The 71672-nt window shown below is 35.3% G+C and overlaps 1 long non-coding RNA gene across 5 annotated transcripts; it reads right to left on the reverse strand.

Moving 5' to 3' along the window:
• Positions 1–28415: 28415 nt before the first annotated feature.
• LOC138920540 (uncharacterized) lies at positions 28416–60608 on the reverse strand. 5 transcript variants are annotated; one of them, XR_011431907.1, is made up of 6 exons: positions 60243–60605; positions 59076–59200; positions 39528–39744; positions 35101–35240; positions 33632–33739; positions 28416–33526 (listed from the first exon to the last, which is right to left on the reverse strand). It is a non-coding gene; the product is annotated as an uncharacterized lncRNA (long non-coding RNA). The 5 variants fall into 5 exon arrangements; XR_011431908.1 differs by having other exon boundaries at positions 39528–39668; positions 60243–60597; XR_011431910.1 differs by lacking the exon at positions 35101–35240 and having other exon boundaries at positions 60243–60608.
• Between the last annotated feature and the right edge of the window lie 11064 nt (positions 60609–71672).

Genomic DNA, 71672 nt, shown 5'->3' on the forward strand with positions numbered 1-71672 from the left:
TTCCTTCATTGATTTTACATTTACTCATAGTACCACTACATGCCAAACCTGTGCTATGAATAGAAGGTAAAATATCTGTCATTAATGACCTTAGAAGGTAGTGATAATATAGTATTTACATCATAGAGTTATGTAAAGATTGAATGAATGAACAGACAAGCTCTGTGGAATAAAATCTGTATTATAGTGATACACACACACACCCCCATCTAACTAATACGTTGATGAAGACTAAGGGTGGTAAAAAAATTTGTGTATGTGGGAGGGTCTCACATAGACAAGAGTCTCTATATGTTTGTCTTCCAAGTACATGGCTGAAATCCACGCCAAAGAAAACATTTTGAATGATACAGAAGGTCAGTTTTGAATGCTTTTCTCCATGGATTCTGTCACAAAGTCACACATCTAGAAAGAAATGATCCTTGGCATTTCCCTACGAAATTTCAGGGAGGATGTTATACAATAGGTAGAAGTTGATGCCAGACTGCATGCATTTTATATTTAGTTTGCTAGTCACATATTATAACCTACACAGGTAATGAAGATTCTTAATTAAGAGACCTTTAAATATTGTTATAATTTCTACAGTATTAATAAGGATGATAAATGATTCACTGTGCATTAAAGTAGCTATGATGCGTTTGGAGACACATTAGCAACTGAGGACTACTTACTACATATTACAGCATCATTAACAAAGAATTCTAAACATTTGACAAAATAAAGATGTCTGGTCATCTCTTCAGAGACTTGAAATGATTATCATAGAAGTGTTGCAGAGAAATCTAAGTAACTTCTATGAATGAGTAATGAAATTAAAGCCATTCTATGCAGACAGATATTAATATAGATATGATTTTACTCCAAAAACACTTCACATAATTACATCATTTATAATGTTAAATTTAGACAATTTTGGGGGGTTGGGGAAAATTCACCCTAAGCCAACATCTGTTGCCAATTTTTTTTTTCTTCCTTTGTTCCCCCTGAAGCCCCAGTACATAGTTGTGCGTGGTTGTAACTTCTTCTGGTTCTTCTATGTGAGCTGTCACCACAACATGGCTACTGATAGATGAGTGGTGTGGTTCCGCTCCTGGGAATTGGATCTAGGCCGCCAAAGTGGAGCATGCCAAACTTTAACGACTAGACCATCAGGGCTGGCTCACATTTAGACAATTTTTGACCTGTACCTACTAGTTCTAAATTGGTATTTCAAAACAATTCTTAAAACTAGCATTTCCCTACATCACAATGGGTAGTATCATATGAGAATTGCAAGAAAAAGAGAGAAAGGATTGTAACATATTAAAAAATAGCCATTGCTTTGATTAAAAAAAAAAAGAAAAAGAAAACTAGGTTACATTTTCCTCTGTGATCTGGCTTGTTTTGTTGTGTTTGGTAGCTCATCCTACTTCCTGTCATGTACTTGGTTTTAGCCTTTGGACTTCATTCCCTTTAAGTTCATCATTTAGTTACAGGGCATGGAATCCTTTGGGCCTTGTCTCCAGCATCTGCAGTTCCCTCCTCACTTGAGCTCACCAGCAGACTCAGCACTCCACTCTCTAATTTTGACCTTGAGGCAGAGGGGTTAGCAACAGAAGCCTAACCCCCTTGGGTTCAGCATCTCTTCAATTATGCTACCACCCCAGTCTTGCCTGCAGCCACCTCCTTTCTGATCTTTCCGATTCTGGGTCTTTCCAGTCAAGCCAGTTTCTCTATTATTTTCTCTGCACCTGATTCCCCTGTTTTAAGTGGTATCCAGCAAGACAAAGCTTCTCAAACTTCATTTATTTTGGTGCCTCTCTCATGATTTTTGCCATTCAAGTTCCACTTCCATTGTTATTTATGTGATATACTATTTGTAAATTAAATGAATTCACATTACTTTTTACTAATTTTTTAAGAGCTCAGGTTAGTTTGAAAAGCAAACTTAATATCTGTCTGCTATGTGGAAAAGGAACATCCTTCACTTTAAAAAAGAGTACCTACAGAATGAAATTCAATGAAGATGAAAATCATGCTATCAAAGTCTTTCCAGATGTGGTTGCAGGTCTGCAGACTGTTCTCTGTTTGGTGATAACAGAGATTAGCAAGAAGTGGAGTGATGCTACTGAACATAGCGTCAAACTGAAGTTCTCTTCATTCAGCCATTAGAATGACTAAAAAATAACCAAGATCTGAGTAAGGTGACAAATTAAGACAGTAATACAGAATTTCCCCACCTTCAAATTCCTGACACAATTTTTAAGATCAGCAATAAATATTGAATATAATAACCATGAGCAACTAAATAAGGTAAGGAGCATGACAGTGCAGTCAACTGCCCAAACTAATGACGGGGTGGGGAGGGGACATAAGATTCTGGAACAGAGTGGAATGGTGCAGAAGAGTTAGCTCCTTACCCTAAATCTGCTCCCCTGAAGCCATAGTGATGAGATGCTGCTGCTACTTCCTGGCATGTGTAAAAATGAAAAATTAGGTATTAAAAGAGTTGTTTCATTTTAAAAGATAAAAGATTCCTAGTTTATGACTATGTATGATACAATTTTATACGGAGTGTTCTGGTTAACTTTCAGCGTTTCTTTTGTTGCAGTGATACTTCATGAAACACAAAATATAAAAATTATTAAGGTCAGTCCTGGTCATCAGGAAGGTTATGTACCGACCATTTCTGTGATTAATTGATTTGTCTTTATACTACAAAAGGCTTGTCTACGTGGTCTCTGAAGTTCATTTTAATTTATATACCCTAAACTATGTTCAGTTTCAGTTACAAAATCCTTTACTGAAAGGAGTTGCCAAAGCTTTACATGATTCAAAAGGAAGTCCTTCCAAGCTGAAATTTTACAAAGCACATCTTATAAGGGATGATATATTAAATAAAAGGTTACTTTAATAATAATTTTTTGCCAACACAGCTTCAATGCCATATAAATGTTTCCTATTCAATTACCTGCTCACATTTTTCATCTTCACTGATTTTGCAATGATCAGAATATTTCCCTTAAACCCCACTACATTAATCCATCAAAGTGCTTTTTTCATTAGGTGATGAAGTTTCCCACCCAGAATATTGCCAGGGAGGACGATGACATTTCCTATTGTTCCACCTCTAGACTGTTACTTGTGAGGATATTTTTATTCCTCTAACATCCCATTATTCAAGAAACATAAGGGATTCACTATACAGAAGGGAAACTGGAAACCAACCAGAGTCAGAGTCCTCGCATCCTTCAAAGGATCCTTCTCTGCCTATCCTCAGCCCTTTGCAAATTTACCTAACTAATCACCTTTCCATTGATTAATTAACTCAATGCATTTTGTCACTAGAATGTTCATTTAATGGAGAGCCAAGCTCAAAGAAAAGGAGTTCACGTTGCAGCAGGCATCAGAACATCAAGCAAGGAAGATATCAAAAGCTCCTCTAAGAAGATTGATGGATGAAAAGGGTAAACAAAATCCCTTGAAAGACTAAACCCGATAGGACAGCCCATTATACCAGAATGTGAGCAGAGAATGCTCATTTCTTTGATTCAACTTTCATGTTGTTGGTCTATTCTTTTGTTTATTAGATTACCTTAATATTTTGATGACATAGAGTTAACAATTTTGCCAGAAGCATCCACAATTTTACATCAAAAGAAGGAATTATAAACAATTGCAGCGAAGTGTAACTCTGGATTGATACTGAGAGCAATGACCTCTGTATTGAATTGAAGGAAAAGAAGAGATCTCTCTGTCTCCAAAAATCCTTTTTTTTTTCGCTTCCTAGAACTCCTATATTTGCATCATTGCCTCTGTAACATCATGTTGAAGGTTAACACATCTTGACCTTTTGACAAAGTGTGAGAGTACCTGACGTGGGGCTAGGTGAGGTTTGGCCAATCTATTATTTTGAGACAGCAAGAAGAATGGGAAGTGTAGGATCATAGGACCCTGAAGTACTGCATCATCTATTTCACAATTTAGCTTAGACTACTTCTGCTGATCAAACAATTCCTGAAGTAACAGGTATTTACTTAGTTCTGTATTATGAGGTAGACTACTGAAGGAAGGATCTTTCTCCACAAAAATTCATGTCAGCTGAGAGAATGCATAAGATGGTGATTCTCTGTGCAGTGGAACTTTTGAAAAGGAAAAGTTCAACATGAGCTAAAGCAGGTAGAGACATTTTTTTTTGGAAAAGTAACAATTAACCAGGCCTTGAAATGCAAGTAGAGTTTTCCAGGCAGGCAGTCTGTTTTGGATATTTTGGATGGGGCTGGAGAGGAGGGCAGAATGAGAAAACAAAAAGGGCAGGGAAACCAATAATGTTTACAATAGGGCAGTGCCATCTGACCTTCTCCGTTCTGGTTTTAACTCCTGAAGTATGGAAGGAATGAAAGAAACGTTATGCTTTAGACATTTAATAAAAATGGCTAGAGACATTGCCCATTTTATCCATTAGATGCGTGTTCATTTAGCTAATAGAACAGAGGTAGACATTCATGACTTGATGCATGAAAGAACAAGAATGTTCCAAAACTTTGTACTTGAAACATATGAACGAATATTCTATTGGCATATGGTAGGTTTGTTGCTTCGAACCTCAAACTCTGCTAAGACCTGATATGTCTTCTGACAAATTCTATAGACCTTTTATTTTATTTTTTTTCTAAGTATCATCTTTTTCTCTTCCGGGGCTGCTTTTAACATCAGAAGCTGTTGTGTTGAGTTCCACTCAAGATATTGAAAAGGAGCTGGATTACAAATGCAGATATTTGATATGAGGGATTAAACACAAACGCAACTTAAACATAAGTCTAGATATATGTGCACCAAGAGGAGGGCAACCAAGTCTCATAAGGCACATGAAAAATGCTGAGTTGGTTATAAAATATACATAAGTGTGAGTGTGCATTTGTGTTTAATATTGGAGATTATTAACAGGATACAGCTAGGGAGCAGTTCCTCCTCCCCATATTTCACATTGTTTAGTCCTTTGGGAAGATTTCCTGATCCCCAATATAAAGTGTTACCTTTAACCACCCATCATGACACCCTCCATGAAAACCCACACTCTCTCTAGCATGTCTCCCTGAGATATTTCTTCATGGCAATATTGCTGTGAAATGATTTCATTTATTGTCTTTCTTTCATAGTAGAATAAAACTCCATGAAGGCAGTGACTTTGATTACCTTGGATATTGTATCTAGGATAGTGTCTAACACATTGTAGGTGCTCAATTAATATTTGTTGAATTAATGATGATATGTATTTTCTAGATCCCTTCTTTCATAAAGAATATGCTGAAACAATTGAATTAGCAGAAACAATTTCTTTATGGTTCTTTACCATGAAAACAATATAGAAAAGTAAACATGGAGGACAAAGACATAATCTCTGTTTCGTAAAAAAGAAGCTTCATGACGATAATAATACATGCAAAGGAATTGAACAGTATCATCAAAGGGAAGCTGAAAACTGGGCCTGACCCATAGAAGGGGTTCATTAAATGCGTACGAGGTTTTACCATCTCTAATTTCAAGAGTTGTGGAGTGCCTTACAATTGCCAATTGGTAATATCACTTATCCAACTGTTCTAGCCTTTTAAAAAGTCCTTAAAATGTTAGAAGATGATATCTCACAATTTAATACAATGCCTGCTCTAACACAGAGATCTTACACCATGTTATCTGGACCACATGATTCTATGAAGGGACTTTACCAATCTCAGTCACCACTGTTTCACAAGTGCTTAAAAGATTACCTGACACATTGAAAGGCTCAATCGTGATCAAATTAATGAAAACATTAGTAATTCAGACTGTACACTTTGATAAATTTGGTCTTGGGAACAAACTTCCTGGTAGCCTAGAGAAAAAGAGCCCAATAAATTAATTATATAAGATTTTCTAAACCCAAAGCCCATGAGATTTAATTATTTGCTTTTAAAACAACATTGTTATAAAGATAGATCTTAAGAGCATCATGGAATTAAAGAGGTAGTAAGTTTCGTTAGTTAGGTTTGACTCCACTTTTAATCATTGACCTTGAGACAAATTGCTTCCAGGTAAAAAAAATTTGGTTAAACAACTTTTTGGTGACTTAAGTTTTTAGATTATTGTTCTTTTTATTTTCTTTACTTTTAATCATCAGTTTTAAGATCTAGACAAAAATCTCAAAATTTACAACTGAAATTTTAAAAGAAGGCCTAATATCAGAAGGTTTATTGTTTGGTTTGTAAGATTTAAGAGTCATGGCCAGTCTGAATTAGGTTTTCCACAAAAGCATCAGTGAAAAAAATGAAATGAAATGATTTTTTTAAAGAAAAAGCGACTTTCCTCCTTCCAATAAAACTTCTAAAAGTCAATACATATGACTTTGTTTTCAAAAACAGACATTAAAAATGGCAGATATAAGGCTTTTCAGGCAAAGACTGAAAACAGGAGGTAAAGGAATTTGGCTGAAATAGGAACACTTCTCCAGTAGGACTGGCAATGAAACTGTCATAGGTCAGGTACAGAGAAACGGTCTGTGCATCTCAGATTTGTGTGCAGGGGGAATTATTGGGAGGGTCTCTGGAAACTTTGAGGGATGAAGAGAGCAAGACTGGGCAGGGGCAAGTTGAAGTGCAAAGCTGTTGAAAAAGAGGCCACAGCCAATCCCGTAGGGAGTTCCGACCTGGCACGACACTTCCACAGTTACCCCATTTTGAGGCCAAGGAGCAAGGCCCTTGTACTGCCCCAAGAAGCAGTAGTGAGATTAGGGTGAGGTGTGGGAGGGCGTTGGGGTGGGTCTGGCTGAGGATAAGACCTGAAGAGGGACTCAGCTGAGAACCACCCCCCGCCCCAAGCTAAGAGAATAAACAACTCAGTTTTGGCAGAGAATCTGGGCCACACATCACAGCATCCACGACAGAGAATTTTATGTTATTAGAAAATGATAATATTTGCAAAATCCTTCTTTTGATTGTATACAGGAAGTTCTAACACACACAAAAGAACGCTAAGAAAGGGACATGTTGCCCCTTTAAAAAAAATAAGGAAAGAAAATAAAAAACCAGCACAACAGAGTGAAAAGGAATTGCCACAATGTAAGCTCCTTGAGATAAAGGACTCTGAGTAGTTTACCACTTTCGAGCATTTGAAAATAGCCTGACACACACAAGTGTTGAAAACACATTGGTTGGCATAATAAACGCGTTAGTTATTCCTAGACTCTTTTCAAGTCAACAAAAACAATTTTCTGTTAAAACAATAGACAGATATTCGCCTTTGGTTACTTGGTCAGAGCTTTCATAGCCTCCTTTTTGTAGTAAACTACATTTCTCCTCTTAAAAACAACCCCTGCCAATAGAGGGCCCCAGCAGGCTTCTCAGAAGGGAAAGGAAAGAATCTTCTAGAAATCATTGTCGGTTTTCTATAGGCTCAAGTTAACCTCGCCAGTGCTCTGAGTCAGAATTTGGTTTCAAACTGGGGCTCAGTAACTTAACAGCTCTGCGACGAAAGCAAGGTTCTCAACTTCTTTCACTCTCAGTTTCTCGACTGCAAAATTGGAATGTTCATGCAAACCTTACAGGTTTGTTGTGAGTCTTTAACTAAAGCTATCTGCACAGCTAAAAGAATACTTGGGAAATTTTGTTAATAATTATATTGAAGTGGGAAATTCCTTTTTACACAAAGCACGGGACCTCGAAATCATAATGGAAAAGTTTGTATATGATATATTCTTTTTAACTTTGCAGAGAGCTCTAATATAAAGAGCAGGAAAATCTTTGCAACATTTAAAAGAAGACTACCATTTTAAATATATCAAAGCTTTTCATGAAATACTGAGGACAGGGCCAAGAAACCAATTAAAACATGGTAAAAGGACATACAGATGTAGTTCCAAATCACCAAAATACAAATGATATATAAACACATGGAAACACTGTTCAATATAATGCATAAGTAAAACATAAAAATTGGAATAACAATGTGATACAACTTTCCACTTTTCAAAATGCAAAACCTAGGGGCCGGCCCAGTGGCATAGCAGTTAAGTTCTCTGCTCCATTTTGGTGGCCCAGGGTTCACTGGTTTGGATGCTGGGCATAGACCAGTGCACCACTTACCAAACCATGCTGTGGCAGTCATCCCACATATAAAATTGAGGAAGATGGGCACAGATGTTAGCTCAGGCCAATCTTCCTCAGCAAAAAGAAGAGGATTGGCAGCGGATGTTAGCTCAGGGCTAATCTTCCTCAAAAAAAAAAAAAGAAAGAAAAATCTAAAAAGAAGCAAAAGAAGTAACAGAATATGTTGTGTCAGTGAAGGTCCAGAGGTTGGCGTGAGTATAAATTAGTGTGATCTCCTTGGAGAGTAATTTGGAAACGGGCATTAAATTAAAAAGAAACATATCTTTTGACACAGCAATTTAATCTCTGGGAATGTATATTACTGGTTATTTTATGTCTGAATAAATATTTGCTGCGGCACTCTTTGTAGTAGGAAAAGACCAAAAGCGACCTGTATTCACCTTAGTAAGGCATTGGTTCAATAACAAATTAATATACATTTAATAGATTATGTTTCGAAAACAGTAAGGTGGATACTATCTGTGCTGCTGTGGAGAGTCCAAGAGAAATTGTTAAATAAAAAATAAAAGCAAGATATGTGAAAACACAAGCCAAGATTTGATCTCTTTCATTTTGTCACTAATGTTATTGACATCAATCTAGCTAACTTGAGCTTTTGCAATGACATCTTTCTTCTCTCCTCTGTAATATGGATTTATACAGCTAGAGGGAGATTTCTGAAGTGCAATTACATCATGTAACTCCTGAGTTTAAAACTCATTAATGGGGGCCAGCCCCATGGCTGAGTGGTTAAGTTCTCAAGCTCCGCTTCGCTGGCCCAGGATTTCGCTGGTTCAAATCCTGGGCACGGACACAGCACTGCTCATCAGGCCATGCTGAGGCGGCATCCCACATGCCACGACTGAAAGGACCCACAACTAAAAATACACAACTATGTACTGGGGGGCTTTGGGAAGAAAAAGGAAAAATAAAATTTTTAAAAAAGCAACTCTTTAATGGTCCCCCACTACCTGGAGGATAAATTCCCATTTGCTGCGTGTGACTTCTCCGGTACTCTGTATTTGGTGTCCTTCCTAACTCTGCAGCCTTACCCATGAGCACTCCTACAAACACTGAACTACTTTTATTCCCCTGTGATGTGTTACTTTATGCCTCTATGCCTTTAGATACTCTTCCCTCTGGTCAAATTGGCCTCTCCCCATTTATTTCTTAGAAAGCACCCTTTCATCTTCTAACGTACAGCAGAGGTGTTGCGTCTTTTGAGAAGCCATTACTCAGACCGGATATTCTCCTATTCCCAAATGGGCTTCTATTACTTACAAAACAATGAGGTAACTCTCTGCATATCTCTTTCTCCCCTAGGCTACCGTTTAGGGGTTTAACTAATAAAATCCTACTGAACTGAAGGAAAATAGGGTGATCACTCTCTTTAGTGAAGATTAGGTGGGCAAACTTGGAACTGATAGCATAAGAGCTGTAATTTCACTTACAGAAAGAAACTAAAATTTATTATCTACTATATGCAAGTCATTGCGATTTTTCTAAATCCTTCCCAAATTTTTGTTAATAATCTCTTTATTAAACTCGTCTGAAATTACCCATTTTGATGGAACCATCTATTTTCTGCCAGGACCCTCACTGATATGTGGTCTCCTTCAAATTAATGATTGTGATTTCATATTCATTGCAATTACTGAATGGTGTTAAATTACTAAAGTATTTTTCCCAATTGTTCTTTGTTGTTCAAAATAAACTAATTGAAAGTGTAGCCTCGATTACTTTATTTTGAAAGAGACGCTTTGTAAGAAATGGTTGATAAAGCAATTCACACTTATCTGAGGACTGTTGTGTGAAATATTGTTACTCATACTCTGGCATATATAGTAAAGCTTGTGCAGAAACCACCTCATCTTTCCCCTCACTTTTTGCAATCTCTATTCTTATCCTCTTCTCCCACCACAAGAAATTCACATCTTTAGGTATCTATAAGCATAGAATTAATTATCCATCAGTTTATCCATTTAAAACCATTTCCCCAATCTAATTTACATCACTGACTACACAGACTGAGATCCTTTTATCAGAATTCTGAATTCCCTTTGTGTAAGTCCAATGTCAACAAGATTCTGAAAAGAAATAACTCATTTAAATTCAACATTTCTGTTAATGATTAAAAACTGCTAATATTTGATGAGAATGATTAATAGTCAAACTATAGTTATACTACTAACTTTAACCAAAGAGCTTTCATTGTTTCTGGAAGTTCTAGGTGACAATAAGTGTTTGATTTTGCGATTTATCTAGTTGATGATGTTGAAATATGAAAAAATAATGCTAAAATAACATTTTAAGTTAGCAAAAAAAAAAGAATTAAGAAAGAGATAGGAAAGGGGTTGGCCTGGTGGCACAGTGGTTAAGTTTGCACATTCTACTTTGGCAGCCTGGGGTTCGCCGGTTCAGATCCCGGGTGCAGACCTACACTCTGCTTGTCAAACTATGCTGTGACAGGCGTCCCACATATGAAGTGGATAAGGATGGGCATGTATATTAGCTCAGGGCTGGTCTTCCTCAGCAAAGAGAGGAGGATTGGCAGCAGATGTTAGCTCAGGGCTAATCTTCCTCATGCAAAAAAAAAGAGAAACAATTTATTCTAGATGATAGAGAGAATTATTAGATTTGTTTCTTTAATGGAAGGAAATTAATAGTAATTGAGCACGTGGTACTAGATGTTGTTTAGTATTTTCACACATAGTTTTTCATTTAATCTCCAGAGCAATCTTGTCAGAAGGTATTACTATTTTTTTTTTAATGTTGAAGAAACTATGCCTGTGAGAGTCTTGGAAGCTTGTTATAAGACACACAACCTGTGTAAGGCAGGTCAGTTCTCAAATCTCAGACTCTAAGCATATTCATTACGGTAACATTTCCAGCTGCTGTAACAACACCTAAATCCTGATTTTTTTTTCCCCTGAAGAATGGAATTTCTCTCTGTCTATCTGTCTAGCTATTTAAACCAGCTTGCTATCCTTATATTTGTACGCATGTATGGAAAACTGTCGGAAATGATGTTTACCTACTGTTAATCATGGGTAGTTTAGATAGTGGGATTAAACTTACTTTTAGAATACCGTTCTTTACTCTGGTCTGAATTGATTCTTAAAAAAAGGAGCATGTATTATTTGTACCATTGCTAGTCTAAAATAATTAAAGAACATATTGCCTCTATAAGTATTTGGAAGATCCTATGCTTTAACTAATGTCAAACCATGGATTTATCTGTCCTGCTTTTCCCCCCGAATTTTATTGGAATATAATCGACATACAACATAGTATTAATCTAAGATGTGCAACATAACATTTGATATATACATATATATAGTAAAATGATTACCACAATAAGTTTAGTTAACATCTATCATGTCACGTAATTATAATTATTTTTCTTGTGATGAGAACTTTTAAGATCCACTCTCTTAGCAACTTTCAAATACATAATACAATATTGTTAACTATAGTCACTATGCTGTACATGATATCCCCAGAACACATGTATCTTGTAACTAAAATTTTGTATCTTTTAACCACTTTCACCCATTCTCTCACTCCCCACTCCTCACTCTGGCAACCATCAATCTGTTCTCTGTATCTATGAGGTATTTTTTTAGATTCCACATATAAGTGAGATAATACAGTATTTGTCTCTGTCTGACATATTTCCCTGAGCATAATGCCCTAAATTTCCATTCATGTTGTCACAAATGCAGGATTTCCTTCCTTTTTATGGCTGAATAATATTCCATTATTCATATATATATATATATATACACACATATATAAATATATATATACACCACATTTTATTTATCCATTCATCTGTCAATGGACATTTAGGTTTGTTCCATGTCTTGTCTATTGTAAATAATATTGCAATGAACATGGAGGTTCAGATATCTTTTTGAGATAGTAATTTTGTTTCCTGTGGATATGTATCCAGAGGTGGAATTGCTGGATCATATAATAGCTCTATTTTTAATTTTTTGAGGAAACTCCATACTGTTTTCCGTAGTCACTGCACCAATTTACATTCCAGCTACAGTCCAGAAGGGTTTCCTTTTCACCACATCCTCACCAACATTTTTTATCTATTGTCTTTTTGATGATAGTCATTCTAACAGGTGTGACGTGATATCTCCCTGTGGTTTTGATTTGCCTTTCCCTGATGATTAATGATGTTGAGCATTTTTTCATACCTGTTTGGCCACTTCTGTGTCTTCTTTGGAAAAAATGTCTATTCAGATCTTCTGCTTATTTTCTAATCAGATTGTTTGGTTTTTTTTTTTTTTACCGAGTTATGTGAGTTCTGTATACATTTTGGATATTAATACCTGATCAGATATATGATTTGCAAATAGTTTCTACCATTCTGTAGAACATATTTATCTTGGCTGCCTTTTCATTTTGTTGACGGTTTCCTTTGCTGTGCAGAAGACTTTTTGGTTTGATGTAATCCCACTTGTTTCTTTTTTATTTTGTTGCCTTTACTTTTGGAATCAGATCCAAAAAATCATCGCCAAGACTAATGTCAGGGAGCTTACTGCCTATGTTTTCTTCCAGGAATTTTATGGTTTCAGGTCTTACATTCGAGTCTTTAATCCATTTTTGAATTGATTTTTGTGTAAGACATAAGATAGTGATCCAGTTTCATTCTTTTGCATGGGGCTGTCCAATCCTGATAGTTTGACTCTCTCTCTCTCTCTTTCTCTCTCTCTCTGCATATATATGGGTATACATATATATATTTTTTCTTGCTTAAACTGTAAGTACAGTTGGGGTGGGAGTGTTCCATGCAGTCATGCAAGATCCCCAAATGGAGGTTCTGCTGTATTTAGACTGCACCAACACTGCACCTGGCTACAAGGTCACCCAAGACATCAACATCAGTTGGCAAAAGGAGATGAGAGAGAGAGATTAGGAAGATATGAGTGGTTTTATGGCCTAGGCCTGGCAGTGATGCATGCCAAACCCACAGACGTTCTCTTATCTAGAATTCAGTCTTGTGGTCATCTAAATAAAAGGAAACCTGGAAAAATGAGTCTAGGTGTGTGCCCAATAAAAAAGGGTAATGGATGGACCAGCCAGACTTACAAATCGTAAGAACCCTTCATACTCTCATCAGTCACAAACTTTCCCCATAAATCATCAATTATATTAACACGTAATACCCATATAGCACAGTACTGGGCGAGGTCTATAGGACCGTACCCAATCTTGGGTCTTTGAGAGTCTCCATGGTTGCCTTATATTTTAGGGGAGAGCCTCACTTGTGATATAGGTCTGCTGCTTTGCTATCACATTAACTTCCTATGAGGGTACATTAATGACGAGCATCATCGCCAAGTTTATCTATTCATTTTACTTTTCAATTAAATTTGTGAGAAAGCTATAGGAAACTCTGACCTATTTCTATTCTCTACACTCAGCCTAAGAATTTAATTCTTATTAGTATTAAAAAAAGTTACTCATCGCCCTCATCTAATTCAACAACTTATTGAAATGATTATGTTGGATAAAAACATCTTAATTGCTGCCTTGTTTCTATACATCAGTGTCCATGATGAAAACGGGATCATTGTTTATAAGAAAATCACTTGACAAAAGTCCCTTTTAATGAAAACACCAATAACCCAGCTTCATTAAATAAAGTTTCAACCTCATTTGTAATACAAATGTACTTTTTTATGACTTGAGATAAATATCAGATATAAAAATAGTAATTGATTTATTGCAATTCTTGATCCTACTAGATTTAATGAGCTTCTTTTTTTAGATCTACTGGACATTTTCCATACAAAATGAGTAACAATGATTTAGGTTTTTTGACAACAACAAGTGAAATTTTCAAATATATCTATAAAAACAAATGACTAATTAAAAAATATTCTAGCATTCAGATTTATGATTTGGGTTTAGGATCTGAAAATGGTTCAGCTATAAGGGAGGTTTCAAGGAATTTGACAAAAAAAATTCCTGAGGTAAGCTGCTACAATATCTGGGATTTTGATTTTTTCCAATGTGTAGTAACTGACCAGGATAAATATGACTTGATCAAACATCTGCTTGGTTAACCCAAGAATTGAATCGATTTTCTGTTATAGCCATACTTTTCCAGTAGAAAATAATAATGTCAACCATAAAAAAAAAAAAAAACAAGCTATCCATCGTGTTTAATTTCCTAATCCTCAGAAAGCAAATTGATGATTCTTTTTACAATTTTCTGATCGTAAATGAATTTTTGGCAAGAGTTGCTTTCCATCGGCTTGCTGTGGTCTATGTAGGTAGAAATACTTATTGCAAAGTATATTTCAATGAAAGTGAAATATAAAAAGACAATGTTTGCTCAAATCTTCATCTTTAGGCTCTGAAAATCTGCTGTGAGGAATAAAAAATACAATAGGCAAGTTACAACAGCTACAGGAATATCAGTTATCACACAGTCGAATATATGTGCAAATTTTACTTGGTTTATTTCATCCTAGAGGGACAGAAAATGCTTCATCGTGAACAGAGATTATTCCATAATAAAACATTCATCACTTTTATAATGCAGGCCCTTTCAGATGAGGCCGAGCATGTTGTTACTGACAACTGAAAGGAGACTTTTGAAAGGACTAAAACTGAAGGGCATTTTTGCCTTTCTCATTTCCTAAGACTTCACAAAAGCACCGAAAAGTTCTAGGCATTATTTTTCCCTATTATGCGTGTAGAAATTAAGTCAGAAAGCTAATGATTTCATCCGTCATATGAATTTCACAGTCTTTAAGTAATATTAATAACATTATAGCATCCTCTCATAATGATTTTTGCATGATCAACAAGTAATAGAGGGCATGACTGATTCTGGGAAGGCCATGAGTGATAACTGGAGAGTTTTTATAACTATCTGAAATAGAGGTCAGCAAACTGTGATCCACGGGCCAAATCTAGGCATCTACCAGTTTTTGTCTGTCCCATGAGCTAAGAATGATTTTTACATTTTTATTATTTAAAAAAGTAAAAATATTTTATGACACATAAGAATTACGTGATTCAAGTTCCAATGACCATAAATAAACCTTTATCAAGTTAGAGCTACCCTCATTCATTTACATATCAGCCATGACAGCTGTTGCTCAAGAATAACAGAGTTGAGTAGTTGTGTCAGAGACTGCAAGGCCCGAAAAATCGAAAATATTTGCTATTTGATCCTTTCTGAAAAATGTTTGCTGACTTCTCATCTAAAGCAAAATGGAAGTTAGAGCATTTTCATTCAGAAAAAAAAGGGTTCAGGGCCAACCCTGGTGGCCTAGTGCTTAGGTTTGGCATGCTCCGTTTCAGCGGCCCAGGTTCAGTTCCTGGGCACACACCTACATCACTCATCTGTCAGTGACCAGGCTGTGATGGCAGCTCACATACAAAAAGAGGAAGATAGGCAGTGGATGTTAGCTCAGGGCAAATTTTCCTCAGCAAAAAAAAAAAAAAAAAAAAAAGGATTCAGTGTGGTATGTGGATAGATGTGCTCTAAGTCCAGTGTAATGTGCCCAGCACTGTATTCCTCAGATGATATGATTAAGAATGAGTTTATCAACCAGCCCTGATGGCCTAGTGGTGAAAGTTTGTCACCTTCCACTTCAGCAGTCTGGGTTTTGTTCCCAGGTGCAGAAGCACACCACTCATCTGTCAGTGGCCATGCTGTGGCAGCAGCTTGTATAGAAGAATTAGAAGGACTTAAACCAGAATATACAACTATGTACTGGGGCTTTTGGGAGAAAAAAAAAAAAGGAATGTGTTTGCATTTTACACGGCTGTTCCTTGCTGAGTCTCAACAACATTAACCCGACAATTACTTCCCCACATCTTTAACTTCTGCACGCCCAAGGAAAAGTAGGAGGGGAGAGGATGTAAAAGGAAATAAAGTCCTATAAGTTATATCTGAAATGATTTACAGAAAAATACAAACATCATATTATCTAATAACATTAAAAACTCAACACATTTCAGGTGGTTATGTTTTGTGTTTGGTTTACAAAAAATGCAGATTTGGCTCAGAGAATATTTATTTTATGATAGCAACAACTTGAAACCCTTTCTTAGGGGACTGTGTGGCATATTGCATAGGAAAAATGCATATGAATTTTATACCTTAGTATCTACAGTGGCATAGGAAGATGGTTAAGCAAATCAAATGAGAGAACACAAATATGTAGGCATCGGAACAAACTGCAAAGCTGATTGCTTCTGCGCTTCTCTGATGTGGCTTAAATATCTTCATGCGTCATTGAAACCTATAGACTTTCAGCTTCATTTAGACTTGCTGACAGTTGTGTGGGAGGAATGGTGTCAAAAATACAGCCATGCGCTTTGCACCCCTTAGTTAGATGTCACTCACAGCTTCCAACATCAGCCTTTTATTGATGAGATTTCACCTCAGAGGTGAAGATTGACAGCCCGGAATGCCTGGTTGTTTTCGATTGGTTATTTATTTGATGCAGAGTCAAATAAATGCCCAAGTCAATCAAGAGATTTCCAAATGCTTTTGCATTTTCAGGGCGTAAATAAAGCTTTGCCTTTGAAAGAACAACAAATTTAACTTCAGATTACAAGACCGCATCTATGTCATTAGAAGCACCATTTTTCAAATAATTCCTCTGTAGGAGATTTTTTTTAAAAAGTGACTCCTGGGCAACATTCTGATATATTTTTTCCTCAGGGATTTAGAACAAAATTATTGCCATTAGTTCATACTGTGAATTGATGCCTCAGGACATTTTTAGGGAAGAAAAACTTTAAAACAAGTGAGATATTATATTCATCTAAAAAAGCTACAGCCAAAATGTGTTATGATTCGTGACAAACTGTGATGTGGCTTTTAAATAAGCAACTCCCAATTTTCAGTTCTAACACTTCTTGATATCATATATTCTGTGAATTATAGGTAAATTTCTCTAAAGAACATTGTGTATCATATGAATACCCACGGGGAATGCAAACAAGTGACTCATTTATTTTTACATTTTAAACCTAAACTATCTTAAAAAATTACATATAAAAGTCTAAAAATAAATTTCTGAAAAATTAGGCCTACATTTTTGCTTGTTATCATCAAAAAGTGGATGTGAGAACAGCAGAGTCCTACAGAAGTTTTTAAATAATACATTCAAAATTGATGTGTCAGAAATGAAATACAACTTTATTCAATAACATGATTCTAATGAGTTTGTTATTCTATCTAGTCATGAAATTACACTCAGACTTTTTTTTTAAACACTTGGTAAATGATCCCAGCTGAATTATGAAAGCCCAGATCTAGCATTCTCTCTATTACTCAACCAGCAGAGTGATGTTGAGATGTTGATGATAACTAGAGAAGGAAGCTACTATTACTAATAAAGGCATGAACTAATCCATTATTAAGGGCTTACTATGTGCTTGGCTCTGTTCTACGTAAATATTATTAACATCCGTAATACTAGTACCCATTTTACAGATGAGGATATAAATATTTAGGAAGGCTAAGGAGTGTTGTCAAGATTACATACTAGTAAATGGCATGGAAATAAAGAATGATGTGATCTGGCTAATCTAACATCTTGCATAACAGTTATGAATATATACTCTTCATGGATTTTAATACTTAAATGCTTTGGATTTATTGTAAAGGCATTCAACACTAAAATTAGATGTATAATAATATATTGATTGATAGGAAAAGATCCATAAGAAAGAACAAGTCTCAGATTTATTATGCATACTAGTCATTAATATTTTGAATGTCCATGATATACCGGGGTTTGAATGTTGGAACTAGAGGGGAGGACAGAGTCCCATCTCCACCTCTTGTTAGCTTTGGAACATTAACTAATCTCTCTGAATCAGTTTCTCCTCTATCAAGCAAGCACAATGAAAACACCCACATCACATTCTTGTGAGAATTAAAGAAGAAATGGAATTAGAATGATCTTTGTAAGGTGTCAAGTGCATATAGTTATGAATTATTATTAAAGATGCAAAAAATAGCATACACATCATGCTGTACAATAGGAAATATCTTACCGATAAATGCATGGTTTTATTCATGCACATATCACTTTTTGCTTTATTTTTTGATATCCTCTAATATTTCTTATTATAGAATCAGGTCCTAGAAACTAAAAAGAAAAAAATTATTTTAGTCTCACTACTATAGGTGTTGAAGACCAGTTAATTAGCATTACTTGGCTGTGTTCTGTATTTGTTCTTTTAAAGTTTTATTACAAACTCCTTTTGTTATTGTTGTTGGCAATTTCAGAGGTCATTTCTGTGGGTGATGGTGTCCATTGGAATTTTAAATACAAGATGACTAATTTAAATGCATGTTCTCTGAAAAACTAACATATTTGTTGTTTGCATATTCTCTGAACAACTATTACACATGCATCAGCTGTTTACCCAGGGAGAAAGCAAAATAATACCATTTAGTCCATAAATGGAAGCCAGGTATTCTTTATCAGGTAGATTCCATAACTGTTAGAAGATTTGGGTGAAATCCTTGGTAGTGGCTGACACTACTCTTTGCATATTATTTCTAATCTTTATTTTCTCCACAGTTATGAAGACTTTGTTATAAGCTACAGGTTGGCAATACTTAACATGTTTACTGAAAGCAAAATAATTTTAAGTGGCCTTTCATTGCTAGTTCAACTAATAGCACAAACGAATATAAAAACAATGAATAGCATCATCTAGCCACAGCCAAAAACAGTTGTTTTTGCACAAAAATTCTAAAGTATTCAGGAAATAGATTGAGGAAAATGAAGAGTAAGAACAGAAGGAGAATATAATAATCTGTTTTCCCATACACTTGTCCATCTGGATGTGTCTGCTTTTCTCATATCGCCATTTAGTCCTCTAAGTGTGGACTCCTGTGTTCTCTTATAAACAATATATCTTGCTGATAAGTTTTTAAAACCAACCTTGGTGAAACAGAAGAAGTGAAAGAGAGCACAGATTCAAATAGGTTTTAAAAAAGTATGTCTTTGGAAAGAGTAAAGTCTCGCACACTCATCTTGGGGGAACGGACTGCTGGTAGCAGCTGCTTGGGATGAGGAATGGGAGTTTAGTTTGGGGAAGAACTCTTAAATTCTGCTGTTCCTTGTCTTTCATATTTTGGGGAAGATCATTTCCTGCCTCCAAGCCCCAATTACTCAGTATACCTTTTATCTTAATCAAGAGAAACTTCAAATGCAAGAAGATGATAGGCATCTGCATAATTATGATTATTAGATAGGAAAAAAACACATGCATATAATTTCATAGTCACCCAAACTGTCACTTAAACATGAGGGCATGAACTCATAGAAAGTAGGATGGTGGTTACCAGGGGCTGGAGGGTGGGAGAAATGGACAGATGTTGGTCAGAGAGTATAAACTCCCAGCTATAAGATGAATAAGTTCTGGGCTTCTAAGGTACCACATGGTGACTATAATTAACAATCCTGTATTATATACTTGAAAAGCATTATGAGTAGATCTTAACTGTTACTACCACACACAAAAAAAGGTAATTATGGAGGACGAAGGTGTTAATTAACCTTATGGTAATCATTTTGGATATATACACATAGCAAATCATCACAAGGTACACCTTGAACTTACATATATCATATAATAAATAAAACTGAAAAAAATATGGAATAAACATGGGGAGAAGTACCTGACTAGTACATCTTGGGTCATATGCCAATCAACCAAGTACAACCACTATGGACACCCAACCCCTTGGCCACAGGGGAGTCTGTTACCAGAGCGGCAACAAAGAAACACAGATGCTGGGCAGACTAGCACTAGGGTCACTTCAAAACTCAGGCAGGGGCCAGCCTGCTGGCATAGTGATTAAATTCACATGGGTTTAGATCCCGGGTGTGGACCTACAGACTGCTCATCAAACCACGCTGTGGTGGTGATTCATATACAAAATAGAGGAAGATTGGCACAGCTGTTAGCTTGATGACAATCTTCCTCAAGCAAGAAGAGGAAGATTTGCAACAGATGTTAGCTCAGGGCCAATCTTCCTCACCAAAAAAACAAAACAAAACAAAAAACACCTCAAGCAAACTTAGCACACCAATAGGAAGTTAATTAATGTGTATGTATCCTAAATGAATGTTAGACAAAAGCGAAGCCATTAACAACGTCAAGCCTAGGATAATCAATTTTTTATAGAAAGCACATAAATAAATAAATAAATATGAGGGAATAATAAAGGAAAATATTCTCAGAAATTTTGCAAACAAATCCACTTTGAAAACATTCCTAGCAGAAGATTTGAATAAGAGAAATAAATTTAGGACAAGACTGAAAGATATAGGGAAGTAAGGACAATAAAATAACCTAAGAAACTTTACTATTGTCTAAAAAGTTAAGGGTAAAATAAAAGAAAACATTTCACCATAAAACATCTAGAACCAGGTCTTTATGTAGGAAGGAGTAAGAAGGTAGGGAAAAAGACAATAAGAGATTAAGTTAAAGTGCCAGTCTTATTAGGGGAGGACATAGTCATTGATGAATGTAAGAAATCTAGATAGGTTAATAAATATGAGTATGGGTCTTCAGTAAACAATTAATATAAAAAATAGAAAATAAAATTTTTACATTAGAAGAAAAAACAATGTAAGCAAATGAAGGAAAGGAGAAGAGAACATACAAAAGATAAAGTACAAGAAACTGAACTCATGAAATCAGATGACAAAGAATTTTTAATATATCAGCAACTACAGTAAATATACATTTCACATTAACTAATAAACATCAGAGAATATCAATTGTAGCTAACATAAAATCTAAGAAATCTTATTTATAAAAACACAAACAAAAGGAAAAATAAAGGGATGGAAAAATTTATACCAGGCAATTAGGGAAAGGAAGGAAGGAAGGAAAGGAGGGAGAAAGGGAGGGAGGAGGAAAAAGAAAGGAGGGAAAGAAAGAGAAAGAATAAAAGGGAGAGAGGAAGAAGGAAATTTTACTATTTTGATATCAGGAAAAATAGAATTAAAGAAAAAATATCATGAAAGACAAATAGAGATGGCAGTATACTGCTAAATGGAAAATATCAGAAGAATATATAACCTTTCAAACCATAAAAAACCCAAAATACAACATCAAATAGATAGCAGCCAAAATTGAAGAGACATGCTCAAAAATTGAGGTTGGAAATTCTAGAACCTCCCTCTAAGGAAGTGTAGATTTAAGCAGGAAAAACAGAGTTAAACAAATATAAATAAATTATTAACTTGATAAAGATTATACATCTATGAAGATTACTTTAAAATAATGCAAATAAAATATATTCTGAATAAATGGAAATTTATTCCACGTTTTTGGGTGGAATGATTCATTATAAATCTTTCAGTTTCTCCCAGATTAATCTATACATTTAACAAAATTGCAGAAATAAATGAATCTATCAAATGAGAACAGGCAAAGGCTATTTTTTCAGAGCTTACTATACCAAGGGAGTTAGCCACCATCACTTGCGTCTTGGCAGAGACTCAAAGACAGGCAGAAGAGTAGGAAAGCTTTCCAGTGGAGAAAAGGAGAAGATTTAGGTGTGCTCTATTTGGAGGCTGGTGGTCTAAGGAAACCAGAAGCAGGGTAAAGAGAAGTGAGGTATCTTATGTGATTAGTTAGGGGTTCACATTTGGCTTTCTCTGGTTGGTCTTAAGTTGGAAACAGGGACAAAAATTAGGAAAGCTGTCAGTTATTAATCAAGTCGTGGCTATTTTGAGCCAATTGTTACAGGTGTTATGTTTGACTTCCTTGATTGTTTACTAGAAACAGTGGTCTGACTTCCCACAACTCTAACTTGAGATAGTAGGCTGGTTTCTTGGGCTGATTATTGTAGATAATAGGGTAGTTTCCTAACCTGGTTACTACAGATTATGCGTTAAAATTCTCTCTTTACAGATAATCTAGACATTGTTTGTGTGTATATTCAGTTCCTCACAATCAAAATCAATGATTCTGATAAATTTTGGGGAAGATTTTGACAAATTTATTTAAAAATTTGTATTGAAGAATTAAGGAGCATAGAGTGCTAATTTAAATTTGAAAATGAGCAAAAAGGAAAGAATTATGGTAAAACGGATGCTCAAAGTCATATTAATAAAAGCAATATTTAAGTCCTGACACAGGACTTAAATAAATACATGCAATAGAATAGTTATTTCAAAAACAGTTCCATGTATATTTATGGAATATATACTGATATATTTATATATAATTTCCCAATTTGGGAAATTAATACTCTGTGATTAAAATGGCACTGCAAACAATTGGTAAAGGACAAACTATTTAGCAGATGGTATTGGTGAAATAGTTTCACTAAGGAAAAAATAAAACTGAACACTATCTGTGAGCATAGAAATGTCAAAGATAAATCTACAAAATTAATAGATGACCATAAGGGGAAATATATTTTTAAATAAGACTACAAGGATACAAATTACCAATAAAAAAAAGATCACACCAAAATTAATCCTCTCACCTTAGTGAAATAAAAAAAGAGTAATTTTAATAAAGAAATGTAAGATTAAGAGAAGATACTTGCTAGGTCGGCCCTGTGGCCGAGTGGTTAAAGTTCTGCATGCTCCACTTCAGTGGCCCAGGTTCAAGGGTTCAGATCCTACGTGCAGACCTACTCTGCTTGTCTGCCATGCTGTGGAGGTGTCCCACACACAAAAGTAGAGGAAGATTGGTGCAGATGTTAGCTCAGGGCTAATCTTCCTCAAGCAATCAAAAAAGAGGATCGGCAAAGGATGTTAGATCAGGGCAAATCTTCCTGACTGGAAAAAAAAAAAAAAAAAGAGAGAGAAGATACTCGAAATTTCTAATTTTAAAAATATGGTAATGGATAAAACCTAAAATTTTCCAGGTTATCAAAAATAAAATGACAAGAATCCAACTAGAAAAATGAGCAACATGAAGAGGCAATTTATAGATACGAAAAGCTCAGAGACAAGGAAGCATGTTAATAGATGCTCAATTTTGTCAAGAAAAAAACCTTAAAACAATAGGACATCCCTCTCACCTAACAATCTGACAAACATTAGAAAGTGTATCTGCCAAGTATTTGTGGATGTGTAGATACTCTCATATACTACTGATATTGAGTGTAGACTGGTGCAGCCATTCTGGCAGTGCTTAGCCAAAATTAGTGTATGTGTAGACACCCTCTGATGCGCCAGTCTCGTTTCTGGGAATATAACCCAGGGAAATGTTTACACAAGAACATACTCATAGCAGGATGTTCGTTAAGGTGCTGTTTACATAGCCAAGAGATGGAGGCAGTTTAGGTAGCCGTCACTCAGGGAATGATAAAGTAAAAGATAGTAGATATTCATTGTGGACTACTGCATAGCAATAGGAGGAATATACTGAATGTGCACACAGCAACACAGAAAGTCATAGTGCTGAGTGAAATAAAATTAAACAGAATGAATTAAAAGAAAACATACACCACTATATAATGTGCATTTTATAAGACTGCATATAAATAAAATCAAGCACACTAAACACATAAGAATGGTTGCATATAAGAGAGAACAAGAGTAGGAATGAATTTAAAAGAAAAAAGTTAATTAGTGGAATGAGAGACCTAATGCAGCTAGTGATGAGAGTGTTTCATTGACTAAGGATCTGTAGTAATTCAGACTTACACATGAAGACCAAAAACAAATGCATATAAACTGAAAGGATTTATTCTGCCATGTCTTAGCAAATGGCAAATTACTCCAAGACTCTAATAAAAGGAGATGTGGTCAGAGAATGGGTGCTAGGAATGTCCTTATTAGGAGCTCTGAAGACAGGCTGCACAGGAAGGCACAATCCCAGAGCCTATACAAGAGACAGGTAGGGAGTTACTACTGTACGCAAAATCCTGCAGGAATGTGATGGGAAGGCACATTTTTCTGAAAGCAAAAACACCGAAAAAAGACAAAACAGTGAAAAAGAGCCACAGATCATCTTACCTGATTAATTTCAGCCATCATCCAAACTGATTATCTATGGATGAGTGAGCAAGGGGGTTCCCGGCTGTTTGCAGGTTCCCTCTGAGATCGTTTCAGGTTGTGAATCATCTTGATTAAGCTGGTGACTCATTCACAGCCGGATTATCAATAATAGCCCTTAGATCTTTGCAGAAAGAGACAGATTTTATGAAGAGTTGTTTTCTTTTTAACTTTCTTTTCTAGAAATTTAGGAAAAATAATGTATTCACTTCTAAGCAATTTAGAAATGAAATGTAGATTTTGTACAACTGTACCTGTTTCATTTCAGTGTTGTCTGTCAACAAATGCATGCATCCTTTAATCTTTAATTCTGTCATCCTTTATTAATTGTTTGGGCCTGACACTGGTTTGGATGCTAAGAAGATGACTATGAAAAGTTGTGGTCTCTTTCCTTGAGGAACTCACAAATATAAATATTTTTCATGCACAACAATTAGAGCTGAAATTATAAATAGAAAAAAAATAAAACAAGGAAATCTTAGTTCCAGGTGAGGTGAAGGGACTAGGCAGATAGAACACCATGTGCGAAAACAGAAGTTTAAAAGAGTTTGCCTTGTTTACGGAATGTTGAGAACTTTTTCTAGCAAGAGAGATGAGCAATTAGAATGGAGTCGGAAAAGGGATGTAGTTAGTACAGCTAAGACTGGGTTATAAATGGTTTTGCATGTCATCATCATGGATCTAAACTTCACTCGAAGAAAATGGAGGAAATATCTCAGGTTTTAAGCAGAGAGTGACATAGTCCACTTTGCATTTTGAACAGTAACACTGGCAATGAACCCTTTCTAAATTAGGTAAATAGAATTAGGGTTTAACATAAATATGGGCAGAGGGCCAAATAATAAGTGCATTTCATCTCTAGAGAAAAAGAATGTACCCCTATTATTCCCCTACTCACCTCAAATACTCATTAACACATTCCTTTTAAAATGTGTATTTTGAAATCTACTCATGTCTCAGGGACATATCTCAAATCCTAAATATTTACCAAACCTCCCTAGCTCAATATGAGGTTTATTTCTCTGTTCTTCTGTTATATCTACTGTAGAGCTTGTTTCTGCTTACCATTCATTTATATGATATTTTTGTATTGGTTTTGAAAAAGTCCAATCAAGAATTAGGTTCTTGTGTTTGTTGTACAAAACCCTTTTCTCCTGAGGATGGCAAGAAAAATGTGAGAGGCCTGTGGCTCTCTGGTAAATGGGTTTTATTCCTCTTCAACTAATTTCTGCACTTCTGCATTAGAAAATAAACAGAGGGGCCGGCCCCGTAGCGCAGTGGTTAAGTTCCCATGCTTCACTTTGGTAGCCCGGATCCACAGGTTCAGATCTCAGACTCTGACCTATACCACTTGTCAGTCATGCTGAGCTGGCAACCCACATATAAAGTAGAGGAAGATTGGCACGGATGTTAGCCCAGGGTGAATCTTCCTTAGCAAAAAGACAAACAAAAAGAAAAATGGAGAGAGAGACAAAGGGAGCTAGATGAGAGATGGAGGGGAGAAGGGAGAGGGAGAACACGGAGATTGATGGTTCAACATCTTAGAAGAGTATCTTGGACCTGTGAAATCTGACAAAGTGTATTGAAGTAGAAAAACTGAGATATATTATTTCCTATGTGGGTTAATCTTGTGGTATGCCTAAAAGTCCCGGGAAAGTTTTCTTTGTTACCTACACGTTCAGCAAGATTTTTTCTAGTTTCTCTTTCTCTTCAGCTGTAACTAGACTGTTATTTATATTTAGACCTTGATTTGTTGCCACCAATTTTTTTCAGAGTGGTTTTGGATAATAGACAGGATCATGAATAAGAATAAATGAATATATACTTTATAGGCACTGTTCTGGGAACCTCTCGTGCTGTTTACTTGGCTGTTCAATATGTCAGTATTATTAGATGATAAAGATATGATATAATAGATTATGGTACAAAATACTGATCATTTATTGCCATAATTATTTTTTTATTAAAATAATTTTATTTTAAAAATGTTGGGAAACTCATAAGATATAAAAATATTGTGAGTAATCTATTCCTTTCTCTCTGGCAACACATTTTCTATAAATCATTCCTATCTTAGCTTTATGTATATCTTACAAAGTAAAATTTTACCTATATCTAGACATTTTCTCATACTATAAGGCAAATCTCTTAAGAGCATACTTTCCATGGAGATGCAAATTATTCCATAATAATGGATGCTTTCATTTTAAAAACTTTGTATCATAGAGGTTATGAACCTGGGCTCCAGAGTAGATTACCTGAGCCTTAGTCATCGCTTCACCACTCTTGACATGTGAGCTTGAGCAAATTCCTGAATCTTTCACTGCCTTGGGTTCCACATATGAAAACTAGGCATAAAAACAATGTCTACTTCATGGGGTGTTCTTCTAATTAAATAGTTTTATATATGTAGAGCAATTTAAATAATGCCTGGAACATGATACATACTATATAAATAACAGATATCATTACTATCATTTATTTTTAAAACCCTATATTGTTAGATGTTTTGCTTGTTTCCAACTTTATGGACTTTTGTATAATTACATACTTAACAAATTTAAATATAAATCTTTCTAAGAATATCACGGCCAAATGATTTGTGATTTTTATATATACTGCAAAATTGCTTTCCAGAAAAGTAATAAAATTTACGCTACCATCTGTCAGCTTTGGAGAGACTACTTGATAAGCATTGAGAGGCTCCATAATTAAGTAGAATGCATTTTAGTGGTAGTAAAATTAAATATTTATTTATTTTATTGGTAATTTATATTTCTCTTTTGAAAATTACCTAATTATATTTTTCCTTTTTGAATTTTCTTCTTTTAGGCTTTTTAAAAATAGTTTTAATATTCTATAGGTGATAATATTTAACTTTTTCGTATTTATTGCAAAGAGCTATCCAGTTTTTTGGGTTTATATTTGAATGTCAAGAGTGGAAATTATCTGTCTCATTTATACTTTTTGCTTGTGTCTACTTTTTAATATTAATATTGTTTTCTTCATTTACGTGCTTTCCTGATATATTGTGGTCATATAATCATGAAATGATTTTAGTTTCTCTATATCATCTGTTTTAGACCACCTCTCGAAAATACCATACACTTGGACTTTGTTTTTGGTCCGATCTATCTTCTAATAGTGGAATTTAATCCATTCATATTTATTGCTTTAATTAATATATTTGCTCTTGAATATGTCATCTTTTTTGCCTTGATGCTATATCCTTTACTATTTCTTCCTATCCTCTTAATTTTTCTAAATATAACGAATCTCTGCTTTTTTTTTCTCTCTCTCTCTTTTGTCTCTGTAAGAAATTTCACCATTAGTAGAATGGTTATTTTGATTAGATCCATTTTTATCTAATTTCAAAGTCAGTACTGAAACTCTATTAGGTCTTCTGGTTCAAAATAGTATTTGGCTAAATCTTTTACTGGAACTTCTTTAGTTACCTACTAAAATATATATAAAAACTAAAAACAATCCTTGCCAGACAAATGGATTCTAGAATATTTGAGGAATTTTTATTAACTATAAGTATAATCTCGCTGCCACAGATGTAACCCAGGAATCAGATTTCTAGGGGAAAAGGAAGCTGGAAACATTATGTACCTCCATCCATGTCTGACTGACACAAAAGTTCAGACCCTGAACCATTAGGAAAATTAGATAGTTGCTCATTGAAAATGGTGTAAAATAACATTGACATAAGCAGAGGGAGGGTTGCTCCTCTAGAAAAGAAAGAATGGACAAAAAGGAAATGATCATTCACAATAAAAAACAACCTAGCTAACAGGACGAACAGATATTGCAGGAATTCAGACTAGCAGCAGTATAGCTGTCACACTTCTAGGCCCAAATAGATTGATTACCAGAAATTGAAGGAGAGAATTTTGGATAGAGCACTGACATGTACAATTTTAAGTTGTTGTTGAAAAATTTTTATTGTGGATGTAAAGTATAGTAGTATGCAATATTAATGATTATTGGGCCTAAAGCTATTCAACCTTGTGTACAAAACTAGCTTGAAAAAGCCGCATTCCCAATTTATCAAAAAGGAAACAGTAAATACTTTGATTATAATACATTTTAAGTTAATTGGCCTCTCAGCTAAGGGATAAATGTGTTCACTTGAAAAAAAAACATGTATTATATTCTGGCTCTAAAGAGATGGGGTCATAGAACAGATTAAAAGCGAACAAGTTAGCAAGAATCGGAGCTCTGAATTTGAGACTGTATAGAAATTGACATAGGAGCAAAAAATGTAGTCAGAGTGCTTTATTGAGCTGGCATTTCCAATCAATATAACATGTACAACATCAGTGTATGCCATTAAGGCCAACCATTCAGGATCATTGAATGCTGTGCAGTTGATCTTTTCGGGGAAACCTGGAGAAAGGAACCTCCTCTCCTGAAACCTGCAAATCTCTAGGACTTCACTCACTAAGTACATATCTCATGTAGTTAACCTCCAAGGTCTTTCATTAAAGACAGTCAACTTCATATCTTTCCATATTGATTTGCAAAATCTTGTAAGGAAAAATGGGTGATGGTGATTATGATGAAGATGATAATACACCGTTTAATGAAATGTATACAATATGTACCTGATTCTGTGATGTGATATACAGATACTGATGAATTAAACCATACAGCAGTGCTATGAATGTCTCTGTTTCACAGATGAAGAAAATGTTTGTGAAAGAAAGTAATTCATAATGACATAAGTTATAAAGAGATATAACTAGGAGTTAATACAACCAGTTGACTCCAAACATCAGGATCTCAACCTCTTAGATATAATGCCCTGTGGTACTGTGTATATCATATAGCCAGTTGATGCCGCCTGTTTACTCTCTCCAAGGTTTGGTTGTATTCCAAGAGAGAAGAATGCTATTGGCAAAAGTGTGTCTTCTCCAATTCCTCAGGAAGACATTTTAACAAAGCAACATTTCCAGTCTATTGCTATTATGAGGTAGGTCTTACACAAAAAAGATAGGATTTCTCCATTGTCTTTTCCTACCCAGAGTATAGTTGCATTACCTACTTCTCTTCTGTTTCACTGAATCAGTCTATTTTTTTTAAATCTCTTAAGAAAGACTGGAATGTTTCTAATGATAGACCATTAGGAAAAATCTGTTTTCTATCAATGAGATCTCATTTGTATTCAAGGGCTACAAAGTGGTTCATTTTCTAGAGTGTGAACTTGAGTTGCCAATGATTTTTTATTTACTCATCTTCTTTCTGATCTCCACACTATCAATTAAACTGCTCTGCATTTCTTGCCTCTTAATGAAACAACGATTAGAATATATGTTAAAAATAAAATTTTTTGGAGTAAATTATTCATATTTTAGTAGGAAAGTTTGGAAAATTGTTCTGTAATTCAAAAGAATATACCTATAAATGAGTATTTGGCGGACAGGCATAGTGGGTAATTTGGAGCAAGGGGCAATTTGGAGCAAGAAAGGTAAAGAATATACCTAGGAATATATATTTGGGGGACAGGCAAAAGGGGGCAATTTGGAGCAGGAAAATAATCCTGTCACATAAGCAACTACCTACTTTTAATTCATGGATTATTAAACTGATTGTCTTTCCTCCCCCATCAAAAAGTGGGGAGGGGAAAGCCATCAATAGTGGAGTCTTATAGACCTCTGAGAAAACTACTTAATATGTAATGAAATGTTTTTTGAGCATAATTTTAGAGCAGAGAGAGTTAATTAAATAATCTTGATGGCTAAAGTCCTAAATGCCTGATACATCTATCTCTATCTTCAGGTACCATATTATTTTCCTAGGGCTGCTATAAAAATAATGACCACAAACTGGGTGGCTTACAAGAACCGGAGTTTGTTCTCTCACAGCTCTAGAGGACAGAAGTCTGAAATCCTGGTATTGGCATGACCACACTCCCTCTGGAAGCTTTAGGGAGAATCAATCCTTGTTTCTTCCAGCTTCTGGTGGCTGCTAGCATTCCCTGGGTTCCTTGGCTTGTGGCCACATCACTCCCATCTCTTCCTCTGTCTTCACAACACTTTCTCCTCTGTTTCTGTCTTCTCCTCTTCTGTGTTATAAGGATGCTTGGATTTAGGGCCTACCTTGGTAATTCAGGAGGATCTCATTTCAAGATTCTTAATTATATCTGCAAAGACCTTTATTCCAAACAAAATCACATTCAATTTCCAGGGACATAAACATTATTTCAGGTCACTATTCCACCCACTAAAGGCACCATTTGCTTGAGAACTAAAATGTCCGTGGCCATTTTTCAAGGTACTCGCTGCCTCTGCACTGAATAGTGTCAAGGATGCACAGACTATGGGCACATTATTTTTCTTTGACTACTTCCTTTCTTGTTTTTAAGTAGAACCTCTCACTTTCGTGAACTCATTTGATATATTTTACACATTGACAGAAAACATAGTAAAAAAAGAAAGTGAATGGTACAAGATGAGTTTATAGAGGTAAACAGAGACCAGATAATACAGCGTCTTGGAGGCCATAGGAAAAAAGTGTTAATTTTATTCAAACTGCAATGGACACTTACAACTAGTGAAAACTGTTTTACATTTTACCCACATTTAATTATGAGTTTCTCCATACATGTCTCTACATATGTCAAAGTCCAGGGTCAAGGATTTTCTAGATGCAATACTGGAACTTTCAGTACTAGACAAGTTGAGAACATCTTCCATGGGGGCCAATACAACAGAGAGAAGATACATTTACATGTTTGTTTCCATGTACCACAATTCACTTTTTCCATTCATCTGGCCAAGGTGCTAACTAATGTTGGTTACAGGATGAATAAATGGTCCTTGTTGCAGAGACAGAGTGAGAGAACTGTGTCAGTATTTCCAGTTTTGCTAACATTCTCCTTTTTACTTCTGAACCTCACACAGTCTACATTCTATGTTGTAGACCCCAGAAGGTACTAAAGCACCTCTCGCTTTCCCCCCCAGATTCCCACTCTATATTTTATACACTTTTTTTGGTTGTTGTTAAACCATCATTCCCTTTCCTCCTTTGTTAGCCTACTCTCAAACCATACCATGACCAGGTCACCACACAATCCATTCTCCTTCACTCAAACAGCTTCTAGAATCCCATTCTATCCCCCAACTAGTCAATGACTAATTAAAACATACAGCAACGTCCCACATCTGTACCACACCTTTATTCCTCTGCCTAAATACCTAAATATTCACATCTTTGAACTTCCCTTTCACTCACCACTTCACAAAATATACTGATTTCAGTGTTCATATATAACGTTAAGAGTTTATTTTATGTTACCATTTAATGTTTACACAGTTGTCTGGATGGGGCTCTCCGTCTGTCCACACAAATGAACAGACATTCCACATTATGTCAATGCGTTGTTTCTAATGACTTGTGCACTCAGATGGAATGTGAAAATGAGGCTGCAGAAAGTTTGATCCATATGTTCAAAGATAAAGAACATTTGTGTTAATATTCATCTTCTTATCTGACTGTTAGGAGCATATGTTGGTCAATCCACTGTAAGGTGTCAAGAATTTTATAGGAAGTAGAAGGCACAGCCTCTGACATTTGGGAGTTTACAGAATAAAGGAGTGCACATCACCAGAAATAAGAAACCATACAGAGGAAATTGGAGAGATCTGGGCATTTGTTGTGGTCAGAATGCATGTATTATCCACTACCAGAGGCATCTGAAGAGTTCAGAGATGTCACAGTATATGTGTGGTGGTGGCAATTGTGAGGGTGGTGGTCAGAGGAAGGAGCTTGCTGGAACTTGGCTCCAAGACTAGTAACTGTATATCTGTGAGTCTGATATTTCATCTGTACACTGGGGATGCTGATGTTTTCTCTTTCTAGGACTGGATAAAGAAAACAACAATCTAGACATGTTCTTTATGAGCTAACCAAGAAAAACAGAAATGCATTTCTATTGTGTTTAGATTAATATTATGGCATAGTTATACTATTGCAGTGTTTTTCCTGCTTACCAGCTCATCGGTAGCCTTATTAAGACATCTGAAAATTCTTCTGTTACAAAAAATGAGATTTCTACTCTATTATCTGTATTCTCAGTTAGTATTACAAGTGTCCAAACCAAACCCTAAAACAGTGAAACCATAGTCTTTGTGGCCAGCAAGGCATCTGTCATATAATGGTGAGCACAGTGAGTTTGAGAGTCGGAAAGCATGAGTCCAAATTCTAGGTCTATCACTTAATCACTGTCATGTCAAGCAATCATTTGTCTATTTAAAGTCTCAGCTTCTTCAGCTCTAAAATTGGGATGATATATGAGAATGGTATTTCAAAGCATGAGGATAAAATGGCATGATAGTTTGGCATCAAAACATAGTTATTCATTTATTTAAAGCAAATCACCTTTCTCCTCCCTCATCAAATCTAATCTAAACTTTATACAAATAAGCTTAGGCTCAAATGCTTACATATATAGCAATCGATATTCTGTATGGTATTTTCAATGTGAAATCAGCCATGGAAATACTCTGGATATCATTTTGGAATTTCACCAACATCGTTGTCCATGCTTGGAGTGATATTCACCTTGATGACAGCCTATTTGGAAGACAGTAAATCCTGTATTTTTCTAACCTATGGAGAGATCTCACAATCTTAAATTTCCATAATAGAGGAATATCATTTCATGCATTTTAGAATAACACTAAGGAATTTCCTATAACAAAAGCAGGAGTTAGTACTGTTTACCTAGGAATGGTTCAGAGGAAGGACTTGCCCAAATGTTAAATGTCTTACGTTTCTTACAACATTGTAAAAGTAACCTTCTGAGAGGCCGTGGCCCCTATGCATCTCTTCTCTGAGAATCAGTATAGTATGAATGATGATGTTGTGTTATATCCCTTAGTTGTATTGAGGTAGAAAGTAGGTAAGCAATCATTAATTTAAAAAGCATCTTTTTTTTCATAAAAAATAACTTTATCACTTAGTATGTGGCTTCTTATGGCATGGCTTCTCTACCCCTTGATTTTTATTTTGCGTCAGTAATATTCTTTACACACAACTACAATCACACTCTCAAGGAGATTCTAACGTAAATCATCACTAGACCTGCAATGCCTGTGAAATCTGCTTCAAACACTCTACTCTTTAAATATTTTCTCTTTTTCCTCCAGCTCACTTACTGCCCACTCAGAGCCTAAACTCACTGAGACTTTCAATCCATTAACCCTAAGACTTGGTATCCATCATGCCTTGTCCTCAGGTCTTCATATTCTTACTCAGATCAGAGTCCATATTTTAAAGACGCTTGCTTGAAAATTTATTTAACCTTTTTTCTCTTTTTTCCCAAGAAGTTCTGGTTGACAAACCCATGTCGCAACCACGTACAGCATCAGAACATTGCTGAGTGAAAAAAAGAAAAACTCTGATGAGTGGATTCATTTCAAATTTATAACCACAAACCTCAAATGGATATTAAACACTGACAGACAATCCTATAATACTTGCCTGGTAGGTTCATTCTCTTATTCTCAAAGAGGACTCTTGGCAACTTCCTTCTTCTCGAATCTCTCTCATTCTTTCCCGACCCTCTGTCATAACTTTGAGCTGATGGCCCTGCAACATGTTTCATTAGGAAAAATCACATGAGAACTGCCACTATTTTGCCAGCTTTATAAACCTGCACCATATATTTTGACTTCCCTCTTGCTACAGTGGATATGTCCCTTTTGCCCTCTAAATGGAATCCTTCATTTGTGCTGCTCTGTTTGTGCTGTCCTTTCAAATTGCCAACAATGTTATTCATGAAATTGGCTCCTATATCTCCTGCATCAACATTTTCTCCCTCCCTACTGAGTTAATCGCATTGACTTAAAACTGTCACGTTTACCCTCGTCATAATATCTTGACTCTACATTTTCCTCCAATCATCCACAGTAATTATTTGCTTCCCATTCATATTAAAACTCTCCCTTTGAGTGATCAATGCAGGCTGTCTCTATTTTGTCTCCTCCCATTCTCTTTCAACCTTCTCCAGCTGGGCTTTTATCCCACTGCACTATGGGGAGCATTCGAGGTCACTAGGATTAAAGGTTGTGAAAAAAACTTGTCCCTTATTTTACTGAACTCTCAGCAAAACTTTACGCTGTTGAACACTCCCCACTTCCACTTCACGAAACATGGTGTCCTCTAGCCTTCCATGGCTCTACATTCTCACGTTGTCCTCCTTCAGGTTCCTTTTCCTCGACTAGGTCTCTAAATTTTGCTGTGATCTTGGTCTTTGTTCTGAATTCTTTTCTCATTTTATACCCTCTATCTAGGAAATTTTATCTAGATCTAAGACCAATCTCTAGGTTGATGAATTTCAAATTTATATCTCTAACCCTTACCTCTTCCTTACAATCCAGACACATACTCAAATATCTTTTTGGTATCTCTACTTAGGAGTTAAATACTACCAAATTTATTGAGTCCAAAACATGTTCTAAACCTTCTTCCCATCCAATGCACTCACCACAAAATTTTCCTTGCAAAATAAATGACATCATCAGTTGCCTCAGACCAAAAATATAGTAATTCATTCCTTATTCATTCTTTATTTTTGCTTTTCATACCATATCCCCTTGACTGTGCCTCAAAAGATATCTTAAATCTTATCATTTCCCACTGATAGACATATATTACCCACAAAATAATATCTAACTGGTTTTAATATCTTAACTTTTGCACCTGGTACTTCCCACCATCAGAGTTCATCATCCATACATCAGCCATAATAATCTTTCTTTTCTTTTTTCGCTTTTTTCCTGCTTTTTTCTCCCCAAATCCCCCCAGTACATAGTTACACATTTTAGTTGTGGGTCCTTCTAGTTGTGCATAATAATCTTTCTAAAGAAAAATTTGATCATATAACTTCCCTACTTCCAATGGCTTTCCATTATATCTAAATTAAAAGTTTAAAACTCAAAATTTTTTACCTTACGGGTCCGGCCCGGTGGCGCAGCGGTTAAGTTCGCACGTTCCGCTTCTCGGTGGCCCAGGGTTCGCTGGTTCAGATCCCGGGTGCGGACATGGCAGTGCTTGGCAGCCATGCTGTGGTAGGCGTCCCACGTATAAACTAGAGGAAGATGGGCACGGATGTTAGCTCCGAGCCAGGCTTCCTCAGCAAAAAGAGGAGGACTGGCAGTAGTTAGCTGAGGGCTAATCTTCCTCCAAAAAAAAAACAAAAAAAAAATTTTTTACCTTTACAATGACCTGGCTCTGTTGTTTCCTACTCTCTAGACACATTGGTTGTCTTTTTATTTCACATCTTTTAGTTCTATGTCTCAGGGATTTTTCTTTTCATTTTCTTTCTTTGTTTCTTTCTTTTGTGTGTGTGAGCAAGATTGGCCCTGAGTTAACATCTGTTGCCAATCTTCCTCTTTTTGCTTGAGGAAGATTGTTGCTGAGCTATCATCTGTGCCAATCTTCTTCTATTTTGTATGTGGGATGCCGCCACAGCATGGCTTGATGAGTGGTGCTAGGTCCAAGCCTGGGATCCGAACCTGCAAACCCCAGGCCACCAAAGTGGAGTGCATGAGCTTAACCACTATGGCACAAGGCCAGCCCCTTTCTTTTCTTCCTTTCTCTCTCTCATTTTCTCTCTTTCTTTCTTCCTTCCTTCCTTGCACCTCCTTTTCTTTTCTTCTGTCTTTCTGTCTCTCTCTCGCTTCCTTTCTGTCCTCATAATGAAGAAAACAATAACCATTCATAGTTTTACCACAAAAGTTAACTACTATCATCTGTCATCTATGTATGTTTGCTTCAATATTTCTTGAAAAATAATCACTTTATTGATTACATGCCCATTATAAAGACATCAAAGAATGCAGAAAATGGTAAATGTAAAAAATCACTTTAATTCTAGAAATTACTGTTGTTAGATTATTGTTAAGATCTTTCTAGATATAATATATGTACATACAATTATAAGGACAAATATATAGAAAATAGACACAGTGAATTGCCAGAGTTTTGTCAACTCTTAAGGAAGTCTTCTGTGGAATGATTCTTCTTTTGTGTTTGTATGCATTGTTATTTTCCTGGTCATCATCTTCAAGTGTATTGTGGGAGGTTGTGCTCCTTTTCTCAATTCATTACTGATGGGGCTTTTTTTGTCCCTGTTTTTATAGGTGTCAGGGGAGGGACATGATCCAAGGAACTTTCAATCTTCCAATTCAATAACGAAACCTGTCTGAATAATGTTATTTCCCCAACATAAATAAGTATCCATATCCTTTGCCACTTTGTAGGTTGACTGCCTCCATATGTTAAGAAGGATTGCTTGGTTACTTATTTTCCCAACCCTGACCCCTTACCTCATCAAATCAGTCCCAGCAAGTTTCGAGCACAAAGACCTGATAGAAAGAATGTGGTCTGAAACTACCTTTCCTTACTTTATAGCTTACGATTTCCAGCTTGGGCTCATGGGCATCAAAAGAATGTCTGGGCTGGAGGAAAGCCTAGAAGCCATTTAATTAAGAAATCTCTTTGAGTAAAAGCCTCCACCACTGCCTGGCATTGCTAAATCCTTTCCCTAGACCTGTGCAGAGATTTCGTGGACAGGAATGAAACACGAGAACATAATTTAGGGTTTTATATTGTTTGTAGTTTGGTTTGTATAGAAGATTTTATAGACAGAGGTGAGTTATTATAGTCAGGACAACTTTACTTAGCTTGACTTAATGGACTAATTCCATTTTTCTCTAGAGAAAATCATGAGCACAGATGGACAATGAGGATATATGGCTTGCATGATAAATGGTAAGTCAAATATGGAAATGCTAACGGCTTCATATAGTATACAAATTTATTGACACAGTGACTGCTTTAATATATGAGCAGATTATGTGTTCATCATGGTCTATCTATGGATTGATAAATTCTGAATCATATTCAATCCATTGAACAAAATAAGCAAATTGCTCATAAAGCAGCATCTTGTGACCCACTATGGAAATTTCCTTAAAATGTGGATCCTTGGGCAAACAATTCTTGACTAGCTTGTGGATTTTTTAGAATGAAGAATCACGATAATTACTCTTGATGTCTACAATTTCTAGCTCATCTATCGAGCACACCAACTAGCGTAAAAAGACTATGGAGGTACGTTTGATGAGACATTAACGACAGATTGTTCTGCTCATAATTGTAAAAGCCATTATGACAATATCACATTGATCATGACCTTCAAAAATGTAGGAGAACCTGGTAAGCAGGACAATATTAAAAATGCTATGCCTCTTAAACTAATTATACCATATTTTCTCTGAGACATTTGCCTATCTTGCTGACCCTTCTCTCTGCCTCTATTTTTGCCCCACTTCTGGGCATTATCTTCTATAATGTCCTTTTTATTTATAAATTACTACAGAAGTGCTTGACTTTTAAAATTAAGACAACATAAATTCAATGTGTGCTTTTTGTCAGACTCTACTGTCATTTCATGCCCACTTAGTCTCTCTTTCCTCAGTCTCTCTCTCTCTCTCTCTCTGTCTCTTTCTCTTTTTCTCTCTCTATTTATTAATACTAGGCCAATTGACAGAACAAATTAATAGAAAACTCCTCCTTTTGTATCATTGAGCTCTTCGTTGATTTTAGTGAGTTTTAAATCCTTTTAGTGGCAAAGTTTTATTCAATGGGGACTAAAGACATAAATGCTTCAAGTTTTATACTTGTTCCAGGTATAAAATTTAATGTTCTTTGTTGAAAAATATTTACATAATTAAAAGAAATAAATTAGTCTGCAAGGTCAAAAATTTTATCTAACTTTCCTTATCACCTACTTTTATAGGACAATGCAGTTGAACTGATGTGGTTGACAAGACAATGAATAATTATATTTTTAATTTATCTCTTGTGAGAAGTCATTGCAATTACAGATTTTGAAAGCCCAAGGAATAATTTAATTGTAGGGAGTTTTTCAGGTTAGGTTTCTAGAAAGAGCTTAGGGAAAATAGTAGGCCAGGGTTTTGCTAAGTTGATGGGGCATCACATCTAAACTAAAATATTGCCATTGTAATTAATGGAAATAGATTTTTTCAAAAGTGAGATTTCAGAAAATATATTTGGGAGTACCATTAGTTAGTAAAATCTAACAATTATGTACTTTTGCTATTCTAATGAATAAACCTTCTTGAATTAGATTTATGGACCTTCCTGATGTTATATTTTATCCTCAGGGAATCCTGGTTCAGTGATTCCTCCAGTTTACTAATTATTACTTGGTCTGTGGTGTTCTGCACCTACTCCTCCCTCTTTCTTCTTTGGAGAGGTGTTACATGCATATCAGTCCCACCTCTAACACAAGCACAGCAGATAAAAGAGGCTGTAGGGTTTGTTTGGCTTTTGCTTTTCACGTTCATAATCAAATGTTTTTCAATAATAAAGATGGCACTTTCCTTTATAGTTTATAAAAGGTCTTTATTCCTATGTTTAGTCTGCCTTATTTATTTTCCTAATGTCATAAAAATTAATATGCACACAAACTCTAACTCTATACTTCACCCATTCCCTGTGTATTTTGGAGATGTCCTTTCGGAGACTCAATTATAATACATTAACACGGTCTCAAAAAAATTCCAGGCTCCAAAAGGTGCTCTGAAGCAGCTTTAATTTAATTAGCTGAATTATTTAAGAAGCACATCCTTTGATGTACAAATGCTGCTTCTGGAAATTTGTGTTCTAACTCTGGCATTGGAAGCACAGAAGTATCTTTGTAACTTCTAAATTTTTTAAAAAAAAAGGAAGAAGAAAAGAAAAGAAAAAAGCCTACCCAAAACCAAATGTCATAACTTTCCTTAAATTAAAAATTAAAGCTATCTACTTCCATAAATAGATTGACTAAAACAAGCCAAAATATACAGCTGTTTTGGGCTCCAACAAGAAATAATGGTAAATAATTATAATAACAATGACTCATATTTGCTTTATTCCTTATGGTTTGCAAAAGCCTTTAAAGAAATCTTATATTTGATGCTGGGGACAACTCTGTGGGAGAGGCATTATTAAATCCCAAGTTGATAGTTGAGGGAATTAAGACTAAGGAAGATCAAGTGATCTAAGTTCACAGAGACAAGCCTGATAGCTTGATTACTAAATAGCAATACTCAATGTTTCCAGAAACTGAAAGTTACTACTTATCTTATTGACAGTCTCCATAAATACAAAATATTATCTCTAACAATTGATACTACTTTCATTTGAGAATGTTTTTATATTTTTGTTTAATCATCCCTTAAATTATCCTAGTCACTGTGGAAGCCAGAATACTTAGGTGTTCCCAAAGATTCCTGCGCCCTGGTGTATACTGTCTGTATGAACTTCTTGTGGGAGAGCAGAACCTGTGAATATGATGAGCCATTACCTTTATGATGATGTTATGTTATAGGGCAGGAGAAAGATTATCATGGTGCAGCCTGACGTATTCAAGTGAGCCCTTTAAAAGCAGAGACCTTTCTCTGGCTGGTTGCAGATGAGGAAGTCAGAGAAAAACACTTCTGCTGGTCTGGAAGGAAGTAAACATCCATGTTGTGAACCATCCCTGGATTCCCTAGGAGCTGAGAGTGGTCTCTGATCGGCAGCTAGCAAGAAAACAGGGACCTCAATCATACAAGTGCGAGGAAATGAATTCCAACAAGCAAGGAGCTAGGAAGAGGACTCCAAGTCTCACATTTTTGCTGATTTATATCTTCATTGCAGCCTAGTAAGACCCTGAGCAGATGATCTAGCTACCCCATACCCAGACTCCTGATGCACAGAAACCTTGAGCTAATCAGTCTGTGTTGCATTAAGCTGCTGAATCTGTGGTAATTTGCTAGGCAGCCATAGAAAACTAATACAGTTATTAGCATCCAAGTTGCTTTGGTGCTTTCTTGCATGTGTAATAACCATTCAGTGTTTCCATAATGTCCAAACAAATGGGAGTATAGATGACATCAGCCTGGAGGACCTCTAAGAACAGGAGTCATGAGATCAATACTTTCTCAAACAAAAGTCATACTGTGAATACTAAAGTTTTGCAGGTTGCTGAACCAAGGGGAAATAAATCTTGGGCCTCATGAGTTGGAACTTGAGAGCACTGCAAGCATTTGGTAGAGATTTTATCTGCACATAAGAAGCCTAACTTTCTCTCTGATCTTGACAGGTGTTTCAGATGTTTGAAGTTTACTTTGCCCTAAGCATCTTCATGGATTTTCCAGAGAGGCAATCATTCCTGTCCCTATTATTGTGTGTCCTTGGCTTATAGATGCTTGGTTCATGGGAAGGCAGGTCAATTCTCATGAGCTGTTTACTCTTAGGTCAGTCCCCAGGCATCCCGCAGTGCTTTCAAAGGGTTTCTGTTGAATGTGTTCACCCTTCTCAGCGGCCTCTTGGTTAGGCTCCAAGACCACCTCTCTTTGGGTCTCTGTCACCAATGGCTCTTACCTAGTCCAAGTAGGAATGATAGATATAATACACGATAATCTGCTAAATCTGAATTTCAGAAAACCAAGAAATAATTTTTAAGTAAGTTCTAAATATCACATGTGACTTATGTATATTAAACACATAATCCTTGTTTATCTGAAATTCAGATTTGATTCACATCTATAAATTTATGTGTTAAGTCTGACAACTCTCAGTCCAGGATATACATTCACACAGTCTTTGCAGCATAGGCCTGAAACAAATACCTCTCTTTTTGCTTCACCATAGCACTTAACCCGCCTATCTTTCTGCACTAGATTTTCTAGATAGGAGTCAAATGCCAAGGGAACTCTTAAATAACTTCTATTTTGGACTTGAGGTCAAAAGGGAAGAAAGGGAAAGAAAAAACAAGTGTCTTAGGACTCATGGCACAGCAGTAGCTTTCTTTAATAATCATAATAATCATAATAATTTCTTTAATCATAATAATAATAATAATTTCTTTAATAATCCTAACAATCTAATAATCCTAGTCTAATTTTCAACCTCTGGCCTTTGTTTCCTTTTGATGTGGATGAGAGGTTAAGAGACATATAACAGGTTTTTGAACATCTCCTTTGTAAATCCGGCGTCATGATCTCTTACCTCTTTTTGGAATGTTGACTCCTGTCTTGGTACCTTAGATAAAAATTTCATTTTAATACCCTGTAACACACATATATACACACACACACACACACACAAACACACAAGCATACACACTGCTAATAGTTTTATTTACTGGTTTGAAAAAAACATGAGCTGTTTTCTCCTATATTTGAATGACTTTAGCAGTGATTGCATATTGCTTTATTATTTAAAAAATAGTGTAAAGTAAATAAAAGTTCTCAAAAAATATAGTAATCATTAATTTATGTTAAAGGAAAACACGATTCAAACTTTGAAAAATGCTCTATCAAGACATTTAGTAATACAATGTTAAGCAATAAAATAAAATCTTTATAGACCATGTAATCCATTAATGTGTATACAGTCGGTCCTCTGTACCCATGGGTTCCACATCCATGCATATGACCGCCCACTAAGGGATGTGAGTATCTTTGGATTTTGGTGTCCACAGTGCCTCCTGGAACCAATTCCCCTCAGATACCAAGGGGTGAATGTATACTAATAGTAGGATAATGGATTTGTTTTGTTTGTTATCCTTATTTTTATTTTGTAATTTTTCAAGCTATTATATATTGTTTTTATAGTCAGAAAATGTCAGAATTATTAAAGTCATGATGTAAAACTAATTGAATCTCAAAATAACTAAGAATCTTCTAGAATTATAGCTACCTATAGCTGAAAATGCTGGTTTGCTTTGTTGCTTTACTGCTCATATTGCTTTATTCAACACACATAACTTTTCTAAAGGCAATAATTTTGCAGTCTCTTCTCCATGAAATTTCCACAGAAAAGGATTATGGGAAAGTCTGAGTCTTAGAACAAATCTATACACAAGAGTTCATTTTTCTTAGTTTCTTTTTCCTTTCCCAGAGTCAGTGCAGTTGCTTTTTCTTTTAAAAGAAAGTTAAGGTTTTTTTATTTCAATCTCTAATATCTTTACTTTTTCACAAATCAAACCTACACATCCTGCTATTGAATTGGAGAAATTTTACCGTGGGCAATGCTGTTAGCTGCTTTTAATGACTTTGCAGTCATGGCAGTGATTAAAATGAGTTAAAATAGGTAGGAAAAGGAGCCATTGACCTGTCATAGTTTCATATGGACAAAATAGCCTCATTATACCTTATAAAACAGGTGGTTCCTTTCTAGCCATTCAAATTAGAGATGAGAATATCTATCTGTTAATAATTCCCTCTAAAAATGAAACATATTATTATTGGTACTAAAACAGTGACCCAAAGTGCTGGGCACAGAAAGTAAGATTTAAAAAATATTCTAAATTCTACATCATAAATTATCATCACTCCTATTATCAAAGGTAGTGAAATGACCCGGGAAGGTCATTTATTTTGTATACTACCCTATTCTGAAATCTGGAAAAGGTACTACAATTTTGTTCAAAATTTAACTCTTGAATCTCCCAAGATTTTCAGTCTGGAATTTTATATATACACCTCATCTAAATTACCACACATGGACTGAATCCCCCTCTCATTGGCCATTCAATAGAAGACAAAGACAATAATAACTGCTCTCTATAACCCTGATGTCATCATCTTGAATGCTTTTTACAGTGGTTTCCTTGGCATCTTAGATAGAAATTAAATCAGAACAATTCCCTGTAACCATGAAAAAGCATGAATGGCAGTGATGGTTCCAAAGACAGAAGCAAGAGTAGTGTTTTCTGCATTTTCATTTCAGTTGTGGGGAAAGGACTGGTGGGGTTAAGTAGTGCCTTAGTTAGAAAGAACCAAAAATGGAGTAAGGCCTGGCTATGTTGCTCTCCACTCGGGCACCGGGCTGGGTCCTTCACCATCTGGAGTTGGGTGGGTTGTTTGCTTGTTTTCTCTAAAATGGAGAAAATAGGAATACCTGCCTGACTATACTTAGTTTCAACTCTGAAAGTGTAAGTGAAAAACCTCAGTAAATTTTAAAACACTACATAAACCATTGTCTTTTCTTTTAGTATTGCACATTCCATAAAAGAGCCCTCCAATTTCTGTGGTTGCATATAGTAAGTAAAATCACACCAGTATCCTTCAATAATCAAAGCTCTTTACTCAGTATAATTTGAGGAGTCATAAGCAATATCTTTCCGCAAATCAGAATCACCTCTTTGAAGGCATATCACCCAATCTCAAATTCTACCAGAAGATATTTATTTCTCCACTACCTGTTTATGTCCTTGGGTCAACTGTTAAGGCCTCCATTTGTCTATACAGGCACATGTGACTAGGTGTGGGCAGCTTTTATAACTTACTGAAATGAAAACTAATAGAATTTTACTCTAGATAAGTTTTGGAAATGAAAGGTCATGGGGACAGCATGAGAGTCCTGGGGATCTGATTATACGTGTGATATTTTATTTCTGTGGTAGATCGGAGTAGTAAAACAAAGGAGGATTATAAAGTAAGGACAAGAAAGTAAGATGAAGTCTGAAAAGAACACTGACTTGGTATTAACTCGATGCATGAACCTCAGTAAGTCTTTGAATCTCTCTGAATTTTAAATGTCCCATCTTTAAAACAGTAATATGAACATATATTTCCAAAAAAGAAGTTGACTAGTAAATGAAATAAATTTTCTAAAGTGCTTTCTAAAACTAAAATATTTTCTGTAGCCTGGAACACAATACATAATAAAGTTTGATTCTCCTTTCCCCAATACAAAGTATGGGCATATTAAGATTAACCCCCTGTTGGTGAATTTACTTGGAAATCATCCAGATGTTTTCAATTACGTAAAAGCAACTTTATTTTTGCCATGGGTTTTTATGACTAAACTTTCCTATAACTAAGTTTCATGTACTTTAATCTTTCATAAATGTTTGCATGATAAATGATATTGATATCACATAGACATTATTTAGATGATGTAATTAGTATTTCCATCATGGTCGAAGATTAGGGTTGATGTCTTATAGACTCTGAAAGGTATTGTATCATGTCAGCCCAAAATAGTATTTATAATCTATTCAATGTAATGTGATACCATATAGGAAAAAAAATATGAAAATTGTAGACTAAGAAAGGCACAGACTCATTGTGTCTCATGGAAGACAAAAGCTTTCCCTTACGTCACTAGACATAGTTATTATGGGTCATACATACTTGTCAAGTGTTGCAAAGTTCAGGTAATTATCTGTGCTCTTAACAGATGCCACTTATTTTTCTTCATTTTATTCTAAATGGAGGTTATTTCATTAATTTCTCACTGCCTCTGCTAGCTTCAATGGCAGATTTTTCACTGTATATCCTGGAGTAAAATAAATTCTAAAGGAGAGAGTTTGAATTAAGGCTGTGCAATTTTCTCATTTCATGGAGCAACCTCAATCCTCTAGACCGCTTTTACCTGAGTATTTCCTTATTGCACACACTTGATTTGCCCAAGAGGATTTTTGATATTTTCTTTTCCACAGCTAAACACTTCATACATACATGATCCCTATGGGGAGAGAATTTCTAATAACTGTAAAATTATATGGGTTAAGTGCTGCTTCCAGCTTGAGAATGCCGGTTACGAGAAGAGTCCTAGATGCTTTTCCAGATCAGGCAATTGTGCAAGGATACACTCTGAGTATTCTATATTATACTGAGCTTTAAAGAGAAACCTGCAGAACTCAATCAGCCAATCAATCTAAGGAAAAACAACACCAATTTCAAATTACTATCTGTCTATCTATCTATCTATTGGGAAAGACAAAGATACTTTTATGTACATATACACACATACAGGACAAAAATCCTTCAATAGCTTAAAACACACAGTCCAAACTTATAGCTTCTGAGATTTAAGGCCCTTTTCTATCTGACCCCAGCTTTCCCTTCTAATGAGAGCACTCCATTGTTCTCCTAACAGCAATTACATCCTGACCGTGACAAATTTGCTTGCTCTCTGTTCCTCAGTTGTGAGCGATAAATGAGGTAATGCCTAAGTAAAGTGCTTTCAAACCAATAATACATTTTATAGCATATGACTTATTATTATTTACTGCCCAATTTTTTACGATATAGGTCAAGTCTGATTTCCTCCACAAAGCCTTTCCTCACCAGCAGAGGTCACAGTGATCTTTTTTCTAACATCCCGTAGGAGATATGGTACTTCTTACTTGTGTGTTAGTATGACTCATGCAGCCAGCCCTGGTGGTCTAGTGGTTAAGATTTGGCACTCCCACTGCTGCGGTGGGGTTCATTTCCCGGTCAAGCAACCAAACCATTCGTCTGTCATCCATTGGTTGTCATACTGTGGTGGCTGTGTGTTGTTATGATACTGAAAGCTATGCCACCAGTGTTTCAAATATCAGCAGGGTCAACCATGGTGGACAGGTTTCAGTAGAGCTTTCAGACTAAGACAGACTAGGAAGAATACCTGGCCACCCACTTCTGAAAAAATTGGCTATGAAAACCATATGAATAGCTGTGGACCATTGTATGATGCAGCAGCAGAAGAGACGACGGTGCAAAAAGACTGGGCAGGCTTCTGCTCTGCTGTACACAGAGTCGGTAGGAGTCGGAATTGACTTGAAGGTACTAACAACAAATGACTCTTGGCCCAAAGCAGAGTGCAGATTCAGCAAGAGGAGAGGCCAAATGTCACTTATCTTTGAATCTCCCACAGCGTCTGGCACAAGATCTCACGTACAGCAAGATGAATGCTTATTTGCTGATACTTATGTGCAATACCCAGATGCCAATTAAGGCCTTACAATAAACAAATTGCTCATTTAAACAGCTTACATGTTCCACTTCAATATAGTCCATGTTTTTTAAACTTTCAGGAAATTTCTTGTGGAGAAGCAATATGCAAATACTAAGAATAAAATACACCTGCTGTTTGTGTGATGTGCTAGACATGAAGGTAATTTTAAGGTTCTTTTGTACCATTGCTTCAACATCTGTTCTTGTTCTAATTGCAAATTTTACCCAATATCACGTAGTCCATAACCTTGTGTTTTTCTGTTCAACCCATGCTTTCCAATACCTGGGTGTGGATCAGGTAGCAAACTGGCTCAAATGAGAAAAGTTTCTCAATATTATTTTATTTCAAAAACTTCTTATCTTTTACAAGTGAGCACTCTTTTCCAAAAAAATCAATCCAGGCCATTTCATTCTTGCCATTATGGTTTTTTTTTTTTTTTTTAATGAGGAACTTATGAAACCAGAAATTGTATTTCATACTCAAGCCTCCCAGAAGCCTCCTATTCTCTGTTGTATTCCCTCTCCTGTCAGCTTTCCAATCTATTTCATGCCATCACCCCCTCCCATTGCCAAACCAATAAATAATCCTGTTAAAATGCAAATATTGATATTTAAAATAATGGACTATCTTTTGTAAATACAATTGTGAGATTTACAGGCAAATAAAAACCTAGTCTCTGGAAACTGCTTCAATAACTCTGTGATTTTTTCTTTTTAATTTTTAAAGCAGAGTCACAGGGATAGAAGGAGATAGTCCTATTCTTACATAAACACAGTAGGTAGCTTTTTCACTTGTCTCTTGAGAGGGAATTCAGTCCTTGTGTGGATGAGTACAAGTGACACCTTTCTAAGCAGAATATACTGTTACAGAAATATCACTAGATTAAAAACAAAGCCTTCAAGCAACCTTGAAAATCTTCCAACTGATATGAGATCTTTCGTTGTGAATGATTTAAAAATTTAATACCTAAGTTTATCACAACTTTCATATAACAAATGCCAATATTCAATTCGAATTTCCCTTAAAGCTTCAGGAGTTATATTTAATCAGCTATTAATTACAAACTGTCTTTCATGTTCTTCAGCTCTCCTTTAAAACACACAATCTTACTGGAAAAATAGAGATCAAGACATTACCATTCTCATATTTGGATAGCTTTAAGACAAGAAATTTGCATATGATACCAATTGCAGAAAAGCTCTCAATACAAATGCAAATATGTCAGACTACTTTCTGGACAGAAGATGGTCTTACCTCCTTTGCCATGAATGGATTTCTTGTGGTTAATCTTGTTTTCATAATGTTGTCACCAGAAGTAGCACCAGGATCATAAATTTTACTTGACATTATTATGATGGGTGGATTACTAAGACATTGTAAATGATGTAGACATCTCCATAGCATTAAGAAGTCAAACTCAAATGTTTATTGTGGAAGATGTGTGGCATGTCTAGACATAACAAAGCAATAAAACTCTGTAGAGAATAAAAATTAACCCTACTCAAATTCTAATTGCAAAAATTATGCATTAAATTAGAACAAACAACTATACTTAAAATAAACCTGAATTAAAGTGACAATAGCATAACCCTGAAGCTGTTTCGTTATCATACATTTGAAATTGTTAAAACAGATGTGAAGAGTGAATCAGAGGATAAAAGCTTAGCTGTTTAAATGATAACTCCCAAATGCATTACAATATTATTTGCACGACTAAAAATGTATCTGGTTTGTGGTCTGGTCTAGAATTTCCATTGAATAATGATAATTATACTTCTGTTTCTGGTTTTGGCGAAGCAGAATTGTCCTGAATCAATCTCTATGGGGCTTTTTTTACATTCTTAGAATCTTTAAAAGTAATCCTTTTGCTTTAAACATTAGACTTCTTTGTACAAATATACTTAGCAGTTCATTCCTATCCAAACCATAGGAGTTGGCCATTCCGTCATACAGACGTCAGTATAAAGTAATATCATTCACCAATTATACTATCTATAGTGAAAATTAAATTTCCAGTTACTTAAACCCAGTTGAAATTTAAATAAATGTAATAATAAACTACCATTACAGTAAAATCCCTTTCCTGTACACTAACATTGGGAAGATAAAATCTTTGTAAAAGTAAAAAGTAATTCAAAACTCCAACCAAATGTTGGCTCGTTTCAAGTCATATTTAACAGAGCGAGAATGAGTCCAGTCAAAAAACTTGGACAGATGCTTGGGAAATGTTGAAATGGTGTTGTATTCTCAGGATACCCCGGAAGCAGCAGTAGCTTTATCTTGTTTTGAAAATGTATTCAACACAGATAGAACTGTTAGGCTAGACTTAAACAGGAATTGCTTGGGAAATATAGTCTTGATCAAATGTAACCTCAGACAATTACATTAGGCAAATCAATCCTCTGGGACTTGGGTATGTGCACGAGTCGAAAGTATGGTGGTTAACGGCCCAGACTTCCTGGGTTTAAATCCTGGCTCTTCGACTTAAGTTCTGTTTCCTTAAATAGGTAGTTTAAGCTCTTTGTGCTTCATTTTCCTCATGTGAAAAGTTTTAGTGATATTAGGGTCCTTGTGAGATTGTAGTATGTTAATATACATGAAGCATTAGAAATGTGCCTGGCACAGAGTTTGCATTCCATGAGTTCACTATTACAGGTATGACTTTTTGCCATGATAACATCTGTAACTCTTTTCCTTTATGCATCCTAATGTCCTGAGATCCAGTGTTTCTCATTTAAACCAGAGAACATAGAAAATGAGTTAGTTTTTTTATCCATCATCACACATAGTTACACTATTTTTTCTTGTGATGAGAACTTTTAAGATCTACTCTCTTAGCAACTTTCAAATATACAAAACAATTATTAACTGTAGTCACCATGCTGTATTTTACCTCTCCAGGTATTTTCTATTGGACCGTTTTCTAAATATTGATTTGTAATTGTTCTTTATACATTCTGGACAAATGTCCTTGATCAAACAAATGAATTGAGAATATTTTTCTTCCACTCTGTGCGCTGGCTTTTCATTACTTTAACAGTATTTTTCAAAGAGCACAACTTTTTAATTTTGGTGAACTTTAATTTATTAATTTTTTGCTCTGATGAAATGTGTATTTTGTGTCTATTTAAGAAATATTTACCTACCTCCAATTTGTGAGGCTGTTTCTACATTTTCCTCTAGAAATTTTATAGTTTTAGCTCTTACTTTTAGATCATTTTAGATTCATTTGTTGTTTTTTTTTTCCCCCTTTTGCTTATCGTGTAAGGTAGCGATCAAGTTTCATTTTCTTCTCATGTAGATATCCAACTGTTTTGGGCACCAGTTGTGGAAATGTGATTCATTTCCCTAATCAGCTGCCTTGGCACTTTGATCAAAACTCAAACGAACATATGGATGAGGGAATCTATTTCTGGGGTCCCTTTTCTTTTGTACTGATATAAATCTCTTTACTCTTACCACACTGCACTGGTTACTGCATTGCTCAGACACTACAAGTCCTTCAATTTTGTTTTAAATTTTTGCTATTATAATTCTTTTGCAATCTCATATAACATTAAGAATCAGTTTAAAAACAATAAAAAAAGAACTGCTGTTATTTGAATTGAGATTTGGTAGAATAAATTAATAAATTTGGGGAAAATTGGAATCAAAAAATTGAATTTTTCAATCTTATAAGTTATATTAGTCTATTTAATTAATTCTTTTAAAACTTATTTTTCAATTTATACTTTTATGGTTCAGGTCTTGTGTATGTGCTATTAAAGTTTTCCTGATTTCATATTTTTGATGCTATTATAAAAGGAATTTTTACACACTTTTATTTCACTGTACATTGTTGCTAGTATATAGAAATGTATTTGATTTTTGGATATTGACCTTGTATTCTGAGCAAATGCTATATTAAATAGTCAATTCCAGTGGCTTTTATATAGATATATTAGGAGGGTCCACGTGACCATGTTGCTTACAAATAAAGATGGTTGTTTTTCTTTCTTTCCAATTCATTTTCCTTTTACTTCTTTTCCTTGCCTTATTTCACTAGGACTTCCGGAATAATAGTGGATCGAAATAGTGAGAGTAGACAGTGTTTGCTTGTCCCCAATCCCATGGAGTAAACATTCATTTTTTTAACCATTAAGTTAGCTATAGGATTTTGTAGATATTTTTTAGCCATTCATACTCTTTATCATAAATGGGCACTGAATTTTATATAACGCGTTTTTTATATTTATCAGAAAACATTTTTTCTCCTCTATTTGTTGACGAGGTGAATTCCGTTTATTGCCCTCCTGTGATAAACCTCACTTGACTATTATGTATTAACTTCTTACAGATTAAAGTATTTGCTTTGTTATTTTTTAAAAGGATTATTTCCTATATGTACATGAAGAAAATTCGTCAGGGGTCTTATCATTATGTCCTTGTCCAGTTTGCTGTCACCTATTCTCTCACTACTATTTTGTGAATGTGCCTATGGGGGTTGATACTATTTCTTTCCTTAAATCTTTGATAGAATTCTTCAGAAAATTCTCTGGGACTGGTGTTTTCTTTGTGAGAAGGTTATATTTAATACATATAGGGCTGTTCAGATTTTCTATTTCTTCTTGATTCAGTTTTGGTATTTTGTGTCTGAAGAATTTTCCGTTTGTCTTAGTTATCAAATTAGCTAGGAAAAGTCATTCATAATATTCCCCTATCCTTTTAATATCTGTTGGATGTGTAATGATGTCTTCTCTTTTATTCTTGACATTGTTAATTCATTAGTCTCACTCTTTTCTTTCTCTCTTTCTCTCTCTTTCTGGCTCTCGTATCAAGTATATAGAAATTCATCAATTTCATCATTGTTTAAAAAAGTCATCTTTGGTTTCAATGACTCATTCTATTTTTTGTCCATTTTCTATTTCGTTTGCTGCAAGTTTTCCTTTCCTAGCTATTTTAGATGGAACATTAGATTTGATGTTAGATTTTCTTCTTTTCCAATATAGTCATTTAAAGCTATCAATTTGTCTCTAATCACTGCCTTAGCTGAGCCCCATAAATAATGATATGGTGGTTTAATTTTAATTGTGTTAACATATTTTCTCATATATCTTGTAATGTAATATTTAGAAATGTGTTTAATTTCTATTTATTTGGAGATCTTTTTATGTTGCTGATTTAATATAATTCCATTACGGTTCAAAATAACTATTTTAAAAGACAGAGTGTATATTCTATATATAATCAATACTCTGTATTGAGAATTATTTTCTTTGGACTAGCATACTGACTTTATTGATGAATGTTGCATGTGTTTTGAAAAAGGAATGTGTTGAAAAATATATTTCTGCAGTGTTTGAGGTTGTGTGTTACTAAGATGTCAATCAAGTCATAACAATTTTGTGTGGGTCTTGGATAGTCCACTGTTTTTTTTACTTCTGCTCTATCAATTGCTAAGATAGTAGTTTGAAATTTCCAACTATAACTGAGGATTTGTCTGTTTCTTTTTTCAGTTCTGTCAGTTTGTGATTCATGCAATTATAAGCTTTTTTAATAAGCCAGGCACAAAATTACAAATACAGTATGATTCCACTTATATGAGGTAGCTAGAGTCGTCAAATCCACAGAGACAGAAAGTAGTATGGTGGTTGCCATGTGCTGGGGCAATAATGGAATGAGAAGTTATTGTTTACAGGCACAGAGTTTCAGTCTGGGATGTTGAAACAGTTCTGGAGAGGTATTGGTTGTACAACGATGTGAATGTACTTAACGCCACTGAACTGAACACTTGAAAATTGTTAGAATGGTACATTTTATGTTATATGTAGTTTACCACAATGTGAAATGTGAAATAGTCATAACATTTGATTTCTTAAAGGTAGCTGTCGTTTCTTGCTCTGTTTCTATTGACCTCTTATCCTCTGATTATTGGTCAAAATTTTGTACTTCTTCACATTTTTAGTAATTTGACAGAATGCTAGACCCTATGAATGTTCCATTGTTCCTTGTTGTGCATTACTAACTCCCTTTAATTTTAATTTTGTTTTAATGGAAGGCAGTTAAGTTTCTTGTGGATGAACTTGATCTTGTTGAGGCATAAAGTTTTATTTTTTAGGTCTGGGATAAGCTTTACTCTAGGGCAATGGTTCTCAACCAGGAGTGATTGTGCCCTACAAGGTACATTTGGCAATGTCTAGAGACAGTGCTGCTTGTCACAACTGAGGAGTGTTACTGGTGTCTAGTGGAAGAGGACAGGGATCATGCTAAACACCCTATAATATGTTGCGCATCCCCCAAGAATAAGGAATTATTTGGGCTTGTGTGTCAATAGTGACATGATTGAGAAATGCTGCTCCAAGGCTAAGTTTGCCCTGTTACTAAGCTATGACGTTTCTATGATTTATACTGAATGTTCCAGGGGTTCCATGAGGTCTCTGTACTTGGGTAATTTGTGTATCTTCCAAGCTTGTGTTAGGTCTTGGAGTAGTTCAGCTTTCTGCTCAACCTTATGCAATTTCACCCTAAACATGCAACATGTAGTATTCTGCTAGAGTCAAGGGAACATTGTAAAGATTTCTGGAGTTCTTTCTCTGCATAGTGTCTTCTTTTCTATTAATCTGTCCACAAATCCCAGATGTCTCATCCTCTTTTAGGTTTCTTTTCTTTTCTTTTTATTTCTTTTTGAGGAAGATTAGCCCTGAGCTAACTACTGCCAGTCCTCCTCTTTTTGCTGAGGAAGCCTGGCCCTGAGCTAACATCCACGCCCATCTTCCTCTACTTTCTATGTGGGACGCCTACCACAGCATGGCGTGCCAAGCGGTGCCATGTCCGCACCCGGGACTGAACCCGCGAACCCCCGCCCTCCGAGAAGTGGAACGTGCACACTTCACTGCTGGACCACTGGGCGGCTGCTTTTAGGTTTCTTTATGTTGTGTCTTTGGCTATCCCCTGCCTTTTGTCGTGGTCTGGAATTTGCCTTCCAACGGAAAGCTGAAGGGATCTTAGTTTTCTCTCCCAATATTCTCCTCCTCTCAGGGATCACATTCTTGTGCTATGTGTTGCAGAATGGTTGAAAATAGTCGTTTCAAATATTTTTCCAGGTTTCTAGTTAGTTATAGTGGGACTGCAAAGCTGTCTCATTGTTTCATCCTGGCTGGAATTTGAGGTACCTCATTTTATTTTGAATTTCTATTTTCATGATGATTATTTATATTGAGAACCTCTTTTTAAACATGTCCTTTGGCTATTTATGAATCCTATTTTATGAAGTGCTTGTTAAATTGTCCCCCATTTATCTATCAGTCTGTCTTTTAAATATTGATTCTTAGGATTTCTTTTTATATTCTAAATGCAAGTTCTGTGTCAACCTTATGTCATAAAAATATATTCTCTCAATCCATGACTTACTTTTAGTTTTTTTTTTAATCTTGTCTTTTGATGAGAAGATATTCTTAGTTTTAATAAGGTTTCATTGATCTTTTACATTTTTTTCCTCTGTTAGCATTTCATGTTTATTACAGGGAGTCTTTGACAACCTCAGGTCATAAAAATATTTTCTTATGTTTTAGTCTAAAAGCTCTATTGTTCTGCTTGCACATTAACATTTATAATCTACCTGAAATAGACTTTTATGTAAGATGTGCAGTTGGGTTAGAAATTCAGTTTTCCCAGCATCGTTTTATAAAAAGGCCATTCATTCTCCACCGCACTTTGGTTTATCATATGTGTGGGGAACAGTGTCTGTGGAGTCTATTATATTAAATTGTTCACTTTGCTGTATTTTTACTAGTTTGATTGATGTCGTTTAAAATACAGATTGTCTTATATGTAATTCTTCAAGGTTTACTGCTTTTCAAGGTTGGCTTTTCTAATTATGGTATGTTGAGAGGTTTTGTTTTTTAATCTTTCATAATCGTTGAACTTTATCAAATGCTTTTATTGTATTTATTAAGATAGCCATTTTGTCAATAAACATGGTAAATTACACTGGTTTATTTGTTTTGGTTTTATAAATTAAGACATAATTTACATACAATGGGTTCCATCATTTTTCATGCACACTTCTGCAAATTTTGCTAAATCAAATAGTTATGTAAACACCACCACAATCAAGATATAGTACATTTATATAACATCAAAATATTTTTCTATGTCTGATCAGAGTCGAAGATCCCTCTACATCTCTGGCAAACACTAATCTTTTTACTGTCTGAATAATTTTGTTTTTACAGATTCCATGTAAAGGGCATTATACAGTATATAGTTTTTTGAGTCCACCTTCTTTCACGTAGCACAACGCATGTGAAATCAAGAAATGATGTTGCATGTTGCTACTGAGTAGCAATTCATGGTGTGGATGTATCACAGGTTGCTTCTTCCAACATTGAGGGATATGTGGGTTGTTACCCATTTCTGTTAATAATGAATAAAGTCTGTATAGAAATTCACATACTTTTTTCGTGAGCATACATTTTCATTTCACTTGAGTAAATAATTAGTAGTGGGATTTCTGGGTCATGTGATAAGAATAGGTTTAACTTTATTTAGATATTATCAAATGATTTCCCAGAGTAGTTTTAACCATTTTGCATTCATTCCAGAAATATACAAGAGTTCTACTTGTTTTGCAACTTTGTTCAGCAATTGATATGGTCAATGTGTGTTGCTTTTGTTGTTGTTTTTCAGCCATTCTAACAGGTGTGTATTAGTATCACACGGGGGGTTTACTTCGCATTTCCCTAACGATGTTAAGAAAATTTTCATGAGCTTGTTTGCTATCCATATATGGATTTGATGATGCATCTTTTCAAACTGTATGCCCATTATTTTTGTGGGTTGTTTATTTTCTTATTACTGAGTTTTGAGATTTCTTTATACATTCTAGATACAGTCCTTTATCAGATATGTAATTTGCAAATATTTTCTCACAGTCTGTGTATTCTTTTAATTTTCTTAATGGCATCTTTCAAAGAGCAGAAGTTCTCAATTTTGATGAATTCAAATTTATCATTGTTTGGTGTATACCATGATTTAGTATAGCATCTAAGAAATATGCATACTCCTAATCTAACATTGTAAGGGTTTTCTATTAGGTTGTCTTTAAAACTTTTTTAGGGGCCGGCCTCGTGGCTGAGTGGTTAAGTTCGCGTGCTCCACTGTGGCAGCCCAGGGTTTCGCTGGTTCGGGTCCTGGGCGCGGACATGGCACTGCTCGTCAGGCCATGTTGAGGTGGCGTCCCATATGCCACAACTAGTAGGTCCTGCAATTGGGATATACAACTGTGTATCAGGGGGAATTTGGGGAGATAAAGCAGAAAAAAAAAACTTTTTAAAAATAATTTTTCATCTTATATTTGGAACGATTAATTTTTTATATAGTGCAATACAATACTGTCTTAATCATTGTCACTTTATACTAAGTCTTAAAATTAGGTTTAGTGAGCTTTTCAAATTTGATCTTCTTTTTCAGGATTGTTCTGGCTATTTCAGTCTATTGCCTTTCCATATAAGACTTAGAATAAAATACATTTTTAAGACAGACATTTTAGCTGGTGTTTGATTGAGATTGCATTAAATCTCTAGGTTAATTTGGGAAGAATTAACATCCTAATAATCTTAAGTCTCCCAATTTAGGAACAACGCATCTCTCACCATTTACTTAGCTCTTCTTTGATTACTTTCATTAGTGTTTTGTAGATTTTATCATACAAATCCTGCATGCATTTTGTTAGATTTCATGTAAATATTTCATGGGTTTTTTGGAGCTATTGTAAATGATGTTTTAAAAAAAAAATCAGTTTCCAATTGTTGATTACCAAAATAGATATACAATTGATTTTTGAATAATTAATTTGTATCCTGTGATCACAAAAAAATTCCTTGTTGGGGCTGGCCCAGTGGAGTAGTAGTTAAGTTTGTGTGCTCCTCTTCAGTGGCCCAGGGTTCTAGGCTTCAGATCCCAGGTATGGTCCTACACACCACTTAACAAGCCATGCTGTGGTGGTGTCCCACATATAAAAAACAGAGGAAGATTGCCACAGATGTTAGCTCAGTGACAGTCTTCCTCAAGCAAAAAAGAGGAAGATTGGCAACAAATGTAAGCTCAGAGCCAGTCTTCCTGACCAAAAACATAAAAATAAAATTCCTTGTTAATGGTGTACCCTTTTGGGTAGATTCTTCAGAATTTTTTATGTAGACATAGCATCATGAGAATGAGGAAAATATTGTTGTTTTCCTAATCTGTCTGCATACTGTTTCTTTTTCATGGCTTATTGCATTGCATAAGCCTTCCAGCACAATATTTTATAGGAGTGTTGAGAGGAGCCATTGTTACCTTGTTACTCTCACACATAATGTTAATTGCAAGTTTGTATAGATTCCTTTGATCAGATTTATTTTGGTTTTCCTGAACATTTTTATCAATAGATGTTGAATAATGCCAAATGCTTATTCTACATCTTTTGAGGCGATCTTTGCTTGTTCTTTTTAGTCTGTTGATATGCCAAATTACATTGATTAATTTAAAAATATTGAACCATACTTCCATTCCAGAATTCCCATTTGACTGTTTTGAAGATTACCATTATTTGGTTAAATTCCCCATATTTCATCTTTATCTTCATGTTTTTTCCGTATTCTTAAACATCTTAACCATAAGTATACCATCCCTTATGATTAAATCCAATATCTGGAACATGTATGGGTTTGCCTCTGTTGTCTGATGTTTCTCTTAGATTTTAGGCATGTTGCCTATGTTGTGACATGTGAAGTAATTTCTGATTAAATCTGAAATCATTTATGAAAAATATATGGCAAGGCAGTCTTCTCCCAGAGAGAAGTTTGCCTTCCCTTTGCTACACTTAGAGAGTGACAATTGCTTACGTTAGATTAATCCAGCCACAGACAGTGTTGAACAGTGGCCAGCTTGTTCTTGTGGTGAGCTTCAGTATCCCCCATGTTATCCCCTGGCCCTCCTGATTTTCACCAGAGAGCCTGTTTTCTTCAGAGCCTCTAATATTTGATAAGTATGAAACGCTAATCTTTGTCTCAGGACACTGTTTAAAGCTCCATTCTTCTTTTTAGAATCTTTCTTAGGGTTTTAGCCTTACAACCTATGCTGCTCCAGAATATGGCCAATTATTATTAGGACAGCTATCTATATTCTTAAGCTCACTCTTCCGAGTCTCTGTCCAAAATTTTGCTATTTTGTTCTGAACACTGGCAGCAACCTTCAGTGGATGCATTTTCAGCTTTCTGCCCATACCCATAATTAGAAAATGCCCAAAGGAGAAAAGTGGCTGTACATGATCAGATCACCTTTTTGAGGTTCTCCCTTTTCTGGAATCTTAGCCCATCCAGTTCCCAGTTCTCATCATATCTATAGCTTTCTGCTGTCCTCAAATGGATATTTTTGTATTCTATGTAGTAATTTGTTTTATTTTGTTTTGTTTTTTTATTGTGTTTGCTCTCAACAGGAGCATTGGTCTGTCACTAGATACTACATATCATGCACAAGAAGTTTTCCCTCAATAAATTTGTATCACCCTGAGATCAGGGATTTTATTTGTCTTCTTTAACACTTTCTCTGATTCCCAGATCATAAACAATGTTTCAAAAATAGTGGAACCACATTAAATATCTGCTAAGTGAATGAATAAATAACATATTTCCAGCAAAACAGACAAGTCCATCAACCTATAAGTCATCTTATTTTCAATGTGTCAATTTAACTCTAGATAATTCTATTTTATTTAACTATTGTGTCCTAACATTTGTGGGTAATCGTGGGTCTAGTTTCTTTACAATTTTTTTTTGTTATAGTAATAGGGAGATATTCTGTGACTATCCTATCTTACCTTATTATTGATATTAAAAAAGAGAGAATGCAAAAGAAGACAAAAGTCTGCTATAAACATAGATGTACTTACCAGAGGTTTTCTGAAATTGTGTGTGTGTGTGTACATCCATCTATCTATCTATCTATCTATCTATCTATAGAGAGATACACATATATCTCTAGAATGAATTGGTGACATCCCTGAAAAATGTTTGAGTAAATAAGAGGTAAGAAGGTAAAATCAGAATACAAGTAAATATTCTCTTATATAATATATTGTAATACACAAATCGTTTAGTTGTTCCTGATTTCTATTAAAATGTCTTGATAGATTTTCCCTCCATAAACTACTGCAGCAGAAAACAGAAGAGAAAATTGCCTCCTGAAATGCTTTTATTTGAAAAGTACCAGTTAAATTGATTCCCCTGGAGGTGACTGAAATCAAGGGTAGAGATCGACTAGGAATATTGTTCGCTAAATGAATAAAAAGATCTTCTTATGCAATGTTTATTACTAGGCCCTGACACAAATCCAAAGAATTGAACTTCATTTTGAGTCTCTGGGGTAAGCAAGCACTTTTGAATTTGTTATATTATCTTTTATTTGACTAAGCAGATAGCTAAAGAATTAATAATTATCATGAAACAGTGAATTTCCACTATCAGATGAAGAATACCCTAGTGGGCATAGGAATCATATCACAATGAGCTCTAAACTTATACTTTAGTGTTAAGATTTGATCATTTCACATATTCTGAGCTTCTGGGAGGTATGTGCTTGCATACATGTGAGTGATGTCTATTTTTTTACATAAATTTTTATATCATGCTTGGGAGAGATCCCCAATCATTGCTTTTATTTTCACTTAATGTGTTTATTCTCACCTTACTCTAACCATTGACATCATTGGATTATTACTAAATTTAAGAGAAAAAATATTAAGGGACCTTTTCCTAGCTTTAGCAAGTCATAAAAATTCTTCTGAAATGAGCTCTCAAAAACTAGACTGTAAGTTTTACATTACATTTCACAGCATGAGATAAGAGCTTTAATCTCTTGATCTGAAATATCCAAATGACCCTAGGTTGCTCATTTTAGATTAAAGCCCTAATAGTATCATCACCTGTTGCAGCACAGCTCCATTCTTCACTTTTGTGAAGCGCTAGCCTTAAAGGAACCGGGGTTATTATTTAAGGACATTTCACAAGGAAAGCTGACACTACCAAATAAACACATTTAATGAAGTGAGATTACTAGTCGCTAAGGCGCTAATGAACTGTAAGATTAGCTACTGCAAACAAAATCTCTCCCATGTCCCCACCTGCCAATATCCAGGACTCCAGCTGGAGAGATAAGAGGTAGAATTCATCCAGGGTTCAATAATCAGACTGCTGAGACAGAGTTCCTCCTCTATGGCTCTACCTTGTTCAAAATGGCAGCTGAAGCCTGCATCAAAAGGAATATGAGGAGAGAGACGCAAACTTGATTTTTGTTTGGTTTCACTTTTACAAAAGAGAGTTCTTCCTCACAGTCTCTGAAATATATAATTTATAGTTATATATTACTAAAAAATTTATATTTTACATATCGCCACTACCAGGATTCTGCTTAAAGGTATAATATTATGGATCTACATAGAAGAAATACTGCAAAATTGCCTAGGTCTATATTGAGCAAAATATTATGATGAAATTAAATAAAGAAAAATAATCCAGCAATGATTTGGATATTGCTAAAGAAACTACATGGAATACATCTTCCTGTAACATTGCACCCCCACTACCACCATTCCCCCCTCTATCACACAAACTCTGCTCCACCCCAAGACTGGCTAAAGGAGCACTATTCTCTGTCCCTATGCACTTTAAGCAAATAATTTTTCTGTTTTGTTGATGCATAGTTTGCCAACTCCCTGTCTCAGAGAGTGGGAGTGGACCAACAACTGTAATGCTTAGCTGCACTAAATGTGCATGCATACATGCACGAGGGGATGTAAGCAATGAGAAAAGAAGGAAAAACTAAGGAGACTGAGCAAAGGAGGGAGGGAGAGAGGGAGGGAAGAAGAGAGGAAAACACAACATAAGGGTTTTAAGTGGTCTACTCATCGAAGATACAGGTCTATTGATCAATTTCACACATTAAGTAGCAGTTATGCATATATTCGAAAAAATACGCCTCGCAGTCTGTTAATTTTGGTTGTCTAAAGAATTCCTGCACAATCAATTCAGCTGCAGTAGTCAGTATCGATCAGAAAACAGATGATTGGCTGTACCAGGGCCCAGTTCATTTGCTCACCTCCTGTGTTATAAACAGGGCCTACTTAAAATTGAAAAAAGTTATGGAAGGTTTCAGTTCATTAAGACAAAACAAAAACCTTTTGTATGACAAATAAGTTGCTAATGCAATTTCATGGTCTAGGCTATATCAAATTTATATTATCATAAAGCTCACATGGTAAATAAGCCCTAGAGTGATGCAAGTTACTTACCAATATTGTGCAAATGGTGCGTTATCCTCTCCTCGCTTGCTCTTAACTTCACTACTCATGCCTGCTCCACTGGAACTTTGCTGGAGAAGCCTCACTATAAGGCTGCCTCACATCATAACTTCAATATGTTCTGGTTAAGGAGGTACAGAGAGAACAAGAGCAACATATTCTCCCTGTCGGATCAGATAGGCTTTGCCAGATTTCAACGGTTCAGTTATTTTCATCTGCTTGGAGGAAATTCAATGTCAAAAATGCGTTTTTTTGGTACAGTTTGCTTACCTCCCACCCTTTGTTCTGCAAGTCTCCTGTCTTTATACTTTCTGCATCTGCTTTTATTACATCTCTAGCTGGTCGTGAATTCCAGCTATTTGTCCAAAGAAAAAACTTTCCTCTGTGAATCATTCTTGCATCATATCCGGAAGGGAATGCCAAGCAAAGTCCTTCTGGAGTTGGAACTAAAGAACAGGTAAAATATGCAGCAAGGGAGAGCTACAATTTGTACCTGCTATCAAGGAATGCTCCTGTTTTTTCTTAACATAAGCAATGATAACAAGTTTTTGCCTTTTTCACTTACTTTTCTTCTTGTACTGTATGTATATCATAAACAATCTCACACCACAGCTCCTTTCTAGAATAAGGCAGAATATAAACATGTAAATAAAGTTTTGATAATTTTGGAATTTACAAAGACCTTTATGTTTAATCCTGCCAACTGTCTCCACTTAAAACAAAGTTAGTGAAATTCAGAGAGATTATATAACTTGTCAATATCGTATTTGGCAGTTTAGAAACTAAACTGCAGTTTTCTAGAAATTAAAGTCTATTTGATGATCTTTTATCATTTTGATAGTTCAGCTATTTTCAGTCTTTGTGGGAAAGGCCAACAGTTTTAGAGTTGACATTCAAGGCTTTTCCATGATCAGTCTATGTCTCCTCTGCCAGCTCTATTTTACGGTAGCCCTCACCCTTCCACCATGTTTTCCAGGCACAGCAAATTATCATTTAGTTCTTAAGGATGCCCTGTCTCTGACAGGCCCTTACTTGTGTTGTTCTGTCCCTTCCATGATCTAACACAATTCCTCTCTGCCTGGATAACTTCTATTTTCTTTAAGTGATTATGAGCACAAGGTGGGGTCGTGGGTCTAGGTAAAAATGTCATTCTACTACTTCCAGCTGTGTAATTTGTGGTACGTTATTTAAGTTTTCTGTGCCTCACTGCCCTCATTCATGATATGAGGCTGGTAACAGTACTTTCCTCAAAGACTTGCTTGCAGGTTGAAATATTTAATCTATGGGAAACACTAAGACAGTTGCTGATTAACTAGAGTCCAAAAGGTAACCTAGCTTTGTACTTCATGCATCTCCTACCATGTACTACTAGATCCTGATATAGTTTTTCAAGTTTGTGGACTCATAACTATTTCCTAAATTTCCTCTGTCAATACTATAATCCAGGCCCTCATCACTTATTGGTTGAATTTCTGTAATTTTCTCTTATGTGCTCTTCCTGCCACATGGTTTCTCCCAATCTAAGGTATTCCCCACGGTCTTGCTGGTTTAGTCTTTTTAAACTGTGAATCTGGTCAGTTCACTCACTAGCTTGAAACTTCAATGGCATTTGATAGCTTTCAGCATGCATAAGGCTCTACGTGTTTAAATCTCTTCTTTATCCTCTAATGCCATAAGACCAAGTGTGCCCTTATCTCCTAACTTGCAGAAAGTGCTAAACAATAGTGAATGAACGGGCGAACAAATGTTTGATTGCACATTGGATCATGGTATAGCATACCCACTGGACACTATATAGTGATATCCTTTCTAGATCTGATGTCTGAGACAAAGACCCAATCTATGACCTAGGCAGGATCAGAGGAGGAAGTTGCATCTCTGAAATGTGTTGGCAGAAGAATAATCAAATGCTTCTATCATCTTTTAAGAACCAATGATCCCAAGGATCATTAAAAGGGAAAGTTAATGAGGCTAAAAGCTGTGTCCTTTCTCCTCACAGGGTTTCCTTGCATTTGTTTGTAGATGTTCTGCCTTGGGCAGTTTTTGACCTCTATGGCATTCCTTCTTAATATAGTCATTCTGATATTTTTCCTACTTTTTGAAATTGAAGTATAAATACATGCAAAAAATGAACTCAAATCTACAGCTTGTGGGGTTTTTGCATTTGTCTACACTCATGTATTCACCATCTAGATTAAGATAAATATGGTAAGCGCTCACAAATATTTCCTTGTGCCTCTACTTCCAAGTCAATACCCAGCCATGCTCCACAGGTTACTTTGCCATTCTGACTTCTTCCAACATTAGTCAATTTTGACTCTTCCAAATATGTATTCTTTTTTTTTTTTTTTTTGAGGAAGATTAGCCCTGAGCTAACTACTGCCAATCCTCCTCTTTTTTCTGAGGAAGGCTGGCCCTGAGCTAACATCTGTGCCCATCTTCCTCTGCTTTACGTGTGGGACGCCTACCACAGCATGGCTTGCCAAGCAGTGCCATGTCTGCACCCAGGATCCGAACCTGCGAACGCCGGGCCACTGAGAAGAGGAACGTGCAAACTTAGCCACTGCACCACTGGGCGGGCCCCCTAAATATGTACCTTTTATGTCTAGCTTCTTTTATGCCACACAATATCTGTGAAATGTATCCAAGATGTTTTGTGTGTGGGTAGTCGGTAGTTTGTTTCTTTTTACTGCTACATAATATCCCGTTGTAAAAATACACTACAATTTATTTTTTCCAGTCTCCTGTTGATGGACATTTGGGGTGTTCCTAATCTGAGGCAACAGTGTATAAACATTCCTATATGATATACATCTTTTGGTGGACAGATATGTTCATTTCTCTTGTGTATGTATATACCTAGAGTGGAAATTGTTGTATCATAGGATCCCATGGCTTTTCAGATTTTGATTTTTCCATATTTCCTCTTTTCTCTCTTCCTACTTCTTTTAACCATTGAACAGCCCTTCTTGAGTCTTACATTCATATTACCACATTATATTATTTTTCATGATTATTCTTCTTCTGCAGTCACCATGTCTCTTTAACTAGGCAACTAATCTTGAACAATTAATAAATCTATTAATACAAAGAGAGTTGTACTTTTCCTTAGTCTAATTGTTGGAGGTTATTTTCCTTTCTACTTTACAAGAACATTTTGAAGTACTACAAATCACTGACATATGCCACCAAAAATTCAGCACTTGTTTGGAAATTTCTTCTTTTGGAATTTGATCTGTGTACCCTTTTACCATTTATTTCTGACCCCTTTAACTGAAGTACCTGACTATGATTGTAACTTACTTAATTGTGTAAATTGATTAGCTTGCCTCTTTGCTAAGTAAATGCTCCTTGTATACGTTGTATGCATGACTATCTTTCCAAGGTTTTTTATTGTTCTTGTTCTTGGGGAGCGAGGACATCAAAATTAAACTTGCGATTGTGTCCTAAAGCACATGTCTTAGATTTCTAGCCTCAATCCTTTGAGTCTAATTCCTGGCGGCTAAGCAAAATATTCAGACTTCTCAGTGACCTTCCCTTCCTTCATGCTTTCAAAATAACAGGATTTATGTCTTTGTAATTCTCTGATTTGCTGCAGAAACTGCTTTAGTGACTTCTGCAATGAAGTCTCATGTTTTATTTTAGCTGTAACGTTTTTGGAAGGAAAACAAGAGAACTGAAGAATGCTTCAGCAGAATTTGAAATAAAAGAAAAAAACAGGGCTTTTAGTGTTAAGATGCCAGATAATAGTGTTTCTTTGTCCTTTCTGGGAAATGCAAGTGATAAATATCAGAGACAGAATGAAGCATATGATAAACAAGAACAAACTCTGAAGCAGGAAAGTAATCTTTGATGCTGCTGATAGAGGCAATAAAATCCTACCCACACTTACATGTAAAATGAGCACTCCGCACTAAAATTTATGGAATATTAGAAATCACTCAGAATTTGAGCTTTATTCAGATGTAATGAAACTTTTCACACAGAACCAGAGATTATCTTATAAAAATAATTCATTCCCTCTGATTTACCGAGGACAAAATAAGATCATTCTTTCCTGGTTATCAATCTAGCAAGAGCTTTGTCCAATCTTTGATTTCTCTAAGGGTCAAACTACTACTTCAGGCAAATATTTATGATGTTGAGTTTCTTAAAAGAGCTTCCATGTGTCCTTCCTTTTTTCATTGTGTCTTTCCAACCTACCATAACTTTATTGCTGAGTAAGACAAAATGTCTTTGTGCCTTTTGAGGGAGTTCTGAGAGACCAGGTAACTCAGAGAGCACAGAAGGCTTTTCACTTCAATGAAGTTTAGAGGCTAACACAGATCTGAAAACTTCCTATTCTAGAAAGATACTTAACGTTTTCTGTGTTGCCACAAGGTGTTTCACATGGAGCAAATACCACTAGAGGCGTAACTGATAGATAGAGTGTATGTTTCCTGTATATTCCATTGGTTTCTTGATCCCTGTGAAGACAGCATTAGCCTGGAAGTCAAGCAGACCAACAGTCCTCTTCTGAGTCCGTTTTACTGGTTATGTGACCTTGGTTAGATTATACACAGTCTACAATCCTTGGTTTCCCCTGTCAATGACGCAGAAATAATTATGTCCTCATCTTACAGAATTGCAGTGAGAATTAAACTAATAATGGATATGGAAACCCTGCCATCATAATACGCGTCATAATATTCACTCCCTTACAAAAGCACTTTTCCATTTTAACTGGATTTCATAGGTTTAAAAGTTCTGGTAGATGCAGGGAACACAGTGTAACTTTGGAGGGCAGTGTGCGATAGACAAAAGAATAAAAGGCAGAGATTGGAGTCACACAAATTCAGCTTCCAACAGAAGCTCCCCCACTGAATTTTGAAAGTTGACCAATCTCTTTGCATCGTAGTTTCTTCAACTGTAAAACAGAATTAATAACTACTTGACACGGTGGTTCCCAGGATCAAAGGAGATGATATACAAGAATACTGTTGGTACGATGCAGATTTTAATGGCTTAAAAACAGTTTATATCTCTTGTGTAATAGGAATTGTTTTCGGGAATTTGTGGATATATACATATATACTGTGGATGTGTCATAAGGTTTTCCCTTCACATTTAGAATGACATTAAACCACTCTTCCCCGGACTGGCCCTGCCTGCCACTTAGACTTCATCTCCCAGCATCTCTGTTTCAAACTTCATGGCCTCCTTGCTGGTCTTCAGGCAAACCAAGCTCATTTCAAGCTTAGGAGCTCGGAAATTTCTCTTCCTTTGGTGGAATGTTCTCCTCCCTGATATTTTCAAGGCTCATTCTCTCATTTCCTACACAACTTTCTCAAATATCTAATCCACCCGATTTAAAATAGCACATCCCTTCTCAAAACACTCCTAGTACTTTACTATGCCTTCTGTGTTTTGATACGTATATTGAGATTTGAAACTATAATACGTACTCATTTGTTTTCTTATTGATTGCCTATGTCTCTTAGACAAGAGAAGAATCCTTGCTGTTTTATTCCTCTGTACCCCTAGCTGCAGAACAGTGCTTGATGTAATAATCAGTCAATACATACGTGTAGAAGGAAAAAATCTATCAATTGATGAAATCACACTTAATGCTTAAGTATATGTAGCATTCTTTTCTGCCCAGTCATTTTGCCAGTAGTCTGTCTCTGAATGCACATGGACAAAGAAACACTATATTCAAAAATACCATTTAGTATAGCCACTTATCTTACAAGGCAGATATCTGTAACGTTCACATCAGTTATAGGAGTCCCAGTTATATTTCTTGTGTATTTACACCAGTGTTAATGGTGGACTGGGAAGAAACAATTGTCCTAGTAAATAAATATTGACAGCATAAACGCGTTTTACTTAAATACCACCCTGTTCTCCTAATATGATTGCCTCCTCATACTTTTGCCTCCTGATGGTACCTGTGAATTTCCATTGTATTTTTTATTTTCCACCAGCTAGGAAAATAATTCCTTCCTTTTTTTTTTTCTTTTAACACAGTGCCTCCTTTTCTCTTTAGTTGCTTCTGGTACAATCAGAGAAATATGTGTGGCATTGGAATTTGTTCAATGTAAATAACTTCTATCCTAATCAAATGTCTCAGCTTTCTTTCACCATTTAGTCATCCACAAAAGTAGTTTATTACCTTCTCCGCTCCTCTGCCATAAATGCTAAACTTTAATTAGTTTGGCAATTCCTTAGGTTTGAAGCCAGAATTTCTGCACAAATATTCTTTTATATATTCCAGTGGGTGAGGGAATGCTATCCAATTTAATTTGGGAAATTGGCAGGGGAAAACAAAAAACTGTGGAGCAAGGACAGCAAAAATTCAAACAGTCAAGTATAAATTGAAGGCTCAAGAAAAACAGCATTTGGGCAGGTTATTAATGTATATATTAAAGAGTAGTAGACATGTGACTGGTTTCAGGAAAAACTGTAGAAGTCTATCACATCTGTAGAAGAACATAACTTGTGAAGCCCTGCCTGAAGGGTTATTTGTGGAAACTGCTGCACATTTATTGAGCTTCTGTGCTGTTTCAGGGGCTTTGCCTCTGTTCATGTTTAATTTCCCCCAAGAAATTATTTAACTTGTTATTATCCCCATTTTACATACAAAGGAAACTGAGGCTCAAATAAGAAATCAGGTATTAAGTTGCAGATCCTAGAGCTGAACCCACCACCCCCAAAATATAAAATGTAAACCTACTCTAGAGGAACTTAAAATCTAGAAGGGGAAACATAATAAAAATGTCAACATTTGTATGAGAAGGCAATGATGAATGAGGGACAATTTCATGGAGGAGGTGAGACTTGTGCCAGACCTTGAACGATGGGTTAAATTTGCTTAATGATGCCTCATGTCATCTACTGAATGCTTACTCTGTACTGGGCACTTTGATATTATTCTTTATCCATTTATTAATTTAATTCCTACAACAACAACCCTAGGAAATGAGTCATTATTTTCCTCATTTTATATTTGAGGAAATTAGGCACACTAATTGTCCACTTGACAAACTATCTAACAGCAATAAACATAGAGCTTGGGGTTAATCTTCAGCCTACATAACATTTCTAATTGGCCATCCCTGTCTTAACATTGAATTTCAGAATATTTTAAATTCTGTAGCTAGAAGTGTCTATTAAATCCAATCTGTAGGGCTGAGAAAGTTCAAGACATTATCAGGAGAATTTATTTCTACTTCAAATATTTGACTGGAACATTAGTTCATTCCACAAGTAGGTACCAAGTGGGTTGTATGTGCTAGGTTCTCTGATAGGAGAAACTTTGCTGTGCATTAATTTTTTTTGATCAATTTACCGTCAACAGCATTATTTTCACTTAGTGCTTACTATTTGATAGATCTCAGGCTTTTTCTTTCTCAAAAAGATTTCCTTTCTCCTTTCTTTTTCTTTCACACTACGTAGAAGAACAAAAAATTACTTTATGCTTGAAATGAACTCACCTTGGGGAAAGTTTTGATGGCTTTTTCTAAAACAATCTATATGATTGTTTTAATGGTATGACTTTGGAAGAAGAAAATTCTATTGTTTCTAACATTTCTAAAAAGGCATTGACATAGTAAGATGGAATCTTGTTCTACTTTCCACTCATGGTATCATTCTCATTTATGGAATTCTTATTGATGTTTACAACTGGTTCTGCTTCATTAATATTTAGATTTCTTCAAATTATAGTTGAAAAATTATATTCACCTATTCAAGTTGTTCTAAACACTTTTAAAACTATTCCAGGAACTGAAACATACTCCAAAAAATAATTTTACTTTAGTATTTGTATCCACATTGATAAAACTAGTTCATCTCTTTTAGAAGAATAGATTTAATTTTGAATCAACCCCATATTAGTTTCAAACTTTATCTATCCGAGATACGCAAACGTACTAACTCTAGTGTCAACTCAATAATATTAAGACTGACTTCAAAAAAACATTGCACAAATTAAAAAGAAACTCTAAAATTATCAATATCAGTAAATTTTTCTTATAACTTTGCAGCCAATTTACAGAACAATGTTAGTTAAAATTAAAACTTCTATATATTGACTCTTATGAGAAGATATGTAAATCATTATTATTGATTTGTATCTTGAAAAGTTTCAATATCAAGATAAATTCATTTACCTGTTTAGTTAGTTCATAAAGGAGATTTTCCTTTTCTTGGAGCTTCAAATTGAGCTCACTTGTTTGTTGCCTGAAATCAGTGACAAAATATAACTCACATTACCATTTTTTTACCACTATTATTGAATAATGGGAAAATATTCTTTTTGTTTCAAGAAAGATTTAAATTGTAATTCATGGTAGAGTAAATCTTTGTAAAACACTTCTGTGACTCACTGAATAAGTATTGTTACAGAGCAGATCTTAATTTATTTTCTTCTATTTCTTTCAAAAGCTCTATAGCATTCTAGCATTTTCACCTGAATACTAAACAGTTTAATAATTATACCCGTAATAGTTTTCTTACAATTTGTTTCAGAAAACCGAGGAAAAATATTCTCAATATGCATATGCCGTGAAATAAAGCAATCAGATAGACTTCAGTACATTGTGATAGAAACTACTTTTATCATATCTACCTGAAACCCTTCTTTGAAAGATATAAACAATCAAAAATATCTATCATTTATTAGTTCTAACAATTTTTTGTGTATTCTTTAGGATTTTGTATATATGCTATCATATCATCTGTGAACAGAAGTAATTTTACTTCTCTGTTTCTAATTTGGAGGTCTTTCATTTCTTTTCCTTACCTAATTGCTCTGGCTGGAACTTCAAGTACTATGTTGAATAGAAGTATGCAAGTGGGAATCCTTGCCTTGTTCCTCATCTTAGAGGAAAAGTTTTCAATCTTTTACCATTGTGTAAGATGTTTGCAGTGGATTTTCCATATATGGCTTCTATTACACTGACGTAGCTTCCTTCTATTCCTAGCTTGTTTTGAGCGTGTTTATCACGAAAGGGTGTTGAATTTTGTCAAATTCTTTTTCTGCATGAATTGAGGTGATCATGTGTTTGTGTGTGTATGTGTGTGTTTTGCTTCATTAGGTTAATACGGTGTACTACACTGATCAATTTTTTTGTGTTGAAATATTCTTGCATTCTAGGAATAAATCCCACTTGGTCATGGTGTATAATTCTTTTTAATCTGCTATAGAATTTGGTTTGCTTAGTCATTTGTTTAGGTTTTTGCATCAATGTTGACAGGGTCTATTGGTCTGTAGTTTTCTTGCAATGTCTTTGTCTGACTTTTGTAGCAGGTAATGTTGGCCTCAAAGAATGAGTTAAGAAGTGTTCTCTCCTCTTCAATATTTTACAAAAGTTTGAGAATAACTGGTATTAGTTCTTTTTTTAAATACTTGGTAGAATTCACCAGTGAGGACATCAAGTCCAAAGCTTTTCTTTGTTGGATGATTTTTTTTACTAGTTATTCTATCTCCTTACTAGTTATAAGTCTATTCAGTTTTTTATTTGTGATTTAGTTTTGGTAAGTTTTGTGTTTCTAGGAATTTGTCCATTTCATCTAAATTATCCAATTTGTTGGCAAACAATTATTCATAGCACTCTCTTATAATCGTTTTTACTCTATAGAATTGGTTGTAATATCCCCACTTTAATTTTTGATTTTGTTTATTGGAGTATTATCTTTTTTCTTTTTAGTCCACCTCACTAAAACCTTGTCAATTTTGTTGATCTTTGCAAAGAACCAACTCTTAATTTCATTGATCTTTTCTATCATTTTTCTAGTTTCTATTTGTTTACCTCTCCTCTAATATTCGAGCAGTAATATCTACTGCCAGCTTTGGGTTTGGTTTTTTCTTCTTTCTCTAGTGCCTTAAGTTGTAAAATTAGGTTGTTGATTGGGGACCTTTCTTGTTTTTTAATGTAACTGTTTATAGCTATAAATTTCCACTTTGCACTGCCTTCACTGTGTCCCATAAGTTTCGGTATGCTGTGTTTTTGTTTTCATTCACCTCTAAGTATTTTCTAATTTTCTTTGTGAGTTCTTTCGATCCATTGGTTAAGAATATATTATTTAGTATCCACAATTTTGTGAGTTTTTCCATTTTTCTTCCATTATTGATTTCTAACTTCATCTTGCTGTGGTTAAAGAAGATACTTGGTATGATATCTACTTTTTCAAATACATAGAGACCTAATTTGTGACCTAACATATGGTTTATCCTGGAAAATGTCCCATGTACACTTGAGAAGAATGTTTATTCTGTTGTTGGTTGGAGTGTTCTGTATATGTCTGATAGGTCTAGTTGGTTTTTTGTGTTGTTCAAGTCCACTATTTCCTTATTTATCTTCTGTCTGGGTCTTCTATCTATTATTGATAGTGGAGTATTGAAGTCTCGACTCTCCAACTTTTTTTTTTTTTGAGGAAGATCAGCCCTGAGCTAATATCTGCCAATCCTCCTCTTTCTGCTGAGGAAGACTAGCCCTGAGCTAACATCCATGCCCATCTTCCTCTAATTTATATGTGGGACGCCTACCACAGCATGGCTTGATCAGCTGTGCCGTGTCCGCACCCGGATCCAAACCGGCAAACCCTGGGCCACTGAAGCGGAACATGAGCATTAACGGCTGTGCCACTGGGCCAGCCTCTCCAACTATTTTGATAGAACTGTCTATTTCTCCCTTCAATTCTGTCAATTTTTGCTTCATATATTTTGATAATCTATTATTGGAAAAATAATTTAACTATAATTAAAACTAGTGTTTTAATTTAAATGCCAATTACGATTTACATAAATATAATTATAACTCAGACTCTGCATAAATTATTTAAATGAACACTTTACAATGTTACATCAGTGTATAAGGAAATTCATTCATTGAAATCAATCCATTAACATTGACTAGATCAGTGATATTTATGTGAAGACTATATATGACACAAGTGTCTAACTCACATACAATAATACTGTAATGATGTCCTTTGTGATGCAATGGTTAAAGAGAAATGTGCACCTACCAAAACAATAAATTTCTATTTAACATAAAGCATATTTTACAATGTTTCAATTTTTAAAGTAAACTTTAAATTAATTGAAATAAAATAAATTAAAAGTTTAGTTCCTTGATTTTATAAGCCACAGTTTATGTGCTCAACAGACATATGTCTAGTTCCATACTGGACCATGTAAATTTAGGACATTTTTGTTTGTTTGTTTGTTTTATTGAGTTAATGATAGGTTACAATCTTGTGTGATTTCAGTTGTACATTATTGTTTGTCATTCGTGTTGTAAGTGCACTACTTCACCCTTTGTGCCCACCCTCCACCCCACCTTTCCCCTGGTAGCCACTAATCTGTTCTCTTTGTCTAAATTTTTAAATTCCTGATATGAGTGGAGTCATACAGAGATTATCCTTCTCTAACTG

This window comes from Equus caballus, chromosome 24 (genome assembly GCF_041296265.1).
Source record: "Equus caballus isolate H_3958 breed thoroughbred chromosome 24, TB-T2T, whole genome shotgun sequence".
Taxonomy (NCBI): domain Eukaryota; kingdom Metazoa; phylum Chordata; class Mammalia; order Perissodactyla; family Equidae; genus Equus; species Equus caballus.